The sequence below is a fragment of the Adiantum capillus-veneris genome, chromosome 25 (genome assembly GCF_014529385.1).
Source record: "Adiantum capillus-veneris isolate H3 chromosome 25, ASM1452938v2, whole genome shotgun sequence".
In the NCBI taxonomy this organism is placed as follows: domain Eukaryota; kingdom Viridiplantae; phylum Streptophyta; class Polypodiopsida; order Polypodiales; family Pteridaceae; genus Adiantum; species Adiantum capillus-veneris.
Window position 1 is genome coordinate 81,917,982 of NC_140955.1, and position 72,089 is coordinate 81,990,070.

Genomic DNA, 72,089 nt, shown 5'->3' on the forward strand with positions numbered 1-72,089 from the left:
GATTGAGCGAGTCAAGCAATTAAGGAGTTTGGTAGAAGATACCCAAAGGGGTCTAGAACCAGCACCTATGAAGATCCAGATTACAGACAGCGTGTTTCCTACGCAACATCAACCTCACCAAGTCCATAGACCCTTAGCCATACCTAGTGTCATCCAAGAAGAAAGTGACTTAAAGTCATGGGAAAGTGGACGTACTCACTTCTTGATGGAAAGAATGTTTACAAAGGGACTACTTGATCCTATCGAAGAAATGGAGATCCCATCTTCCCCACGTCAAGGGACTGAAGTCCAAAAGGTGCCGTTAAACATTGTAAAATTGATGGATTTCATGTCTTCAGAAGTTAGGAAGAAGTTAGGACCACCATCATGTCCAAACTATATAAAGACCCTAAGCTAGTCTCAGCTCTTCGAGCCTTCCTCAATGGAGAACTAAAGTTTGGGCTACCACAATTTGCACAGATGGATGGAGCTGGGGAGATGCCAATAGAGGAGGAACACTTAGATCCACAACCCAACCTAGATGAGAACCTTGTTATAGAAATACATGTTAACAAGTTGGGACAATACTTTGAGGGTGATGAATCCAATCGGACCATACCAATCACTACTAAGGGATTAACTGTGAAGGGAATCCTTGATGGTGGCGCTGGGGTTAGCATTGTGACTAAAAATTGCTGGGAAACTATGGGAAGACCTCACCTTGCCACAACCATTGTAGTGAAGATGGCCAATGGGTCTATCGTTAAACCTATTGGGATGCTAGAAGATCTCAAGATCAAGGTCTTTGGACATAAAATAAGGATTACATTCATTGTTATGGATTTTTCCAAACACACTATGGCATCTGAGATGATCTTAGGACGTCCTTTCATGAGGAAAGCAAAAATGGTGCATGACTGGTCTAAAAACCATGTCTACTTGCAGTTCCAAGATTCTGTCATTCGAGTGGATCTTGTGACGGGTCGAGCACATCCTCCAGGAAACAAGTTTATAATTGATCATAGATCTGACACCACAATTCACTTCGTCCCATTGCAGTATTGTTACACGTGTAAAGCGGACACTGATGTTGGGGAAGATTCTCCTTATATGGATGTACTACCTGGGATGACTGAGTTGGACAATGTGGATTGGGTCCACCTAGCAGCAACCATAGACACTTGGGGAAATAGGGGGACGACCTGGGTAACACCTGAGGGGGATGAAATACCACCACTTGTACCCTTAAATATGCTAGAAGCAATGCATATAGCTTCTGATGATCTACAAGATGAAAGTTTGACTGGCATTGGAACCAGTAGCGCCTCACAAGACTATAGCCCACACAATTTGGGGTCAGAATCATCAGTTGAAATTGACTCAGAGGACGAAGAATCGGAGTTAAATCTTAGTGCTAAATGTGGGGACAAACCATTCAGGGCCCAATGGTAACCTAGATGACAATCTATCCAAGGGAGCAGAAGACACAAGTAGTGATTCATCTAGTGACTCTTCACTAGAGATTGGCCATAATCGAGAATTAAACAAGAAGAGTAAGAGATATAAGAGGCGATGATATCGAGAAAATGTGCGTGCTAGAATAAATGAAAAGAAATCTACTCCAGAATGGCTTAATTATATAGGGGCATGTGATGCTCATCGGAAGTTGGTAGATAATTGGGGTGAATAACTTCAAAGCGTTATGTGGTGTAGTCCACAACCCAATGACATCGCACAACTAGAGGCTACAAAGAAGCCAAAGTTGAGCCATACTGTAAGGAGACGACAAAATCGAGAGTTAGCTCAACAACAAAAGGAATCGGAAGTGAAATCACAGTCCATAGAACAACAGGACTCCACAGACTTACACCCTGCACGTGAACATTTCAAATCCTATACCACAGAGAAACGTAAGGTTGTGTATACAAAGGCTCAAAGAAAACCTATCGATGGGAGCAATGGAGTCTATGACGGTCCAGCGATAGTTAAGGAAATAGAGTTAGCAGACCCAGGAGAAGAGTCTAAACCTGTTTTCATTGCCCAGGATCTGACCGAGACTGAGGAGTGTGTACTTAAAGAACTTCTCAAGGAATTCAGGGATATATTTGCCTGGACATATCATGATATGAAAGGTGTTCCACCTTCCGTGGTGCAACACACAATCCCCATGAATAGCATGGCTAAACCAGTTCAGCAACGACCCTACCCAATGAATCCTAAATATGCAAAAATAGTTCAAGAAGAGATTGAAAAGCTTGTGGAATGCGGATTCATATACCCTATTGAGCACTCAGAATGGGTGTCTCCAATAGTGATTGTGCCAAAAAAGAATGGGAAACTCAGAGTGTGCGTGGATCTCAAGAAGGTCAATGTCGCCACTAGGAGGGACCATTACCCCTTGCCATATTCAGAACATGTGCTTGAAAGAGTTGCAAGGAAGGAAGCTTATAGCTTTTTAGATGGGTACTCTGGCTACAATCAAATCACAATTGCGCTTGAGGACCAAGGTAAAACAACCTTTATAACCGAATTTGGAGTGTTCGCATTTCGTGTTATGGCTTTTGGCTTAACCAATGCCCCGTCTACCTTTCAAAGATTAATAAACACTACTTTTAGAGAATATTTGAGGGAGTTTTGTGAAGCTTTCTTAGATGACCTTTGTGTTTATTCCTCTTGGAAAGAACATCTTTCATGCTTACGAAAAGTGTTTGAAAAGTGTAGATTGTATCGCATCTCCTTAAACCCTTTCAAATGCCAATTTTGGGTTAAACATGGAGTCATTTGAGGGCATATAGTGTCCAAAAATGGGATTTCCACAGATGAGAGCAAAATTAAAGCCATTGCAGAATTGCCACCACCTACAAACTATAAAGGAGTTCAAAGGTTCATGGGCCATGTTGGTTATTACCGATGGTTTATTTTAAACTTTGCCGAGATAGCACATCCTTTGTACAAGCTTCTTATTGAGTTTCAATGGACTGCGGAGTGTGACCATGCTTATGAGTCATTGAAAAAGACCTTGACTAGCGCTCTTATTCTACGAGTGCCCGATTGGATGTAATTTTTCATGTGCATATTGATGCATCAAACTTTGCTATTGGGTGTGTTCTAGCTCAACCAGGAGAACATAAACTGGACTACCCCATTAGCTTTGCAAGTCGTCAATTGAATGATGCCGAGAGAAACTACACCACTCCAGAGCGAGAAGGTTTAGGAATGATTTATGCAGTGAAGAAATTTCACTACTACCTTCTGGCCAACAAGTTTGTGTTCTATGTTGATCATCAAGCCTTGTTGTATCTAGTAAATAAACCTTGTTCCATGGGAAGAATTACACGATGTTTGTTAATTCTCCTTGAGTTTGATTTTACCGTTGTGGTGAGACCTGGTAAAAGCATGTCATGGCTGATCATTTGTCTCGCATACCCAATGGTGAAGCCCCTACTGGAGTCGATGATGAGTTGCCCGATACTTCTCTATTCCTAGTCGAAACCATACCTGAATGGAGTGAGAAGATTGTGAAATTTCTAGTTAATGGTTTTCCACCCAAAGAGCTTCGTAAAGACATAGCTCGAAAACTGTTAAAAGAATGTGAACCTTACTCTCTCATTGCAGGAACTCTCTACAGGTTAGGGAAGGATGATATTCTTAGATGTTGTGCCCGTGAGGATGAGTATTTATACATACTGCAAGAATCCCACATGGGTATAGCCAGAGGACATTTCTCAGGGGAACTAACAGCTAGAAAGGTGTTGCAATCAGGCTATTGGTAGCCAACCTTATTTAAGGATGCATCACTTTTTGCAAAAGGATGTGATGAATGCCAACGTTACAAGATCACACAACGAAAGGATAGGATGCCCTTACATCCTGTTAAAGTGACTCAACCATTTGAAAAATGGGGTTTGGACTTTGTAGGCCCAATTAGTCCGGCAGCTCGTAGCACTCAATCTCGATATATTATCGTTGCCAGTGACTACGTGACAAAGTGGACGGAAGCCAGGGCGACACTTAAGGCCGATGCGAGGTCAACTGCCAAGTTTCTCTTTGAGAACATTATTACAAGATTTGGTTGTCTCTTTGAGATTGTGAGTGACAATGGTACTCATTTTATAAATGGAGTAATAAAAGAACTCACTACAAACTTTATGATAGCTCACCATAAGTCCACACCTTATTATCCACAAGCAAATGGCCAAGCTGAGACCAACAAGACCTTAATCTCTATCTTGACCAAAACAGTGGAAGCTCATCGCACAGATTGAGATTTAAAGCTTACAGCAGTTCTATGGGCTTATCGTACTGCATACAAAGTTGCCATTAACTGCACACCGTTTAAGATGGTGTATGGCCAAGAAGCGGTTATGCCATGGGAGTTTGTTGTTCCTAGTCTTCGAGTAGCTTCTCAAGAAGGTTGGGATGGTAACCCCTTAGTTGAGCGATTATATATCCTTGAAAGGCTAGATGAAGAGAGGCAATTAGCTGTGCAAAATGCACTTGTGGAGAAAGATAGGAGGAAGAAATGGTTTGACCGTCATCTAAAGAACAAAGATATCAATGTTGGTGATAAAGTCCTTATGTAAGGAGTGCGTAACGAAAAGAAAAAGTTGAAATATGCGGAAAAAGGACCATATAGAGTATGTGAGATCACCCACAAGGAACCATTTGTGTGGAGACTCTTGATGGAGTTGAAACCATTGGATTCCTCAATCGGAGCAAATTTAAAAGATACTATGATCCTTTAAGCCAAGAGGAGCTACATGCCATCCATATGAAAAAGGCAGCCAAGGCACAAACAGAATTGAAGAAGATACAAGCTCAAGCTGAGGCTGAGGAGCGACAACAACGCATAAGACGAAAACGAGAGGCTAACCTTGGAGTCACACATGCATTACACGTTGAAACCGATGAGTATTGGTTGGACTCTGACACACCTCTACGATACCCTATTGAGCTAAACAACACCTATGAAAAAGTGCTATATAACGCCTTATTGGACATGGGTGCTAAATATAATCTGCTATCATATGGGGTGTGGTGTCAGTTAGGGAAGCCACCTCTATCTGAGAGTATTATCCAAGTCAAGGGTGTCAACAAGAAAAAAACTTCGGTTTTTGGAATCTGGCACACTTCTGTCAGTTATGACAATGGGGTTGTAGCTCAAGACTTTTTGGTCATGCCTGTTGGGACTATGGAGGGTAATGTAAATCTAAGACGCACGTGGATGATAGCCACCAAATGCACTATTGATTGGGGGACAGGGGGTGTCACAACACAAAAACCAACTCTTAGCCTTGCCACTCAAGCCATAGTCCCTGAGATATTGCCTCTTAAGGAAATAAAACCCAAAACATTGCATGTCCAAGAGGTTGAACCATATATCGCCCAACTCCCTAGAGCTTCAACTAATGTAGTTGAAATAAAGCTTGGGACACACAAAACCCATCCCAATATAACAAAGAAAACATACAAATGGGTCCCTAAAGCTTCTTTAGCGACCATAGCTAGTGCTAAAAGACAGAAGCCTTGTAAGAAACGTCCCATTCGCCCCAAGAATTGTAAAGAAATGTTGCGTTGGATTCCTAAAAAACTATTGGAAGCCCAAGGCTACTATGAAGGAAATGATCAAATCTGGGTGCCAAAACGTAAATTGTGCTCTTACTTGTCATCGGGCCCATGTGAGCTCAATCTTGTGGCTCCAAAACGAATTGAAGATCGCGAAAAGGAAAAAATCACGAAATGTTACACACCTGCTCCAGAGCTAGTTTGGGTCCCGGGGGGTTCACCTTACATAGTATGTAACCTATCACGTGAGTTCAATAGAAGGGTATTTAAATCCTTTAAAACTTACAGAAATATATTTACATAAGGATATGTTTTTTACAATTCTAAAAAAATTTACAAAATTTAAAAGAAAAGGGTTCAATATATTTCCTAGAAAATTCACAGAATAGGGATTTTAGAAAAAGAGCCTGAACACACGTAATATAGTGGTCTAAAATATAGTGAACCCCCTGGGGTTTGGGTACCAAAGAAAGAATGATTTGTTCCACCTAGCTCAGGAACAGGGAAATCAAATGAAGCTTCTTGCTCTTCAATTAGTTCCTATACGGAAATAGAAGCTTCGACACAACCTCCACCTACCATTGTACATATCCATACAAGCAAGAAAGAGTTTGCACCTCCCGTTGTAAGTTCACCACATACAACAATGTTGCAAATAAAATCATGGGAGAGTACCTTACCACCCTTGCAACTAGATGAAACGCATAGGGCGGTCGAAAACTATTGGTTAAAGCCTTCACCCATAACAACTTGGAACAATTGGTTTCAAAAGGTGACGACATCATTCCAAAAGGTATGATCTACCCAAGGAAGGGGGGAGTGTTTGCTGACATCAATCATTCACTTGCTTCCCTCTCACCTTCCTCCCTGACCTCTTAATCTCCAATCTTAGGGAATGTATATATAAATCCTTATACTCACAAAAACAAGATAAAAAAGTAAAAGAGCAAGAGCCATAACACAAAATCATAAAAACACATTATGCACAAGGACACGACCCTTGTAATATTTGCACTCTAACCATCATCTATTCGCGTGTACAGATATGGCTAGTACGCTAGAGTCATCCACTCCTGCCTTGGGTGAGAGGTACCCTCGTTACTTTTCACAAATGTTTCACATGGTCTTTCCGGTGCTTGCATGTGAATGGGATTTGGTAGGTACGCTAGCATGTGAGAGGAATTTCGAGGAGTTAGAATGGTTGATACGTCTCTTGACCACGACTGATCCATACTTAGTAGAGAGTGTTTCTCCCATTGCACAAGCCTATCCTTTTGACCAAGATGACTATAGGCGTCTGGTGACCTTCTTAGTAAACATGGGTACCTATGATGAAGAAGAAGATTTACATGACTACACGGATGACACATATGGTCTCATGGATGATGACTTTGTTTATCTCGACGACGAGGATAGGGGTTTAGCCTTAGGGTTTCCCCCCAACCTCTACAATATCCTATTCCCTTGACTCTCTAAGAGGAGTCCAAATAATAGGTTAGGGTTCCTTATGTTTTTTAATTGTGTTCAATAAGTGTTGGTACCTTTTCCCACTGATGTGCCTCCTAGAGGTATGCTTTGTGTTTCTTAGTGTGTACAGGAACGTGTTGCTATTGTTAGAATTTGGACCTTCATGGGATCTTTCTCTCATTCACACTTCAAATCAAGCATGACCATCAACACAAACAGGTGTTTCTTGTCCATTAGCATTGTCCCTTATCTTTTTTGCATCCATGTTTGTCTGCTTTGATTGTGATTGATAGCATAATATTCAGCGCATTTGCTTGGTACCAAACATTAAATTCAATGTAATTTTTTTTCATAATCACTTGTCTAGATTTAAAAATCAAGCAGTCCGACTAAGCTAGTTTGACCAAGTTAGGTGTTACAGATCTTCTCTTAATACCATGGGGAATGCCTTCCTAATAATCAATGGTTACTTAGGTTCTTAATCCAATTTAGGCAGCATTGTGTGAAATGTACTAGGGCTTTCTAGTGGGCTTAGTCCCTATTGACCTTTAGCTTAAGTATTATAAAGAGAGTTTACTAGTGTGATGAGCCTGGGGAGGTGTAACAGTGTTATATGACCCCCCAAAGTTACCAAATTAAAATGCCGAAAATGAACAAAATAAAAAATAAAAAAATCAAAGTGCCATAATGTAAAATCTTAAGCTGGAAGAGAAATCTCCGCTTGATTTGGTACTTCACTCACATGTATTGCCTATGGTACTAGAGCCCTAGAGGTTCTCAGTGTGGGCACTTTTCCTTGAAAAGCAAAAAACCCAAGGCATACAAAATAAGCACACACATCAAAATTGAATCACTGTGAAAAGACTTTGGGGGTCAAAGAAAAAGTAATCAGTCAGGCGATGATTTCATGAGAAATTCCTTTTATAGTAGCTTAACTACAAGGTCTTCTAGGTATAGCCTCTAGTCAGCCCTCGAACATGAAATACTTGGCTCTTGCGATTAAACAACTTAATTGACCAGAGACAATTGAGAAGCTTACCCATGGTATTAATAGTCGATCTTTAGTGCCTTTCGATCGTTAAATTAGCGACCGCAGACTAGTTTAATTTTTTACCTTTACAACTGTTTATGTATTTGATTATATTGCAATTTAATGTTTATTGCTGACAAATGGTTTAAAATTCTATTACCAATCAAATTGTCTGCCTACAACTGCATATGCTTTTTAATTGCTTATGAGAATGCAATTACTGTGCCAATGTTGTTTGATTTTGTAGTGACTGAAAGAGGCTAAGGATATTCATCTCAAAAGCTCTTCCACATCGACGAACGCGCTTCAACTCAATAGCTTCCGAGGACGGAATCTACATCAGCAAGGGGGGCATGTTAACCCTCACGGCTCACGGACACCCTATCACCTACGACGGACGTTGTATTATTTACTTGGTAGAGTCAGGTACTGGGCTTGTCGGTCCAATAGGAAAAGGGTAAGAGTGATCGTCGATGAGAGGCACACTCTAACTGGAATATTCAAGGGATTAGTTGGCTAAGCATGGGCGCCCAAGTGTGAATGGGGCGAGCTCATATAAAAGTCAACTAAACCTAAAATTCACTCATTCTCTCATTTGTGCAATTGAAGAGTGCTCTTGCTCTATCTCCATCGTCTTTTTCTTCATCTCCTTGTGTGTGTGTGTGTGTGTGTGTGTGTGTGTGTGTGTGTGTGTGTGTGTGTGTATGCATGAGAGAGAGAGAGAGAGTGCGATCGAGCATTGCGGCGGCACGACAGCGGCAAGGCGGTTGAGCGCGGCGTAGCGGCGTCTCCCTCTTCTTCACAGCGAGGAATCCTCCACGACAGGAAGCGTAGAGCGGTGAGTGACACACCAATGCCATCTTTGAGCTTACTAGTTTAGGCTTGTTGTGTGCTTGGAGCCATTTGTGGCTCGCACACAATGTATCGACAAGTTCCTTGCATTGACACGTGCGACAGACGTGCACACCAAGTTGGGTGGAGTGCTAACCCGTGTGATATGATTGGATTATGGTTTATGGTTTTGGGAATGGACCATGAAGTGATCTAGATAGTTGATGGTAGACGTGTAAGGGTAGACACTCTATACAATATAACTACTTGGAAAAGATTGTTTGTGCATATGGACATTGCCATTGTGATTGGACTCACGTGTTATGTTTCTCATGGCAGCGTCGCTACAAGACTAGGATCACCTACATCGCTTAGCCTTAGACAAAAGGGTCGTTGACCTAGGGCTTTGTTGGATTGGGGGTGTTGCCTAGGTTTTTTTCTTTTTGTTAGGCTCATCTACACGGTTAGTGCATCGGGTGTTGAATGACCTACACGGCTAACGCGTCGAGGATTTTGCTTTGGCTTTGCCTAAACACCCGGTGCTGGGCATCGAAGAGGCGCGGCGCTTAAACTGGTATGGTTGGTGTTGATACCCTACCACCTACTGGTACTTGGGATCCTTTCAAAGCTCGGGTTCATAGAGGGAGGCGAAGCGGCCTCTGCTTATGTATGGCTCAGGTAGGTTGGAGGTGTTCTGGCTCGCTCCCGGCGAAGTGTAATTCTCTCTGTCCATAGTAGAGCGAAAGTGGATGGGTGGACCGGTCGATCCCTATACAGGGTCTAGTGCTCTGCTAGTTATTTTGTCATAAACTTTTTGATGTTATGGTATACCCAGATTTTGTCATTGCATCGATACATGCTTGCCTGTTTCATTTAGACGGGGCATTTAAAGATTCTCTGTTGTCATTTTCTCATGTCTCTGTGCACTCTATTTCACCCTCCACTATATTCTCTCTCTCTCTTCCCACAACGCGATGCGTACACATATATTCACCCTCCACAATGTTATATTTTTCTTGAGTACGCTTTTATTCATAACACCCATTTAGGGGCATCACTAGTCGCTAGGCACGTCTGGCTGCACACCAATTCATGGCCTAAACTCCATGCTTGGTCGAGCGCTGAGAACTCCTCCCCTATGCAAATGCTTTCGCAACTTTGATGTATTTTGAAAATTGTATAAAAGTGTAAATTGTATATTTTGTGCATAGACCCCCGAGGAGGGGTATCTCTCAATGTGTAATCGTCACCACAAACACAAGAATCACAAATGTCGTTGCAAGGAAAAAACCGCTTTCTTGAGTTATGTTGACTGAAATTTCTTCCTACTGTTAACTCCTTTGAATCGGTTTCTCTTAAGAATTGGTTTTTTTTTTTCTTTGGCAATGAAAGTGAGAACAAGGGAGTGAGAATACGCGAGGTTGAGATAGACGGAGAGAAAAATCGGGTGAGAGAGAGAGAGAGAATGAGAGAAGGTAGGTGTGAGAGAAAGAGATAGAAAGGGAAGGGTGGATGAAGGAGATGGTTTGAAAGAGAAAGAAAAAAAGGCAAGTGAGAGATAGACAAGAGGGGTAGAGGTAGAGGTAGAGGGATATAATGGATGAGTGAGAGAAAGAGTGATAGAAGGTGGGTGGGAGGGGAGAGATGAGAAGAGAGGAATGGGAGGGAGGATAGGAAAGAGGGAATAGAGGGCAATGAGAGAGAGAGAGAGAGAGAGGGGGGGGGGATGGGAGTGGAGGTTGGTAAAGAGAGTACACTAGCGAGGGATAATTAGAGAGGGGTTCGAAGGAGGGTAGAGAGTGAGAACAGTGGGGGAAGGGGAGTGAGAGAGGAAGTGAAGAGAGAGAGAGAGAGAGAGAGAGAGAGAGAGAGGATAGCTAGAGAGATATGGAGTAGGGAGAGGAAGAGAAGAATATTGAAATCAAATGGAGAGAGAAATGCATTGATTAGGGAGAGAGTGGGAGAAAGCTAATTTTTTTGAAGAAAAATTCAATTTTTTTTCAAAAAATAATTATTTAATTAATCTTGACAAGTACTCTTTTTATTTATTATGTAAACTTAATCTCTTTTACTTTTAAGAGGAATTTATGCTATAGTACTCTTTATGTACTAAGCAACTTCTTGCTAAACATTATCTCTCTTATGGCTAAGAAAGTCAAGATGTGTGTGGAAAACGAAATAGTGTCAAGGACTATTCTTCGAGCCAATGGTACATCCCAGAAAATCGATAAGTAACAACTATAAACCGTGGTATAGGAGATGGGTCCCTTGGTGCAAGACAACTAGTAACATATTTTTTTCATATAGTATAGTTTTTTCTTTCAAAATGTAATTTATGTTATACAGAAGCAATATGTTTGTAATGCTCCTTTCGTGGCAAGGTAAGGAAGGGGATAAGTTCCATGGTGGGTCCATCATCAAGCATCGACCTAGCAAACTGTATGAGGCAAAATGGAATAGGAGATATGCGCTGCAGTTAGGTGCAATTTTTGGAATAATAATGGTTATTTGATCTCATCGAACATTCTCCAGGAGTACTCTTATGGAATATGACGGTGGTTTATAGACGACTAACATCATTTCAATGAGAGGAAGGTTGATGGCCTCAGGGCTACTTAAGCTGGGAAGCATAGGAAGCAGGGACCTTATGGTCTTGCTCTTCGAATTAAGAATGATTTGGAAATGTTTTGAGCTGTCAAATTGAACTTTTATTGAATCATAGAGACTAGCGTAACAATATGAGCTCATGCCATCTATAACATGTGTGGGTGGATAAAGATTTCATACAAAAGTCATAAAGATTGTACAATTTTCATTACTGTTGAAGATAGTACTAAGCCTTATACATATAAACAAAGCAAGAAAAACAATTTTTTTCTATACTAACACAAGCACTACAAATCTTGATGAGAAGATATTTGTGAAAGTCGTCAAAACACATTCTTCTCTGCCAAGTCGCTTCTCTCTCTCTCTCATATATAATGTACACTCTCTCTCTTCCTCAACAAGCATCTCTAGAACAAGTGCTCCTACACTTACTTCTTTCTTGGTGAGCTCCCATCGCTGGATTGGCATGCAAAATGTTATGGGTACACAAAACGACATCTACTTCCAAAAATTTAGAAGCTTTGAGTTTTACAAGCCACACTATGCTATCAACCTAGCCAGAAGGTTGCACTCCTAACCTTGCTAGTTGATTGAGAAAAAGAGCTCTTGATGTTGACAACGAGCTGAAGATGGCCTTCATAAGTGCTAAGTGCTACGAAAGGCAAAATCATAGCTTGAGGAGTTGCCACTATTTACCAACTCGTTGTGAGGCATAGAATTACCCTTAGCCTCAGGGTCTGAGCTCGTGCCATCTATAACATGTGTGGGTGGATGATGACAGTTGCCTTTCCACATTAATAAAATATGTTCTGATGTATTTTTTGGTGTTGATGATGGCAAGTAACAGTTGTCCCACTTCTTGTTCCATGGTGTTTGCGAGGACGACATGCATGACTAGATTGGCAATCATGGAAAAAGCGTCTGCCCAAATTAAAAAGAGACCTACGTTCCGTGATTATTATCAAATGCCTCAGGAAACTCGTTGAGCTAATGCAAGTATTCCACAAAATGTTAACCTTACTTCAGTGTGGTCCTAGTTGGAATGAATCTTGCCATGGGTTTCAAGTGGCCACTATCAGACGGTATGGCACCACCACGACCTCTAATAGTACTCCATTGCAAGGCTGCTCCACATTCCACCTAGAATTTTGAATAGATTAAATGTCTCACATTTAGCATTATGAGCGTGCACTATGCACATCTCACACATAGCTCTCAATAGAAGCTTTCACGTGTGGCCAATAGGATACCTACTTACCAAGGCCAAAGGACATTACCTTGCATGGAATTGCCCTAAGAACAAGAAGAAAGGGGATGGCCCTAAGTAGGAACGGTCAGGACACAAATAGGTCGAAAATAAAACTGATCATGGCTTGTGCTAGGCTATCTAGATGCTCTTGCCCAAAAGCGCATTTTGACATTCGATGGATGTGTTACATAGAAAAGGGACGCAAACTGATTGTTCTTATTGCTACTGAGTTTTGCATAGGAGGAACCCAAGAGGGGGCGACGGCTCAATATGCATGACACGCTTGGAAGTTGGGAAGAGAAAAGAGCCACATGCGGGGGCGCAAGGGTCATGGGGCAGTTGTCGTGAGGCGACTCTCTCCATCCCTGCGAGGTGGGGGTTGAGCACAGAGCGAACTATTCTTTCGCCTTTTACTAAAGAATACCGTGCGCTCGGCCCAGTTGAAGCACCATACTTGGAATTTTTGGCAAGGGCTTCCTCCTCTGCGAGGCGGCCCCTCTCAATCTCGCGATTAAGAATGACACTGCGCTCCACGAGCCACAGCTCCGATGGGCCACCAATTCTATTCTACAGGTGCAGACTCTCAATGCAAACGTCCTGAGGGATAGTCCGGCTTACCCAGCGCCCTGAGTCTAGATTGTTCAACCGGGTGGGCGGACCTGCTCATTGCTGACCTCGCAGTTTCTTTCGAGCGAGCAGAGCAGGATAGCGGCGTGGCCTAGCGCCAGCCAGTCAGTACATTGTGAGTAGAGGAGTTCCGACCGGGTGGGCGGACCTGCTCATTGCTGACCTCGCAGTTTCTTTCGAGCGAGCCAGTCGGTACATTGTGAGTAGAGGAGTTCAGCTGAGCAATAGCATTGAGTCCTTACTAGTGTCCTTCAACTGTCAATCTTACAAGTGGTGGTGTTGTTTTGCTACAGGTGCTCTCATTTTTTGCACGCCCTCATCTGCTCAAAGTTGGTCTCAAGGTTTCCATACACAGCTACTCTATGGTCTACTGCTAGGTACTACTAGTCCATGTCCAATTCTCGTACTTGGTCCACCACTTACTGGTTCCAGTCTAGTGCTCGGCCAGGTACTTCTAGTCCTCGTCTAGCGCTTTGCACCTCCGATGGGCCACAAAAGCTCATCAAGGGCCTTCCAATGAGGAGACTATCAAGAGAAGGCCCTTGATGAACTCGGGAATATGATACTCCAACATGGCGAGACATTTGGGGAGCATGGTGACTTCCATGATATGGAAATGGATGCAGAAAGCTCTCGCAATAAAAGCTGAGGAAGTCAGCGAAGCACGACTTTACATCAGTCAATTTGTTGCTTCTAGCACCAAGCTAAAAGGGGCAAGGGATGATGCCTCTCGTGTTCTTCCCCCATCTATCCTTTTTTGGAAAATGATCATGACCCCTTGATGACTATGCACAAGGAGTTGGAAGCACTTAAGTTGCAAAGAGCTCTTTAGGAAGAAAGGTCCACCTTCCTTACAGTCGCTACGTAATCAAAGGTCTCCTTAGAAGGACACACTATCTCAGCCTCGGAAGGAGGTAGAAGAGCTCCGATCACTCCACGAAGCATGGACCCAAATCAAGAGTCCCCCAGTGTGCAGATCGTCATTTTTGTGGCAAAATCCATCATGAGGCCGACAAACCAATCAAGATCCCCACACTTCCCATCTTTTTCAATGGATCGGCAATTGGTCGGTAACAAATGTGCCATATGGCGGGCACCCACGATGGCAGTCTTTCCCTCTTACAAGCATGGACCCGATTGAGGACAACATATCAACAAAACTGGAAACGTAAACACTTAACTTGAAATCAATTAGTAGTCACGACAAAAGTGGTGGAATTCAACTTCCAATTGCACTCGCCCCAAAGTTGGGCGCACTTTTCTTCTTTTCGCACAGTATAGCTGCTAGGGAGTCACAATGCAACCGTGCATTGATGCGCCGAGAGTGACTCCCTAGCCATACTTTTATAGCATTGTGGCCAAGAAAGGAAACTGATATAGAAAGTTGGGGCCAAAGTTTTAATTGCCGAAAAGCATGTCACGTCAGCACCGTGCGGCTGCCACATCATGTAAAGTCTGCCACATTTTTTGCGTGGGCTCCCATCTGTCACTTTGTCTTTTGCCGGGTTGCCATGTCATCACTACATATCCGCCTATAGTAAGAGCATAACTCCAAAAAGCTCCTTACATTATGTTGTTAGAGTTTTGGCATGCCCAATGTGATCCCGTTATCTAGTTTGGCCAAGATTGGTTGATTCAGGAGACTCTCTCTCTCTCTCTCTCTCGTGCTTTCTCCCCTTGGTCTCTAAGCTTCCACATCGTCGACTTTGACACATGTATATTTCTCAAAGTAGGCAAATCTGGAATAGCTGTCACTTTAGCCGGAGCCATGCTAACACCCTTGGATGAAACAATATGTCCTCGAAAGTCTATCTCCCATTGATAACCAGCATGTGCTCTCCTAAAGCTTTGAATACTTGTAACACATGTTCTCGATGCTCTACTTCGCATTCGGAGAAAACAATAATGTTGTCGAAAAGTGTGCTCACAAACTGTCTGTACTCTCTAAAGATCCGCTCCATCATCTTGTTGAACATGCAAGAGAATTTGTGAGACTGAAAGGCATCACCAAAGACGGGGTCTTGTATACATCTCTAGGAGCAATCCCAATATGATGATAGCTAGGATCGATCCTACTAAAATAAGGAGAACCCTGCAATCTATCAAGTATATCATCGATCTTGGGTATTGGAAACATTGGTGGTCCTCAAAGTGAACAGATTGGTTGTGTTTCTTGTTTTATACCCCTTCTCTGGCTGTCGACCAAGATAATCGGGGAAAGACTCGGAGCTCATCCCTTGCGAGAGTGTTTCCTGTACTTCATGATTTCATTTGATGTTGAAAGAGAAGATTTCATATCAAATTTCGACTTTGCTTTCACTTTGTTACCGAATTCAGAAGTAGGGTTCACGACTTTCTACCACCTCTCATAAAATTCTTGGATTGGTTGCTCCTTCAAAAAATTTGCATATTCAGCATATTCATCCCACAAAACAGTAGGCGGAATGCATTCTTGTTCTTGATTGACTTCTCTATTAGAATCCATAACTTGTACAACAAAAAGTCAGACCGGATCCTCCATATAAGAAGAATAGACTAAAGCTTTGACACCACTGTAACCGGCTTGGCACCAACAAGGCTGTAATCTCACAAAAATACACGAATAGAACTAAAAACTTTTAAACATTTTAACTTGAATCAAATAGTAGCCATGACCCAAGGTAGTCGCCCCTTTAGTTACTTCATTTAATATTGATAAGTCACAGAGTACAATTGCAACGGAGTCACTCTGCAACTGTGCAACCATGCACTAATCTGTTGAGAGTGACTCCTTGGGCATATTTTTATAGGCAATACGGCCAAAAGCAATCGATACAAAAGGCTGGTGCCCAAAGATTTAACTACCAAAAGCATGCCATGTTAGTACTATATGGCTGCCACATAATGTGTAAAGTCGCTGCGTTTTCCGGGCGGTGAGCTGCCACATGTCAGTCTTTGTCTTCTGTCAAATTGTCGAATTATCAATTTTGTGACAATATCCATGATGGGTCACATCAACAAGATGGAGGAGCGCCAACAAGAGATATTTCATGCGGCAAGGAGATCAGTTCGAAGGACATAGCCCATCACAGATATCAAGCCTCTCAAGGCATTGATTTGCTAGACTCCACACATACACTGTCGTGCAGCTCCGCTCCCATGCTAAGAAAGATGCCAAAAAAATACATATCGAGCTTATTTAAAGCTTACTTGATTAATGGTCAGTTACCAGGGCTTGTTAACAGGCCAAGTTTAATGATTAATGTATGCTAGATACGGCTTAAAAGGGCCAACAGATGCCTTAGTGATGCCAAAAATGATTATGCTTGAAGTGAGCACAGATGGAATATTATGATCTAGAACTGCAGTGCTTGAAGTGCTCTATCAGCCTGTTTTTATGGCTCGTCGATTGAAGCTACGGTGAAGAAGTTATGGCAGTTCGAAGTTTGAGTCGATTGCAGATCCGTACCGGATTGGGCAACTGCATCTGAGGGGACAGAAATGAAATGAATGCATGGGCGTGAAGTGCTCATATTGTAGAGCGCGTCGGTCCTTTCAGATCAGTGATCGGAGTCCCGGTCGCCAAGATATTGCCCGATAAAGATTCATCGGGGGCCGGTTCCGTACCAGTCCAATCCGCTCGGTCGGTGTTCAGTCTGGGAGTTTTGAGTAGCAACAAGGGTTTTGAATACAACAGAATAAGTGTTTGAGATAGCAGTGCTTTAATCGGTATGTACGCCAAAGCCCGTCCAATGTTGGCCGACGGCAGTTGTAATTGGCAATGCCTGGCTAGTCTGGCACTCTTTGATTGAATGTGATGGAAAGACCTTACGTCAAATGCAATCATTTATACTGCTTCTTGCAGGCATGTGGCACTATTCAAGACTTTTACGACATTGAAATTCATGAAGATATTGTTAGCAAGACTGCTGAGAAATAAGTTGTGTTTGCAAGCTTTGGTCGCTATGTATGCCAAGTGTGGTGCCCAAAGCCCAAAGCCTTATGCAGGCCGCCATATTCAAAAAGGTTAAGCCGGCCGCCCAAAGGCCTCTTCAATGCCGCCCAATAGGTTTTATAAAGCCAAATGGGAAAAGAAAAGAGAAAGAATGGAGGCCATGGCATGCAGCAACCAGAACTGCGTAGGCAAAGAAAAACACTCGCGTGGGACCATGAGCATCGGATGCGCATGTCGATGAAACGATAGTTGCTTAGCAGGTGGAAGTGAATTATTTGGCCCTGGTTCCACTCATTTCCATGCAGGTCATCGTCCGAGCTTGCCACGTCATAGCGTCAATTCCTGCGCCACGTCATGACGCCGAGCGCCACTGCTAAGGGGCACAAGCTATTATTAGGACGGGGCCTTTTGCATGCGGGGTTGGAAAAGAAGAGTTAACGAGGAAGCCATCAACGAAGGGCAAGGCGGGGGGAAGAGCTCGATCTTTCTCGCTCGCGTCCTCGAGGCAAGCAAGCTTTCCACTCTCCCTCTCGAGCTTGAACGAAGCAAGCAAGCAAGGCGAGGAGTTGAGGGTAAGCAAGGCTCTCTCTCACTCTCTCCTCATCTCTCCTCTCTCTCCTTCTGTTCTCTCTCTCTCTCTCTCTCCTCTATCTATCTCATTTCAAAGCAAGGAGTTTCCTATCCCTCTCTCGCCGTAATCAAGTGAAAGAAGGTAAGCAAGGCAATCGGGAGAAGAAGCAAGATCGAAGTCTCTCTCGTCCTCGACCTCGACTTAGTTCAATGCAACCGTGCATGATGCGCCGAAGTGACTCCCTAGCCATACTTTTATAGCATTGTGGCCAAGAAAGAAACTGATATAGAAAGTTTGGGGCCAAAGTTTTATTGCCGAAAAGCATGTCACGTCAGCACCGTGCGGCTGCCACATCATGTAAAGTCTGCCACATTTTTTGCGTGGGCTCCCATCTGTCACTTTGTCTTTTGCCGGGTTGCCATGTCATCACTACATATCCGCCTGTAGTAAGAGCATAACTCAAAAAAGCTCCTTACATTATGTTGTTAGAGTTTTGGGCATGCCCAACGTGATCCCGTTATCTAGTTTGGCCAAGATTGGTTGATTCAGGAGACTCTCATCTCTCGATCCTCTCTCTCTCTCCTCTCCTCTCGTGCTTTTCTCCCTTGGTCTCTACGCTTCCACATCGTCGACTTTGACACATGTATATTTCTCAAAGTAGGCTAATCTGGAATAGCTGCCAATTTAGCCGGAGCCATGCTAACACCCTTGGATGAAACAATATGTCCTCGAAAGTCTATCTCCCATTGATAACTAGCATGTGCTCTCCTAAAGCTTTGAATACTTGTAAACACATGTTCTCGATGCTCTAAACTTCGCATTCGGAGAAAACAATAATGTTGTCGAAAAGTGTGCTCACAAACTGTCTGTACTCTCTAAAGATCCGCTCCATCATCTTGTTGAACATGCAAGAGAATTTGTAGACTGAAAGGCATCACCAAAGACGGGTCTTGTATACATCTCTAGGAGCAATCCCAATATGATGATAGCTAGATCGATCCTACTAAAATAAGGAGAACCCTGCAATCTATCAAGTATATCATCGATCTTGGGTATTGGAAACATTGGCGGTCCTCAAAGTGAACAGATTGGCTATGTTTCTTGTTTTACCCCTTCTCTGGCGTCGACCAAGATAATCGGGGAAAGACTCGGAGCTCATCCCTTGCGAGAGTGTTTCCTGTACTTTCTTGATTTCATTTGATGTTGAAAGAGAAGATTTCATATCAAATTTCGACTTTGCTTTCACTTTGTTACCGAATTCAGAAGTAGGGTTTCACGACTTTCTACCACCTCTCATAAAATTCTTGGATTGGTTGCTCCTTCAAAAATTTGCATATTCAGCATAATCATCCCACAAAACAGTAGGCGAATGCCATTCTTGTTCTTGATTGACTTCTCTATTAGAATCCATAACTTGTACAACAAAAAGTCAGACCGGATCCTCCATAAAAGAAGAATAGACTAAAGCTTTGACACCACTGTAACCGGCTTGGCACCAACAAGGCTGTAATCTCACAAAAATACACGATAGAACTAAAAACTTTTTAAACATTTTAACTTGAATCAAATAGTAGCCATGACCCAAGTAGTCGCCCCCTTTAGTTACTTCATTTAATATTGATAAGTCACAGAGTACAATTTGCAACGGAGTCACTCTGCAACTGTGCAACCATGCACTAATCTGTTGAGAGTGACTCCTGGGCAATTTTTATAGGCAAATACGGCCAAAAGCAAATCGATACAAAGGCTGGTGCCCAAAGATTTAACTAACCAAAAGCATGCCATGTTAGTACTATATGGCTGCCACATAATTGTAAAGTCGCGGCGTTTTCTCGGGCGGTGAGCTGCCCATGGTCAGTCTTTGTCTTCTGTCAAATTGTCGAATATCAATTTTTGTGACAGATATCCATGATGGGTCACATCAACAAGATGGAGGAGCGCCAACAAGAGAGGATTTCATGCGGCAAAGGAGATCAGTTCGAAGGACAATAGCCCACACAATAACAACCCTCTCAAGGCATTGATTTGCCTAGACTCCACACATACACTGTCGTGCAGCTTCTCTCCGCTCCCATGTCTAAGAAAGATGCCAAAAAAATACATATCGAGCTATTTAAAGCTTACTTGATGAATGTCAGATTTACCAGGGCTTGTTAACAGGCCTTTTAATGATAATGTAGCCTAGATACGGCTTAATAGGGCCAACAGATGCCATAGTGATGCAAAAATGAATTATGCTTGAAGTGAGCACGGCTGGAAATATTATGATCTAGAACCGCAGTGCTTGAAGGTGCTCTATCAGCCTTTTTTTATGCGCGTCGAGTGAACACGTAAGAAGTTTATGGCATAGTCTAGTTGAGTCGATTGCAGATCCTACCGTATGGGCAACTGCTCTGTGGGGACAGAAAATGAAATGAATGCATGGCTGAAGTCTCATCATTGTAGAGCCGGTCGGTCCTTCAGTTCAGGTGATCGGAGTCCCCGTTCGCCAAGAGTATTGCGCCGTAAAGATTCATCGGGGGCCGGTTCCGTACCTTGTCCAATCCTCTCGGTCGGTGTTCAGTCTGTAGTTTTGAGTAGCAACAAGGGTTTGAATACTAAAGAATAAGTGTTTGAGATAGCAGTGCTTAATAATCGGTATGTATCCAAAAAGCCCGGCCAATGTTGGCTCGACGGCAGTGTAATGGCAATGCTGGCTATCGGCACTCTTTGATTGAATGTGATGGAAAGACCTTACGTCAAATGCAATCACTTATACTTGCTTCCTATCTTGCAGGCATGTGGACACTATTCAAGACTTTTAACGACATTGAAATTCATGAAGATATTGTTAGCCAAGGACTGCTGGAGAAATAAGTTGTGTTTGGCAATGCTTTGGTCGCTATGTATGCCAAGTGTGGTGCCCAAAGCCCAAAGCCTTATGGCATGGCCGCCCATATTCAAAAAGGTTAAGCCGGCCGCCCAAAGGCCTCTTCAATGGCCGCCCAATAGGGTTTTAATAAAGCCAAATGGGAAAAGAAAAGAGAAAGACATGGAGGCCATGGCATGCAGCAACCAGAACGAGCGTAGGCAAAAGAAAACAGCTCGCGTGGGGAGCCATGAGCATCGGATGCGCATGTCGATGAAACGATAGTTGCTTAGCAGGTGGAAGTGAACTTATTTGGCCCTGGTTCCACTCATTTCCATGCAGGTCATCGTCCGAGCTTGCCACGTCATAGCGTCAATTCCTGCGCCACGTCAGTGACGCCGAGCGCCACTGCTAAGGGGGCACAAGCTATTATTAGGACGGGGCCTTTTGCATGCGGGTGTTGGAAAAGAAGAGTTAACGAGGAGGCCATCAACGAAGGGCAAGGCGGGGGGAAGAGCTCGATCTTTCTCGCTCGCGTCCTCGAGGCAAGCAAGCTTTCCACTCTCCCTCTCGAGCTTGAACGAAGCAAGCAAAGCAAGGCGAGGAGGTGAGGGTAAGCAAGGCTCTCTCTCACTCTCTCTCTCTCTCTCTCTCTCTCTCTCTCTCTCTCTCTCTCTCTCTCTCTCTATCTATCTCCAATCAAAGCAAGGAGTTTCCTATCCCTCTCTCGGCCGTAATCAAGTGAAAGAAGGTAAGCAAGGCAATCGGGAGAAGAAGCAAGATCGAAGTCTCTCTCGTCCTCGACCTCGACTTAGTTCAATGCAACCGTGCATTGATGCGCCGAGAGTGACTCCCTAGCCATACTTTTATAGCATTGTGGCCAAGAAAGGAAACTGATATAGAAAGTTGGGGCCAAAGTTTTAATTGCCGAAAAGCATGTCACGTCAGCACCGTGCGGCTGCCACATCATGTAAAGTCTGCCACATTTTTTGCGTGGGCTCCCATCTGTCACTTTGTCTTTTGCCGGGTTGCCATGTCATCACTACATATCCGCCTGTAGTAAGAGCATAACTCCAAAAAGCTCCTTACATTATGTTGTTAGAGTTTTGGCATGCCCAACGTGATCCCGTTATCTAGTTTGGCCAAGATTGGTTGATTCAGGAGACTCTCTCTCTCTCTCTCTCTCTCTCTCTCTCTCTCTCTCTCGTGCTTTCTCCCCTTGGTCTCTACGCTTCCACATCGTCGACTTTGACACATGTATATTTCTCAAAGTAGGCAAATCTGGAATAGCTGCCAATTTAGCCGGAGCCATGCTAACACCCTTGGATGAAACAATATGTCCTCGAAAGTCTATCTCCCATTGATAACTAGCATGTGCTCTCCTAAAGCTTTGAATACTTGTAACACATGTTCTCGATGCTCTACTTCGCATTCGGAGAAAACAATAATGTTGTCGAAAAGTGTGCTCACAAACTGTCTGTACTCTCTAAAGATCCGCTCCATCATCTTGTTGAACATGCAAGAGAATTTGTGAGACTGAAAGGCATCACCAAAGACGGGGTCTTGTATACATCTCTAGGAGCAATCCCAATATGATGATAGCTAGGATCGATCCTACTAAAATAAGGAGAACCCTGCAATCTATCAAGTATATCATCGATCTTGGGTATTGGAAACATTGGCGGTCCTCAAAGTGAACAGATTGGCTATGTTTCTTGTTTTACCCCTTCTCTGGCTGTCGACCAAGATAATCGGGGAAAGACTCGGAGCTCATCCCTTGCGAGAGTGTTTCCTGTACTTCATGATTTCATTTGATGTTGAAAGAGAAGATTTCATATCAAATTTCGACTTTGCTTTCACTTTGTTACCGAATTCAGAAGTAGGGTTCACGACTTTCTACCACCTCTCATAAAATTCTTGGATTGGTTGCTCCTTCAAAAAATTTGCATATTCAGCATATTCATCCCACAAAACAGTAGGCGGAATGCATCCTTATTCTTGATTGACTTCTCTATTAGAATCCATAACTTGTACAACAAAAAGTCAGACCGGATCCTCCATATAAGAAGAATAGACTAAAGCTTTGACACCACTATAACCGGCTTGGTACCAACAAGGCTGTAATCTCACAGAAACACACGAATAGGACTAAAAACTTTTTAACAGTTTAACTTGAATCAAATAGTAGCCATGACCCAAGGTAATCGCCCCTTTAGTTACTTCATTTAATATTGATAAGTCACAGAGTACAATTGCAACGGAGTCACTCTGCAACTGTGCAACCATGCACTAATCTGTTGACAGTGACTCCTTGGGCATATTTTTATAGGCAATACGGCCAAAAGCAATCGATACAAAAAGCTGGTGCGCAAAGATTTAACTACCAAAAGCATGCGATGTTAGTGCCATATGGCTGCCACATCATGTGTAAACTCGTTGCGTTTTCCGGGCGGCGAGGTGCCACTTGTCAGTCTTTGTCTTCTGTCAAATTGCCGAATTATCAATTTTGTGACAATATCCATGATGGGTCACATCAACAACATGGAGGAGCGCCAACAAGAGATATTTCATGCGGGAAGGAGATCAGTTCGAAGGACATAGCCCATCACAGATATCAAGCCTCTCAAGGCATTGATTTGCTAGACTCCACACATACACAAAGGCTATATTAGTGGTTCTTCATCCTTGCCCCTGGGATAGGTTTGTGCTCTCATAGCTATGCTTCAAGCATAGTCACACGAAATTAGACACACCTATTGAAGTTTTGATACACATAGTTTACGCTTGCCTATCGTATGCATCATATGATGCTAGGATATTTTTGCTTGCAGGATGATCTAGGTTACATCCCCTGCCTAGCTCATGGACACCTTTCATGCGACAATTCGGGCACTCTCTTTGCCGGTCAAGGAGATCCTGAGATTTACGAACTCGTACAAGGTGGAGATGAGCACGAAGAACCTAGATGCTTACTTGCAAGTATTCAAGGCTCCTTTCCAAGAGACACATAGTGTTGAGTACATACCAAATAAATGTCTTTTGAGTGACTGCCAACGTGTGTATCCCTAGCATCATGTGAAGACTTCCCACTGGCAATTCCAGTGTCAATCCATATATACCCCTTAATTGTTGCATCTCAAGGCCAATCCAAGATTGGTTCCGGATGAATACAAAACATAACAAAGACTAGCAGCTTTTTATGGCTTCAACTTTCCTCTTACTTCGTATCTTAGAGGAGACATCACGAGTTGAAATTTTTTGGCTTGAAGCAGAGAACCTCATCTATGCCTCCATGTATATGATTGTTTATTTAGAGATATGTGTTATGGATAAGTTTGGCTATGAGAATGTGTTTGATCCTCATGGTTCCAAGCGGTAACAGTTATTGATTGGCAACAACTCTACTCATCTTTTTGGTGTGTGGTCATGGACCTAGAATTCTTGGCGGTTTTTGCAATGCAGACTTTATTTTCCTTGACTCCAATATGGCTCAACTCTAAAAAGATTCTTTGACACTAGAGAACACCTGCAATGCCACATACATATACAGGGAAACTGTGGAGAAGAGAGATCCCTGAGGTAGAAAGAGACACGACATCTGAGAATGAGAGAGAGAGAGAGAGAGAGAGAGAGAGAGAGAGAGAGAGAGAGAGAGAGAGAGAGAGGAAAGGCTCTTCATGTAGATACAAAGCTGCATATAAAAGTGACCAAGGGTGGTGTGACATAGATTTGACATGCCCTCGATGGATAGACCCCTAGTACAAACAATTGCTATTGTTGTTGCACACGAGACCACTCACTCGCCTTCAAGATTGGCAACAACCCCCAAGCATCTTGAGAGAACAAGATGCACCTCCATCTGGAAGCTAGACTGATCGAGAACAGAGAAAGATAAATACTCCAAGGCAGTCATGTGATGCTGCCCTCAATGTGTCATGAAGTGCTCTCCATGGACAGCACCACCGTTGGGTGAGTGCCCACCATCTGAGATCACTACGATACTACTGTCTTGAGAGGAAAAACACCAAGGGGAAAGCCTCTGGGCTGTCTAGAACTGCCACGGAAAAACGTAGATAAAGGCTACAAAAACACCAGAGCGGGGCTTGCAAAAACGTAGATATACCCCAGATGGCTACTATTGTGGCCTAGGGCCGCCCACAAGGGGGCGCCCTACTGGGCTGTACCGTGCACCTGAGAGGTACCCCTTGCTCCCTATATAGTGCCATAGGCTGGCTGCGGACCCACACATCAGCCCCTATGGCCTAAAAAATAGGAGAAATAGTAAGAAATGTAGAGAAGGGCCTAGGAGGCATCTAGAAGCACCCAGCAGGCAGGAGAAGAATCCACCTGGCTTGTAGGAGGCTACATGGCCATGGGCATAGCAAAAACCCTGAAAACCTAGTTGTAACAAGAGTCTCCTCAACTCAACTAACTCATGAGTCATGACACCAGCATTGGAAGAAACTATTGTTGCTGACAGCTCCAGGAGATAGCATCAAAATTGAGGGTAAAGCCATATACTCCAGATATCCGGATTATTTCCCAACTCCCAAAAACTCCACCCTCCAAGAAAGAGTCGGAAATCTAGATCTCCGATCACATAAATCTCCAAACTGCTATGGGAAGTCCAACAAAACTGTGGACACCCAAGACTACTGACCTATGAGCTCTCCGATGATGAAGAACCAAAGAGCTGAACTACCACAGTATACCACAAATGAACTTTAAATTATATCTGAAGGACGCCATCAGAACTGAGAGTGACAAATTTTATTGATCCTAGTCCAAGAAGGACTAGCATCCACCTAAAGGAAACTCCATGCCAGTCTAGGGATAAAGAAAGTGTCACGTGCACATCTAACCCTATGTGCATGTGGACAAGCTATCTCAGATCTAGGGTTCAGGTCAGCCTAGGAAGTGTTTCGTCACCTTTGTGAGCCTGTGAGCAGGCCGTGCATGTCCAGGCACTTAGATTAGTTGCATATCCTCTAATTGCACACAACATAATCATCAGCATGGCATTCAGTCCCCATCATGAGCATTTTACAAAGCATAGAACCCTTTTTCCCAAAATACACATTTTTTACTTATTTATTAATAAGTGACTTTTGTTGGAAAAATAAGTAGGGCAAATTGCTAAGGAAACATAAAAGAAACCCAGTGGTCACTCAGCAAAAGCAAAAGAGACAAAAGAAGCTAAGGCTTGCAGTGTTCTTGCCTCAGCAAGACGGCAGAAGACCTTGCGTTTTCAATTGCAGATCAGCCCAACGTTTTTCTCCACAGCAGCAGAACCTTTCTATCGTTTCCATCAACAGCAAATCAGCCTAGCGTTTTTCAGTAGCCGATCAAGCCTAGTAATTTGCAATGTTCGGCGCAAGTTCAGCCAAGACAGTTAGCGTTTTCAATTTCCAACCCTTAGCCATTGCAGATTTAGCCATAGCTTCGCAGATCTCACCTACCCACAGGAGATCCTCGCCGTACCGTCAAATCAACCAGCGTTTACGGTTTCAGCCCACTTTTTTTAGATTTCAACATCTGCGTTTTCAGCGCATCGTCGTGGAGTCGCCGTCATCGCCATCCTCGCCGACACAGTGCCAGTGTTCAGCAGACAGTTAGTGTTTGCGGATTTCAGCTTTTCAGCCCTAGCGTTTTCAGTTTTCAGCCCGTCCTCGTCGTCGTTATCATCGTTGTGGACATCGTCGGCAAGTTCATTGCATCTAGACCAACATACGAGATTTGTGCAATCTATAGCATAGACCTCTCTCGCCATAGAGAGGGGGGCCCTTGGACGAGGGTTTGAGAAGCGCCTGGTGTCGTATTCTTCTCTCTCTCTTTCTCACAGTCTCAGCACTTTCATTCACAATAGCATTCACTTTGTTTGTGATCATTGCACTCTCTCTCTAAAGGAACGGAAGGCTCTCCCTTCCGTAAGTAAAAGGAACCCTTGAGCGCAGTTTGGAGCACTCATCTTGAGCAATATCAACATTCACTTCCGCTGCACCTTACATTGGTATCAGAGTTTTGGCAGTGTTCTGTATCACTCAAGGAAAGAACCACAAGAAATTTTTTTCTTGTTGCGGTCGCACATAACCCAAGTCCACTTGGGTGTGTTGATTCCTAATCGTGTTTTTGAAGAGTGACAAGTAACCTAGGAAAGAAGGGCTTGTCCAGCCTCCCCTTGTTCCTCTTTTCACTCATTGAGAGCGGACTGTGCACTTAGCGGCCGGCCAATCGACTTGAGGTGGGGAAAAAGCAACTTTGGTGTGAGCGCAAGGCCGCCAAGGGGTGCGCCTGCAGGGAAGAGTCGAGCTCGGGTAAGAGAAAAGCATTCTCAAACATCGATTGCAAGCTAGAGAACTCAAGAACCTCAAGAACTCAAGAACCTCAAGAACCCAAGAACCTCAAGAGCCCAAGTTTCTTAAGAACTTAAGTACCCAAGATCTCAGTGTATGGTCGTCACGCAAAGCGGAATGGATACTTTGCCTGAAGGTGATAAGAGTAGTTGGTGACAAAGAATTTTCCTTACCAGGAGGATTTTTTTCCGATCCTCCCCCTTCCCCATGTACGCCACGGGTTGCACCAAATCCTATGGAGGCTTTGGTCAAGTCAATGATGGACATGATGCTACAACAAGAGGCACAACGCGCCGCCTTGGATCGCGACCGTGAAGAAAGAAAGGCGTAAAGCTAAATCACCTGCTAACCCTAAGCTAACCCCAGATGAAAAAGCTACACAAGAAATTGTAGGAGGATACATAACGCCAAAAGAACAAGTCATTTATGCTAAGGAAGGTCGATGTTATCAATGTCACCTCAAGGGTCATATAAAGAAGACATGTCCTAAGAACGTATCCAACGAACCTCAAGAACCCACAGAACCCACATCCTCTGTTAATGCCATATATAAGAATACTAGTGTGTCCCAAGTTTCTAATGATCATCTAGCTGATGAGTCTCTCATGAAGTGTTATGGTCATGAGAATGGTCAACGCATGGTGATCTTGTTTGATTCAAGCAGTATGCATGATGTGATTGGTGCCTCTCTTGTAGAAAGAGCCCGCTTGGAGGTTATCCAGACAACTCCTCTCGAGGTGTCGGGCTTCGCTCCCGGTATGGACTCTCTCATTACACGGAAGTTTTGTGTGTTCTCATGATTAGTCAGCATGCATTGTTGGAATTTTTGATTCGTGACGATTTCTTGTATTTTCGTCACCGTCTTTATGTGTTCCCTTTTCACAGGCATGCCGTATTGTACGATGCACTTGATTCACTCACGGATGAGCACGGATGTATGTGGATTACTCTCGAAACGAATAAAAGTTTGCATTAAGGAATTCACATTGTTTCTCGATTGTCCGTTTTGTCAATCGCTTTTACATGTTTCTTCCTTGGCATGACACAATCTGAGAAAGAGCACGAATAAGATTGTCCATCAAGCATCGGCATTTCCGTTGTGATTTGCAACAGTTGATAGATTTAGGTCGAAAAGTCAAGTTTCGATCCCACTTTTTGCATGTGTTTGGTGAACGGTTTGGCACTCCGTCACTTTGTTCATCTGCATTGCATGCACAGTCATTTAGAAAGAATAGTATTTTTCCAGTTACTCTACACGGAATGGGTATGTTTATGGTTTTGTGTTGGACATGGTTTCAAGAATTTTCCTCCTCGGAGATTCTTGAAGAAGGTGGACCCACAACCATAGCCGAAGATGGAGAATTAAAGCCGCGACAGATCATTTTTTGTCGCTTTCGGCACGGCCCAAAAAAGAAAGCATTGCAGTCCTTCATGAAGTTCAAGTATTGCACGACCCACGCATCAGAGTGGGCCGGCGAAGAGTTCTTCGCAGAATTCCAGGAGTTGTTGGTGCACTCCCTCGACGCCATACAGCTCGGTACGAGTACCTCACTTTGAAAGGGACGGGATGTCACATGCACATCTAACCCTATGTGCATGTGGACAAGCTATCTCAGGTCTAGGGTTCAGGTCAGCGCCTAGGAAGTGTTCTGGCACCTTTGTGAGCCTGTGAGTAAGCCGTGCATGTCCAGGCACCTAGATTAGTTGCATATCCTCTGATTGCACACAATATAATCATCAGCAAGGCATTCGGTACGCATCATGAGCATTTTACAGAGCATAGAACCCTTTTTCACAATATACACATTTTTCACTCATTTATTAATAAGTGACTTTTGTTGGAAAAGTAAGTAGGGCAAATCGCTAAGGAAACATAAAAGAAACCCAATGGTCACTCAGTAGAAGCAGAAGAGACAGAAGAAGCTCAGGCTTGCAATGTTCTCTCCTCAACAAGACGGCAGAAGACCTTGTGTTTTCAGCCAGTTAGACAACCAGCGTTTTTGGATTCTGCCAGATCCTCTAGCGTTTTCTAGTGGCTCAAGAAAACATCCGCCATGATATTGATTGCACTGTGGAAAAAAGCACACCATCCAAAAGTTGTACTCGGTACAGATTGGAGCAACTTGAGGGCGTGATGATCCTCACGAACAATTAAATCTCTATCAATGCACAAAATGCGTGTCCTGCTTAGGAGAAGAAACGATTGAGAGAGGTTCCTTTTCATGCAATGACTGACTCGTTTCTGAACTGTGGGACTGTGTACTAAGAGAGACTATGCGACTATGTGTTTTATCCGGTGGACACCTCGACTCCAATCATGATTCTTTGACACCAGAGAACACTTGCAATGCCACATACGTATACAAGGCCACTTTGAAGAAGAGAGGTCACTGAGCTAGAAAGAGACAGGACCTCTGAAAGAGAGAGACATAGAGAGAGGGAGAGAGGCTCCCCATGCTGATACAAAGCTGCAAACACAAGTGGCCAAGGGTGGTCTAGCATAGATTTGTTATGCCCTAAATGGATAGACCCCTGGTACATGCACAACTGCTACTCCTACTGCCATCTTCTCTTGCACATGAGACCAGTGACTTGGCCTTAGATCGACAACCACCCCCAAGCATCCTGAGAGAACAAGATGCATTTCCTACTGGTAGCTAGCTAGACCGATCTAGAAGAAGAGAATTTTAGCGTCATAGGAAACTATCCCAAAAGACCTTAAAGATCTATCTGACGAGGAGAGTTGAACTCAAGTCCTGTTATTCAAGAGGGAAATGGCATAACCAACCTACCACACCAAGGGCATCATGTGATCTTGCCTTGAATGTGTCTTGAAGTCTTCGCCCCTCGTCTACATAGCTAGCCACTGCCCCTGCCCACTACATAGTGCCGTAGGCTGGATGCCCGACCCAAACATCAAGCCCCACGACCTAATAAATAGAAGAAAAAGTGGAAAAATGTGGAGAAGGGCCTAGGCAACATTTGGAAGCACCGGGAAGGTAGGATAAACATCCACCAGGCCTCTAGGAAGCTACATGACCATGGATAGAGCCAAAACCGTAAGAATCTCCTCCACTCAACCGAGTCATGAGTCGTGACGACAGCTTCTGTAGTCCGAAGGGCTACAAGCATGCATGTGGGTATATCTTAGAATAGCCGAGGACTCTAAACTCTTCCCACCAAGAAGTACTGTGGATTATCTTCCGGGTATTCATCACCGAGGAAATAATTGATGTTCTTACTTTCAAGCAAGGCAAAGTGTATGTGCCTTACAGGCTTGCCTATCTCTTGTGCAATTTACTTTTGAGTATCCTTTTTCATGTAATGCAAGGCACCTTGGCATATACTAAAAAAAAACACATAATGGACTATTGAAGACGTGTTACGTGCACGTCTTTAGGCGTCGAATGGATTGGAAAAAGTATCTCGTGGAAATTGAATTGCCTTATAGCAGTGCGCATAGTGGTGATAGTCTGTAATGATTGTCTACAAGCTATGCAGAAAATGCTCGCGATTGTGAAGGAAAGCCTAAAGGCTGCATAGGATCGTGCAAGCTATTTTTGTTTACAAGCATAGGCAGCGTGGAGGGCTGGAAAAGCAAGCATGTGGGCCTCATGTTCGGCCTCTTTTTCCTCTTCTTCATCTACTAAGAAGCTTGAAGGCACATCATTATCATGATCGATGGCGACATCTAGACCTTGGGCTCAGGAACAGTGTGGTATGAGCCCACCGCATCAGCGACCCTCCCCCTCCTTTGCTGCCTTGGAAGAGCCAGCTGAACTGAAATATCCCACTGGCTATGGAGAGTGTGAATATATATCCCGTTGCCAAACGTGGATTTGCGCTTCCATCCCTTTTTCTGGATTTGCGCTTGCATCGTGTATTGCTACTTCCAGCAAGTTGGTATTGCTTGAGGAGGAGTGTATATTTTGGAGCTCATGGCATACTATAACAAAACATACAATACCTTACAAAGAGTGAAGTGAAGTTTTCTAGTTGGACATTTATTTCTAGCTGTACATAGCATTCATTGCCTTCAACTACAATTGGTGCCCAGCACGTCCAAGAACATCAATCATGCATGTGCAACAATCTACGCTACCGTTCACTATCAATATGTCCTAGAACATCAACCATGCACGTGCAAAAACGGTACGCCCACAGAGACTTGAGATATACTCTTCTTCACCTTTATTGCTTGCTCTCCCGGGGACAACTGTCTATAGTAGAACCTCATAGTGGTCATGTGAAGACCTGTGTTGCAGATCAACAAATGCTGGAGAGAATTTGCAATGACGGGCGCCCAAAAAACAGATGAGACATCAGCCAGGACCTTGAGACTCTGATCTGATCGCTCCAACTAACGCTCCTCAGCAGCAGCTGCGCACAAGAGATCAACAACACCACAGCGGAGTCAGCGAGACTCTCTCCAGAGAAGGAGACTGAGACTGCCCTGCCCGGCAACAGAGAGAGACGGATGAGGAAGTCAAACATCCAATGAACTGTCCCATCAGATTTTCTGATCGTTCCAACTGTACAGACAGCGCACACAGGCCTGCAATACCTAGACAGCAAGACCAACAAATCGTGATCGCCTCTTATCAGTTGGAGGTTGAGATTGGAATGGGGGCCGCGCGAACGCGAGCCCCCGCTGCCACAAATTATGACGTGCACTCTCCCTCAGAGGGGAGATGCTAGGGTGCGGCCCGTCCGCAGTGCAATGGAGAGGCCGACCCTAGGCCATCGGCCTTCCTGATCACCGATTGACCCCGCCCAGGTAAGTATGACTTCACCTGCCACCCACGTCCCCTCTTATACCAACGCACCTCGCCGGTAGCGCCGATGGGATAACTCAATTTTCATACCCAATGAATATGTCATCTCTATCATCCACATCCAAGAGTGTTGTGATGATGGCATTCCTCGCTCGCAAATCAAAACCTTGCTTTGATGCCACTTTCATTGTGGCATGAGTATATGCGTTTACCTCATTTTCATCAACTGTAGAAGGTGTTGTCCATCAATGCGTGCCAATTCAAGAAATTGATGAAATCCCATCATGCCGATTTGAACAATTCAACCAATCCAATTGTATCTTTTGAACTTATATCTTTTCTTCTTCTTCTTCTGTATATGATTTCCAAGGGCGTTGGTTTGGTCGAGGATTGCGAGTGGGCATTACCTCCAGTAAAGCAAAGGCTTGAATATGAAAGCTTAGACTTTAAAATAATTTAAAACAGAAGCTTGTTAACAGCCTTCAATAATAGAGTCAACATGCAAGCATGGCAAGAGGTGCTCCTTTGTGTGACTTTTGCTCAATCATCTAGCAAGGTTACGAGTGCAGCCTTCTCGCTAGGTGGATAGCATATTTAAGCTCACAAACCGCAAAGCTTCTAAATTCTTGGAAGTAGATGTCGCTTTGTGTACCCGTAACATTATGCATGCCAATCTAGCGATGGCAGTTCATCGAGAAAGAAATACGTGTAGGAGAACTCGTACTGGGGCTGCTTACCAAGGAAGAGAGAGAGTGTACATCATATGTCAGAGAGAGAGAGAGAGAGAGAGTTTATTTATTTATTTAATGCATAGTACTATCTTCAGCATTAATGCAAATTATAAAATCTTTATGACTTTTATATGATTCTTGCAGTATTCGAATTGTAGAGAATTTGAAAATGCATACAATAAAAATACAAATCAAAATAATAAGTATTACTATCTTCGATTTGCATCCTTAGGAGGAGGACCCAAACACTCGACTCTCGAATGTGCCAATCAGAAGTTCGCCTCTTCTCTACGCTCATACTAAATGCTACTATGCCAAATCTCTTTTACAAAATCACCTCAGCATTGACATCTTCATCATTCATCGTTGTGGGGTTCTTCAATCTTTGATCTTCTTAGTAAAATTTGAATTAAAAACTTTAGATTGACCTTGACCATCCTTATGCTAGCTTCTCAGATGTTGACCGAGTTTATATGTATGCATTGGCATTTCTTGCAAATCAAAAACCTTAATCTGATGCCACTGTTATAAACACGAGAAATTGCCATCGCTACTCAAATACACACTTGGACATATAATTTCCCTTTTGCATAAACCCATGAGCATGAGTGTGTGTGTGTGTGTGTGTGTGTGTGTGTGAGAGAGAGAGAGAGAGAGAGAGAGGGAGAGAGAGAGGGAGAGGGAGAGAGAGAGAGGGAAGAGGAAGAAGAAACATTTCATACGAGAAAGAGCTAGTTCCTCACTTATCATAACTCTTGTGCTAGCATACATAATAGCATAGTAATGAAGAAGAAATAGATGTCAAGCTCAAGCATTGAAGCATGGCTCTTCGATGGATTTGCACTCCATAGCCAAGAGTGTTGGTGTAGGCTCTCAACCTCTACTTGCTTGGAGAAAGAGAGGGAGCTCTTGCACTTTGCATAGCACACAGTGAGAGTGTTTGTGAGTGTGTGTGGGTGAGTATACCCCCTAAGCACCCCCCTAGCTTGCTTGGGTCGACCCCCCCTTGTAGCTCATGCTTGAAGCTCATTGGACCCCTCCAGGCCTAGCCAATCACAAGCAGGAGCCATTACAAGCAACAGGGATAGCCTTGAGACAAGTGTCCCCCTTTCCCCTTTGAGAGAGAGGACTTGATAAATGCAAAATCAATTAATTAAATATCCTTTATTATCATTGGACCCCTTGGGTGGCCAACCAATAGGTTTCAGGCACACCATGAGGGCAACATGAGGAGGAACTTGACAAGTGTCCTTGCTGCCTCTTCAAGCTGGGGCTTCCCTTGTGTGTGTGTGTGTGTGTGTGTGTGTGTGTGTGTGTGTGTGTGTGTGTGTGTGTGTGTGTTCTCTCTCATCCCCCCCCCCCCCTTGTAGGCTCGCCCCCCTCCTTGTAGGGATCTTTTTGACTTTGGATGAGCAAGCCCCTTAGTCATCAAGCATGACTAAGCACTTGAAGTAGGGGGTGTTCCCACAAGCATCTCAGGCAAGCTTCTCAAAGCACTTCAAGCACCTTAATCATGCACCAAGTCAAGCACCTCAAGCATGGAGCCAGTCAAGCACCTCAAGCATCTTAATCAAGCACCTCAAGCAGGACACGCACCTCAAGCACGACAAGCACCTCAAGTTTGGGCCGGGTACCCACCTCAAGCTCAGCCTTAGCTTACCTAAGGTCAAAGGACTTTTACACATATTATTGGAGGTCTTCAATGAAGCTAACCCTAAGGTCTTATGCTCCATTGGTTAGCCTTGCTCTTTATAGACCATCTCCCATTTGGGCCCCTTTACTATTGGCCCCGTGTTGAGATAGATCTATAAGCACATATCTATATCTTAACACTTGTTCCCGTTTATTCTCCCACATTAAGTGATCAATTTAATATGAGAAAATCATTTGGGTTGGTTAGATATTAGATTTTATGACACCGTCTTTCTTGCTAAAGGCCATTGTGGACATTTAATGCTACTATGACAAGGTTTTAACTTGCAATACTTGAGAACAAGAGATATCCGTATGTTTCTCAATATTTGAAGTATTACATAGTGCAAAAACTTTGATGCAAGTAAGTATGGGTGTGATCTTTGACCCAATTTAGCCAAACAAAAGAGTAAGTGGCAAGATTACACATTGGAACTCTTCAAAGTTTAACATGATGACTTTGCTACTACTTTTGGTAAATGAATATGTATGTAGTCTTCAAGATGTTTTCTAAAGCTAAATGGTAGCATATAAATGTTGCAATAAAAGAGCCAGTTCTCAACAAAAGCATTGTAACTCTCTTGAGTTCAAGATCATGACATTTTGCAAACGAGTGTCTATATGTGTGTGTGTGTGTGTGTGTGTGTGTGTGTGTGTGCACGCACGCGACCTTTTAGATAATATTATAAAGCTAAATGCGCACCTTATTATATGATTTCAAGGATAAAATCTTTTGCTAGGGCATCAAAGTTCTTTTAAGTTGCATTCAACAAATGATTGTTGTGCCATGTCCAATGAGGTTTGTAAACGAGTAAACACAAGCAAGGACCACGACAATGAGAAATGCATACATCACCAACCTCATGTAAAGTCACACAAGTGGTCATGAGAAAGGTTTTTAATTTATGAAAAGGCTAAATGATTGGCTTATAAGCTGAATTTTCCATCTATTTGGCTGAAAGTTATGCCTTTCAAGTAAGCATATGACTTCCTCTTATGGAGACACGTATTAAACATAGCATGAGTTTGAGTAGCTTGATGACATTTCCAACTACCAAGGTTCCTCAAGTATGCGTATAAGCTACAACCCTAAAGTAAGGAACCTTGTACATATATACATTGGTTCAAAAGAAAAAAACAAACTAATAACTTAAGCTAACTTAAAACAAGACATTGATGTAAAAATAAGTTTTAATAAAGCAACTTTTTTCTGTATTTCTCTTATGTATTCATTAAAGTTCTAATTTATTTAAAGATTTTCATGGAAGAAGACACACTTGTGACAGCCTGTCCCTCAAGCACCGTGTAGACTAGCCATCTACTATAGAAAGGTGTGTAGGCTATATGTATTGAAACACCCTTGTAGTAAACTATGTCTCTCACATATTGAGTAGAGTAGCCACCTCTTGCAAAATGGTGTTGTTTCTCAAATGAGGACACACAAGCACCATATCCCCATTTTTGTTAAGATGATTTATAATCAAGGATGACTATGATATACGAACATGGTAATGTTATCAAAATTGCATTTGGTAAGAGCCCCAAGAAAGTTTAATGACTGGAATTCATTTTCTACCATCCTACAATGTTTCAAGGCAGCTATAATTAAGTTTGAAGCTTAAAACATGATTTTCTATTTTTAAACTAAAGAGAAAAAATACTTCGTAAATGCCTAAATTGGATATGCAAACGTAATGGGAATGCTCACGTTTAAGCTATATGTTTTTGGAACATTTAATCACTGTTAAGAATATATCTATGTGAGTTGAAGCTAATTTGAGTTGATGGATTCAATGTACATGATTAATTATTACAATGAGTTGTATGGAAATTAATCATTATGTAAATTTTGCAAAAGAAAATAAAGGAAAATATTTTCTCTTGTTTGAGTTGTTCATCTAAATGCTCTTCTTTTATGTTTCAAATGTTCCAAAATGTATGCATACAAAAGGACACACACTTCCACCATCTATGTCTCTCAAGTACTAAGTAGACTTGTTATCTACTGCAAAAAGATGTGCTAGCTATGATGAGTATATATGCTTGCAAACTGGATCCTTAACTAAATGCCAATGGACCTAGTTCACATATCGAGCCCCTAGATCTCAAACCCTACGATGGACTCGACCTATGTGATTTCGAGCATCACTTGAAGTCGCCCTGCCCAAAATATGCACCACCACCTTGCCGTTCACTCCTTTCAATCTGCTACTCTTTTCATGACTCCTCCAATTCTTCAATGGTTACTCAACCTCTCTTCTTTCCACTTGATGGTCCTGCAGTTGTTGTGTTTGGGCTTGGACGTCCCATGGCCATGATAGTAGAAAGGGCATCGAGAGGCTAATTGATGGTGATACTTGTGCTCTTGCCCTTTCCCTAACCTTCTTGTGTAATGTTGTAAGGATAGTGAGGACACTATACACCAATGAGTATCATGTTATCTGCATAAGAAGGAAATAAATTACCGTTGTATGCTTTTGCTTTGTTTTTGAGGAACTCGCCATCGACATAGTCCAAGAACCATGGACAATCTCTCCACGCATCCTCACCATGAAACTTGTCTATCCACTCATCAAAATAGATCCCACTCTCCTCTCTCTTAGACTCCACCCATACATTGTTGGATGCTTAGGGTTTAGACTATGCAAACCTTTCTTGAGGGCATCCAACCACCATTTACAAATTACAATATAGACTCCATTGACCAAAACATACAATATAAATCATACACAACAATAAAACTTGATAGTTAAATACTTGTATACTAAGCATCACATCGTGCATGCAAAGTGCGGCTAGTCCTCTCCATTGTATGTGGCTTGTATGGTTGTCTTCCACCGCTCAAATGCTTTGTCAAAGTGGTCTTGTAAAAAAGCTTGCATTGTCTCTCCAAGAGATAGTCCATAATTGGGTGTAGCACATACATGGAGGTTCTTCACCGTTGAGTTCTCAACCTGCATCTTCTCCGCCAAGCTCAATACACCCTTGCACTTCAAGCATTAGCAACATTGCACTCATGTATATGATCCCGTCCTCTAATGTTACTATACCCATCTTTCCAGTTGCCACAAGTAAACATACATTCTTAGCCTTTCTGAGAATGGCTTCTCTTGTGTTGGAATAGATACCTTTGTCATGGAAACCTTCTCTTGTGTTGGAATAGATACCTTGGTCATAGAAACCTTGCTCTTGGACAATATGTCCACCAAAAAACATTTCCTACAATGTTTTATTGGACATAATATTAGATACATTCAAAAGAAAAGAATACTCAGTCTGCAGGGCTGATGCGTGCACCTGCAATCTGAGACACTCTGAAGGGGGTCATTTTGCATCCCTTCTCTCCCCGAGCCACAAATTAAATACACTTTCAAAAGAAGTCCATGCCATTCTTTGGATTGGCGATGACAACTACCCCCTTTCAAACAAAGAAGTTATATGTCCCTTAGAGCCACGTCATAGTTTGCTTTGTACTCTGCTTCTCTTGGAAGGTACTCTTTACTTTCCTTAGCAAGCAAATTTTGCATTTTTTGTCAATATATTGCATCAAATTCCTCGTATAGTACACAACACAAAGATATTCAAATATAGTCAAGTCATCCAATGCACATGTACTATAACTTACACTCACCTTTCACAGTAGCTATACTAGCAAAGACATTAATAGTCTAAGCCATCTTGAATGGTTCATTGCCATGCCACAAAGCACTATCTTAGCTTTTGCCCTGCCCTCCTCATTGACCTTGTCCAACAAGGAGTGTGGGTCTGCAAAAGTGCCAACTTTTGCATCATGAAGATGTTGTGGTTAGTGGTGTGAGGCACATGGACTCATATGTGACCCTAATTTTTTTGGTAAAAATTCAGCATCAATTTGAAATTCAAGTGCAACAAACATAATGTAAAGAACCTTACTTGTTAATCAGCGATAATAGAAACTCCGCCATCTCCTTAGGGTTGAACTTCATGAGCATGTACTCAACCTTTGGAGTTAAGAATTTATCCAATCGCTCACGCAATACCCAATCTTTCCATGTGTGAAGCTGTGGGCGTCTGCCGCACGTATCGAAGCAAGGGCCTTGCCTAACACTGTGTGCAAGCCACAAATGGCTCCAAGCACGCAACTAGCCTAAACTAGTAAGCTCAAAGATGACGATGGTGTGTCAGTCACCGCTCCACGCTTGTTGTCGTGGAGGATTCCTCACCGCGAAGAAGAAGGAGTCGTTGTTGCGCTGCGCACAACCGCCTTGCTACCGTCGTGTCGCCACAATGCTCAATCTCTCTCTCTCTCTCTCTCTCTCTCTCTCTCTCTCTCTCTCTCTCAAGCACACACACACACACACACACACACACACTAGTACACAAGGGAGACGAAGAAGAAGATGGACCAAGAGCACTCTTCTTGCATTGCACACAGGAGAGAATGAGGTATTTTAGGTTTAGATTGACTTTTATATGCGCTTGCCCGCTCACATTTGGGCAGCCAATCTTACCCAGACATTATAGGTTCCAGTTTTAGAGTGCACCTCTCATCGGTGATCACTCTTAACCATTCTTATCTGACTGACAAGCCCGACCAATAACATCATACACTACTAGTGGGTCCAACAAGCCCGGCCCATGGCTACATAAAAGGTGGTCGCTTAGTGGTGCTGATCGCTTGGTGGTAACAGGCCCCCCTTCCTGATGTAGATTCCGCCCTCGGAAGCTAGTAAGCGAAAGCCCGTTTGGTCCATTTTGTAGAGCATCTGGATTTGAATCTGCAAGGCAAAGTCACTGTTTTATGCAAGCGGAATTATATGGCAATAAATCATAAGAGGAATGTAAAGTACATGTGGAAATGAGTAAATGCAAGATTTATGAAATGCTAGACTGCCATTAAGGACAAATAAATTGCACTTTGATGAAATTAATTAATCAAGAGTTTTGGGCTTATGGGTGAGTTTATCAATTAGTTAGTTATGACTAAGGTTAAAACAACTACTCTAGTACTAGCTAAGCTAAGAAGATTATCTAAATGCAAGATTCCCTAATTGTGCTCAATCAACTAGCAAGGCTAGGAGTGCAGCCTTCGCTGCTAGGTTGATAGCATATTCAAGCTCACAAGCCTCAAAGCTTCTAAATTCTTGGAAGTAGATGTCACTTTGTGAACGCATAATAATCTGCACGCCAATCCAACAATTGTAGTTGACCAAGAAAGAAATATGTGTAGGAACTTTCTAATGATGCTAGTAACTACACGATTGTTCCACTTGAGTTGATCTATGACCAAAGAGTAAAGCATCTTATTGGACCTCTTATTCAAAGCCTAAGAAGTCAATTCCCTTATTCATCATTAAGGAGATCATTGATGTTCTTAATTTCAAGCAAGGAAAAGTGTGTGTGCCTTATAGATTTGGCTACCCATTGTGCAATTTACTTTGAATATGCTAGTACATGTAGTGCAAGACACCTTTACATATATGAAACTTTGGCCTCGGTAAGTAGGTACTTTTATTGACCACACATGAAAGCTTTTGTTGAGAGCTATGTGTGGGATTGTGCGCAGTACGCGCTTCATAATGCTCAATGTGAGACATGCGTAGGATTCTTTATGGACTTTGTAATAAGACTGTCGTGTACTATTAGAGGAGGATTGATCGTGGCCACTTGATACCCATGGCAAGATTCATAACTACTGGGAACACAATGTAGAGTCACACATAAGCTTAACTCTTTCTGGAATACTTGTAGCAGCTCTATAGTTTTTCTTGAGGTGTTTGATACTCATGATGGAATGGAGTTGCCTTTTTATTTCTAGCAAACGGTTGTTCCATGATTGCAAATATAGTCATGCATGTCATCCTTAGAGCACGTGAAGACTACTAGATAAATAAAACACGCAATCAACGATTGAAGACAGGTTACACAAATGTCTTTAGTCATCAATGTAAGGCCAAGGGCAATCCTAGGGGGGTCACGGACCCAAGCCAAGGGCCAGCTACATAAGTGTGGACAGGGGAAATACAAATATGCAGGGCCAAGAGGCTATCTAAAGGGTGGTTGGGCAGATATATTCTCACGGCAACCCCTTGGTCTTCATACTGATATCAAAGCTTTGGAGGTCGTGGACCTATTTTTAGAAAGGGAGCCTTTGCATGTGCATGTTGCATGTGGTAGATGTGGAGAAAACGAAGGTGTGGAGAAGGGCTCCTGCGAGGCGGGGAGCTTGAAGCGAGATTGGCCGTGTGAAAAGCCGCTTGAGAGGGAGGAGGCTCGGGTCGACTTGTACCAAAACGGGTGCAAAGGAGCTTGGTGGGTTCATGTTGTGCAAGGGAACAAATGCGCCATAAGCGTGAGCACCGAGAAGCTATACACAGAGCGCTAGTTCTCTCTCTCTCTCTCTCTCTCTCTCTCTCTCTCTCTCTCTCTCTCTCTCTCTCTCTCTCTCTCTCTCTCTCTCTCTCTCTCTCTCTCTCTCTCTCTCTCTCTCTCACACACACACACACACACACACACACACACACACACACAAAGCGACATGTCGCCATAGTCGTTTACAGAGCTTTATTTTCACATTAACACCCTAAGGCCAAACGCCTTGGGCACTTGATCAAGTGCCCATGCTCCCCCCCCCCCCTCCCCCCCCCCGCCCCTTCCCTACTCTCTTGGACATCCCCTTCAAGGTTCAACACGAGACTCAAGAAAAAAAACCATCAAGAGCATACATCACTATCGAGGCGCCAAAGTAAAGCAATTCAATTGATTTTTCTGTAAATTCAAAAAATTTACCAAGAATTAAAGTACATACACCTTTTACAAGGTAGAAGATCCGTTTGGACAACGACTAAAAGCGACTTGGAGATTTCAAACATTCAAGAGTCCAAGCACAGATTTGTTTTTCGGCAACCATTGTTCGAATTATGGTTGCAGAGAAACGCACACACCTTGGAGAAGACGAAGGAAGCTCAAGGCACACAATAGAGAGTGTGTTACTTAGTATGCAATGGAAAGATAGATAGCCCTAGAGTGATGGGCATATATACAATGCTCGGAGGAAAAAACCTCCTAAAGAGGGGAAAAATGTCCCGGCGGTCCTAGTGTGTTCACACACATCACTATCACATGCATATGGTAACAAATCCCCCCTGGAGAGAGAGAGAGAGAGAGAGAGAGAGAGAGAGAGAGAGAGAGAGAGAGAGAGAGACTCGTACCCTGAGGCACATGGATATACTCCATAGCCCAAGACTTAGTATAAGAGAAGGGAAAGAAAAAATTTACAAAATTTCACACATCAATGGCTTAAAATCCTACCCCCAAGGTACACGACAAGCAAGCATGTGGGTATATCTTAGAATAGCCAAGGAATCTAAAACTCTTCCCACCAAGAGGTACTTAGCATTATTTTATGGGTATGTGGACCATTCTAAAACCTAGAGAAGATAAAGGCAGATCCTATAAGCTGGACCTACTTCACACCTTACCATTCATCAAATGTTCTACAACAATCAATCAAAGGAATTTTTGGGGAAAGATGAACACACTATTCCTCTCAAGGAACTTCCTAACTTGGATGATACTAGTAACTACACGATTCCCTTATTCATCATTAAGGAGATCGTTGATGTTCTTAATGTCAAGCAAGGAAAAGTGTGTGTGCCTTATAGATTTGGCTACCCATTGTGCAATTTACTTTGAATATGCTAGTACATGTAGTGCAATACACCTTTACGTATATGAAACTTTGGCCTTGGTAAGTAGGTACTTTTATTGGCCACACATGAAAGCTTTTGTTGAGAGCTATGTGTGGGATTGTGCGCAGTATGCGCTTCATAATGCTCAATGTGAGACATGGGTAGGATTCTTTATGGAGTTTGTAATAAGACTGTCGTGTACTATTAGAGGAGGATTGATCGTGGCCACTTGATACCCATGGCAGGATTCATAACTACTGGGAACACAATGTAGAGTCACGCATAAGCTTAACTCTTTCTGGAATACTTGTAGTAGCTCTATAGTTTTTCTTGAGGTGTTTGATACTCATGATGGAATGGAGCTGCCTTTTTATTTCCAGCAAACGGTTGTTCCATGATTGGAAATATAGTCATGCATGTCATCCTTAGAGCACGTGAAGACTACTAGATAAATAAAACACGCAATTAACGATTGAAAACAGGTTACATGAATGTCTTTAGTCATCAATGTAAGGCCAAGGGCAATCCTAGGGGGGTCACGGACCTAGGCCAAGGGCCAGCTACCTAAGTGTGGACAGGGGAAATACCGAATACGCAGGGCCAAGGGCCTATCTAAAGGGTGGTTGGGCAGAGGTATTCTCACGACAGCCCCTGGGTCTTCATACTGATATCAGAGCTTCGGAGGTCGTGGACCTATTTTTAGAAAGGGAGCCTTTGCATGTGCATGTTGCATGTGGTAGATGTGGAGAAAACGAAGGCATGGAGAAGGACTCTTGCGAGGCGGGGAGCTTGAAGCGGGACAGCAGGCCGTGTGAAGAGCCTCTTGAGAGGGAGGAGGCTCGGGTCGACTAGCACAAAAACGGGCGCAAAGGATCTTGGTGGGTTCACGTCGTGCAAGGGAAAAAAATGCACCATAAGTGTGAGCACCGAGAAGCTATACACAGAGCGCTAGTTCTCTCTCTCTCTCTCTCTCTCTCTCTCTCTCTCTCTCTCTCTCTCTCTCTCTCTCTCTCTCTCTCTCACACACACACACACACACACACACACACACAGAGCTTTATTTTCACATTAACGCCCTAAGGCCAAAGGCCTTGGGCACTTAATTTTATCAAGGGAGGGTGATCATGCCCCCCTCCCTACTCCCTTGGACATCCCCTTCAAGGTTCAACACGAGACCCAAGGAAAAAACCATCAAGAGCATACAGCGTTGTCGAGGTGTCCAACGTAAAGCAATTCAGTTGATTTTTTCGTAAACTCAAAAAATTTATCAAGAATCGAAGTACATACACCTTTTACAAGGTATAAGATCCGTTTGGACAACGACTAAAAGCAACTTGGAGATTTCAAACATTCAAGAGTCCAAGCACGGCTTTGTTTTTCAGCAACCATACAAGAAGAAAACTATAAGAACCAACTTGAGCATGCCATCAACAAAATTCTCACAAAGAGTTGAAAGTTCTCTATACATGAAGATTAAAAATCAAGCATAGTAGGAGACGATTCAAGCCTTACTTTCCTTTTAAAGAAGGTAGAATTGTTCGGAAGGTATCTGCTTCCACTGAATAAGATACACTCATTTTTTATTATGTATTTGACTTTTTATGTTGCTTACATTTTGGGCAAGCAAAGCTATGTAAGTTATGCTTTCTCATACTACACAATGATTCAAAATATTTCAGCAGCATATCTCAATGGCTACCTAGCATGGTAGATATTGCAAATGCTTCTACTATAGTTGACACACAATATTTTGTGTTGCGTGGATGATGAAAGATAAGATTGTGCTTATAGCCCGTCTGTAATGAAATTTGCCTATTCAATTTCAGAGTAGCGGAATTTAATGAGAGTACTTTCAAGAAATGATTTTGTGAGCATAGCGGGTTGACATGATTGAAGATAGCAACATAATCATAGCAATTAGTTAACTTGGCATAGACAATACTTTTGCAAGAGAGAGAATTTAGAGAACATGACAACAGTTGAGGACCGGATTTATGTGGAGCCGGTCCCCCCTCCAATAGGCATTTGTATTATGATTCCTCCCATAAAGAGAGACTTGTTACAATACATTCTTTGTGTTCCTTGTGACCTAGGTGAAGCAATGAAGATGGAAAGCTTCATGCATCACCATCATAGCATAACCTAAACTTGAAGAAAGCTTTAACTATACCAAGCCTCAGTCCCAAGACCTCAAACACCTTCGAAGGTGGAGAGAGCTAGCAGGGAATGAGGGTAGGGAAGAGGAAGAAGAAACATTTCATACGAGAAAGAGCTAGTTCCTCACTTATCATAACTCTTGTGCTAGCATACATAATAGCATAGTAATGAAGAAGAAATATATGGCAAGCTCAAGCATTGAAGCATGGCTCTTGGATGGATTTGCACTCCATAGCCAAGAGTGTTGGTGTAGGCTCTCAACCTCTACTTGCTTGGAGAAAGAGAGGGAGCTCTTGCACTTTGCATAGTACACAATGAGAGTGTTTGTGAGTGTGTGTGGGTGAGTATACCCCCTAAGCACCCCCCTAGCTTGCTTGGGTCGACCCCCCCTTGTAGCTCATGCTTGAAGCTCATTGGACCCCTCCAGGCTTAGCCAATCACAAGCAGGAGCCATTACAAGCAACAGGGATAGCCTTGAGACAAGTGTCCCCCTTTCCCCTTTGAGAGAGAGGACTTGATAAATGCAAAATCAATTAATTAAATATCCTTTATTATCATTGGACCCCTTGGGTGGCCAACCAATAGGTTTCAGGCACACCATGAGAGCAACATGAGGAGGAACTTGACAAGTGTCCTTGCTGCCTCTTCAAGCTGGGGCTTCCCTTGTGTGTGTGTGTGTGTTCTCTCTCATCCCCCCCCCCTTGTAGGCTCGCCCCCCTCCTTGTAGGGATCTTTTTGAATTTGGATGAGCAAGCCCCTTAGTCATCAAGCATGACTAAGCACTTGAAGTAGGGGGTGTTCCCACAAGCATCTCAGGCAAGCTTCTCAAAGCACTTCAAGCACCTTAATCATGCACCAAGTCAAGCACCTCAAGCATGGAGCCAGTCAAGCACCTCAAGCATCTTAATCAACCACCTCAAGCAGGACAAGCACCTCAAGCACGACAAGCACCTCGAGTTTGGGCCGGGTTCCCATCAACCCTAGCTTACCTAAGGTCAAAGGACTTTTACACATATTATTGGAGGTCTTCAATGAAGCTAACCCTAAGGTCTTATGCTCCATTGGTTAGCCTTGCTCTTGATAGACCATCTCCCATTTGGGCCCCTTTACTATTGGCCCCGTGTTGAGATAGATCTATAAGCACATATCTATATCTTAACACTTATTCCCGTTTATTCTCCCACATTAAGTGATCAATTTAATATGAGAAAATCATTTGGGTTGGTTAGATATTAGATTTTATGACATTACCTCTCTCTTGAAATCATAGTCGTCCTCGACTATGAGGTAGAAGAGATAAAGCCTTAGTCATTAGTCAATCGTACTTAGCGGGTAGAGGATCCCTTTTTTACCCTACGACATCTTTCCAAGATGGATGACTAATCCATTTGGTGCTTGGGAGACATAGCTGCCGCAAGCATGTCTGCTCTTTAGTCCATTTCATTATCCCAAAGTAGAGTGACAAATTCTACTTGGTGTAGAGACGTCGTCATCACAAACATGATTCTAAGCATGCATACTAGTTAAATTTGTGTACAATTAAAAAGAGGACTAGTCTTATAAGACAAAAACATGAGTCATTTAAAAGAAATTTGTACATTTGCTTACTCTAATGTAGCATTGTAAGCATTGACAAGGTTCATACTATCCTTAAGTTGTACTCCTTGCATCCATCTAGCATCTTCAAAAGGATAATTTTTGAACTTAATAAGATACCGTCGGATTATCTTACCATGTCGTAGTACCTTGTCTTCATGCCGAAGGACAGCTTCGGGTTGTAGCACCTCTTCTTGGTCTTCAACTTCGGGAGGGTCTTCAATAATTGGTTCAGTTGGTGGCTCTCCTTTGTAGGGCTTAAGTAGGCTTACATGAAAGGCATTGTGTATAAGCCAATGGTTGGGCAACTTGAGTTGATAAGCCGTCTCATTGATGGGCTTCAAGATTTGGAAAGGACCATAGTATCTTTTTGCTAATTTAGCATAATACTTTTGATGGCCCGTAGGATTTTTGCCCGTCGTTTGCCTTAATCGAGCCTTAGGAAACTTGAGTAAGACCCAATCATTTTCTTTGAACATTAAGGCTCTTCTGTGCTTATCAGTAGCAGCTTTTTGCCTTTGTTGAGAGATGGCTATAGCCTCCTTAATCTTTTGAAAAGATTCTTGTAGGTCACGGCTATACTCATCGGCGGCGAAGATCTTCCCATGTACTTCGAGTAGCAAGGGACTTTTAGGTCTTCCCTCTATGATCTCGAAAGGTCCTTTCCCCGTAGAAGTATGGATAGTATTATTGTAGACATACTCTACTAGAGGTAAATACTTTTCCCATTGTGAGCGTTGATCTACTTCGGTAACATAAGTCTTGAGTAGATCGAGTATCGTAAGATTGGCTATCTCACTTTGGCCATCCGTTTGTGGGTGATAGGCCGAAGAGAAATTCAATCTTGTTCCTAGATTTTCAAAGAGACCTTTCCAGAAATTACTGGTCATTCTAGGATCTCTATCTGACACGATGGATGTGGGTAATCCATGGTGCTTGAAAATCTGAGATATGAAGAGAGTTGCCATTTGATGTGCCTTAATAGTCTTTTTGACAGGAATAAAATGTGCTTGCTTGCTAAACTTGTCGACTATTGTCCATATTCCTGTATTCCCATGGATAGACTTGGGTAATCCAAAGATGAAATCCATGGATATACTCTCCCATGGTGAATTTGGAATAGGCAATGGCTGGAGTAATCCAGGTTGCTTCCCTCTATCATACTTGGTCTTTTGGCATACTACACATTTTGAAACATACTCTTGTATGTCCACTTTCATGGTAGGCCAATAGAAATACGTCTCTACTCCTCGGAGAGTAGGTTGAATACCTCTATGCCCTGCATATGGAGGAGCATGGGATTCATACATAACCTTCTCACGAAGGGAATGGGTAACACATAGCCTATTGCCGTGGAGAAGATAACCATCCTGCAAGGTGAATGGTTCCTCTTTCTTCCCCGAAGCAAGGGCTGACATTATGTCTCTAAAGTCAAGGTCATTAGCATACTCATCTATCATAGAGGATAGATCATTGTGAGTAGCTATAGACACCGCATTAACTTTTGGTCGTCGTGAAAGTGCATCGGCAACTTGATTGTGCTTACCAGCTATGTGAGCAATATGGAAATTAAATTGTGAAAGAAAATTTTCCCACCTCATTTGTTTGTCGGAAAGCCTGGTTTGCGTCATGAAATACTTGAGACTTTGGTGGTCGGTTCGTAGGATAAATGGAGTCCCCAATAGGTATTGCTTCCATGTGTCTAGGGCATGTAGAACAGCTAAAAGATCTTTCTCATAAATTCCCAAGACTCGTTCATCACTATTGAGTCTTCGGCTCTCATATGCTATGGCATGCCCTTCTTGAAGCAAAACCGCTCCAAGGCAATCACCACAGGCATCACATTGGACCTCAAATGGCTTTGAGAGATCCGGAAGCACGAGGACTGGTTGGGAAGTAAGCTTCTCTTTGAGTTTTTCAAAAGCATTTTGCTCCTTAGCAGTCCATACAAACTTAACGTTCTTCTTTGTTAAGTCGTGTAGTGGTCCTGCTACTTGAGAGAATTTTGCTATGAAGCGTCTATAGTATGCACACATACCAATAAAGCTTCTTAGCTCATGTAGATTCCTTGGGTTAGGCCATGATTTTATTACCTCTAACTTTGATGGATCCATACGAATACCATCGTGAGAGATAATATGACCTAGATATTGAATCTCTTGAAGGAAGAATTCACTTTTCTTTTGGTTGAGAAAAAGTTTGTTCTCCCTCAAGGCTTGAAAAATCACTTGGAGATGTTGCTTATGTTCCTCCAAAGACTTGGAGTAGATGATGATATCATCAAAGAACACTCCAGTGAATTTATGATATGGTCTAAAAATTTTCTCCATGAGACGATTGAAAGTAGCTGGTGCATTAGTCAAGCCAAAAGGCATGACTAGATATTCATAAAGACCAAATGTTGTGCGAAACGCGGTCTTTAGGATATCTTCATCCACTATCCTTATTTGATGATAGCCACTCTTAAGGTCAATCCTACTGAAGTAGGTAGAGCCTTGTAGCTTATCAAACAGATCTTCTACCCGAGGCACGGGAAATCTGTTTTTGATAGTGATATGGTTTAGTGCTCGATAGTCCACACACATACGGTATGTACCATCTTTCTTTTGCACTAAAAGGACTGGAGAACAAAAGGGAGAGGAACTAGGCCTCACCATCCCTTTGTCTACCAATTCCTGTACTTGCCTCATAATCTCCTCTTGTTGAGCTTGTGAGACTCGATAAGGAGGTTTGTTAGGCGGTGAGCTTCCTGGAAGGAGCTCAATACGATGGTCATCATCCCCTCGTTTTGGAGGTAGGTCCATAGGGATATCATCGATGAACACATCTTGGAATCCTTTTAGAAAAGTAGACAAGTCTAACTCTTCTTGATTCCTATCATTTTCATTTGATGAAACATTATTAGCTTTTAGAGACTCTTTGACATAAATCATGTACGCAAAAACTGAGCTCTTCATTGATTTATCAAAAGAAAGAGGATTTACAAGTGGAATAGTGCGACCACGCTCACTAGCATCTATATACATGTTCTTTCCCCTGTAGGTGAAGTAAATTCTCCTTTCAGGGAACTTCATGTTGGCAGCCATGCGATCAAACCATGGTGCCCCTAGGATAACATCCTGATGTTGGAGAGGAGAGATGAAGAAGTCTTCTTTGTCGACATAGCTTTTGACATGAAGCCTCAACTTCCCAATCAAGGGAGTAACGGAGGCTTGTTGTCCCTTGAAAGCTGCATCAGCTATTACTATATCTCCCATCTCAAAATCTTGAATGCCCAACTTGGTGGCCAACTCTATTGATATGAAGTTGAGAGTAGAGCCTGGGTCAAACAAGATGAAGGCATCATGCTCTCTTACCTTTCCCCACGCATAGGAAAGTGATGATCCTTTGCAATGAGCATCCTCTTTTGGAACTTCGATGGTGGAAGCCCTAGGAGTCTCATTGCGAGTATTCTTCTTGGGGCAAGAACGATAGCCATGTCCTTGCTCCCCACACTTGAAACACTTATGGTCCTTGCGAAAAGCTTCAAGCTCTTCAGGAGAGAGTTTGTTTTTACCTTTGTAAACTCCCTTCTCCTTGGACCGATTGTTGTTGTTGTTATTGTTGTTGTTGGAAGTGCCTTGGGAATTATTTTGAGCATTGGATTTCCCCTTTGCATCATTTTTATCTTTGTTTTCCATGGGCTTGACATTACGTCTAGCCCCTTGATGGAAATTGATGTGTGAAGCAACCATGGTGTGGTGGATTACTTCGGTAATAGTACCGGGCCGTTGAGAGTTGATGTATTCGGCCATCTCTTCAGGTAATCCCGCACAAAATTGTTGTCTTTGCTCAACAAAGTCTATCTTTTGAAAGACAGTAGCTTTGAGATGTAAATCCTAAAACTTGTCTACATACTTGTTGATAGACTCATGAGAGAGGAGCTTCAAGCCGCGCCATTCGGTAAGAACTTTATCTTTAGTATCACTTGGAAGAAATTGCTTCATGATGGAAACTCGTAGAATTTTCCATGTCTTTGGGGCTTCTCCATTGCCACGAAGGCTAGCCCACCATTGACGAGCTGATTTTTGGAAGTGCATAGCTACATGGCGTAGCTTGGAGGACTCTGTGAAGCCCTCGTCCCCAAAGGCCGCATCAAATTGCTGGATGAAGGCCAACACTTTGTCGGTAGCACCAAAGGTGCCATCATAGGTGAGAAAAGAGATACTCTTTCCTCCCTCCTTGAACTTCTTTAGCTTTTGTGACCTTCGCCATACAGGAAATGATTTGCGATGTCCTCCCCTCTTGTATTCTCTAGGAGAATAGCCATAACTTTCATCGGAAGAGGAGGAAGGTGAAGAAGAAGGAGAAGAGGGTGACCTCTTCCTAGCCCTTTTCTTCCTTTGTTTCCTCTCTTGCCTTTCAGAGTGATGAGGAGAAGGAATATGGGTTGCTCTTTTCCTCTTGGGAGGAGTAGGCGATCGTCTAGACCGCCGTCTTCGTGGAGCCACATCTTCAGAAGAACTTAGACTGCCATTGCTTTATTTCTCTTTGGATTCCTCCTCTCGAATGGGAGAGAGTCTTCTTTTGGAGGTCTCTTCAAGAGGCCTCCTAAGCTCTCTCTCCTCTGGGAGAGGAAGGGAAATTCCATGAACACGAAGTTGTTGAGTAACTTCGGCTTGCAAAGCAGGGTTGCCCATAGCTTGTTGCAACCTAGTGACGAGATAATTCACAAACATGGGAGCATCATCATTAGCACCTTCATGTGCAAAATCAAAGCTATCAATGTTCATTCTACTCTCTTGATTATTGTCAGCCATGTTAACAAAATTTATGTTTATACTTAGTGTATGCTTTGGCAATACAAAACCTTAGTTGCCACTCCTCTTAGCCTTTGAAAATCGGCTCTTAAGTATCTACACCCACGGCTCAAAGTGGTTAATTATAGAGAGTAGAGGAGTATGTCTAACATAGCAGAGTTGCCAAGGGCTAGCTCCTTTCGGACTTCTTATGGCTCAATAATGGTAAAGCTGTAGGCAAGTCTAAAAAGACTCCATTATTAAGTCCAAAGCTCCTGAGGTGTGCACCATCCCCCACATAGTGGGCTTAACAAAACCGATATTAGATCCCAATTCCACTTACTCTATTATAATTAACAACATCAACCATTTATAGGCTACTTAAGGACCTCTCTTCTTAAGCAAGAAAAGAGAAACCAAATGCTCTGATACCAATGTAATGAAATTTGCCTATTCAATTTGAGAGTAGCGGAATTTAATGAGAGTACTTTCAAGAAATGATTTTGTGAGCATAGCGGGTTGACATAATTAAAGATAGCAACATAATCATAGCAATTAGTTAACTTGGCATAGACAATACTTTTGCAAGAGAGAGAATTTAGAGAACATGACAACAATTGAGGACCGGATTTATGTGGAGCCGGTCCCCCCTCCAATAGGCATTTGTATTATGATTCCTCCCATAAAGAGAGACTTGTTACAATACATTCTTTGTGTTCCTTGTGACCTAGGTGAAGCAATGAAGATGGAAAGCTTCATGCATCACCATCATAGCATAACCTAAACTTGAAGAAAGCTTTAACTATACCAAGACTCAGTCCCAAGACCTCAAACACCTTCGAAGGTGGAGAGAGCTAGCAGGGAATAAGGGTAGGGAAGAGGAAGAAGAAACATTTCATACGAGAAAGAGCTAGTTCCTCACTTATCATAACTCTTGTGCTAGCATACATAATAGCATAGTAATGAAGAAGAAATAGATGGCAAGCTCAAGCATTGAAGCATGGCTCTTGGATGGATTTGCACTCCATAGCCAAGAGTGTTGGTGTAGGCTCTCAACCTCTACTTGCTTGGAGAAAGAGAGGGAGCTCTTGCACTTTGCATAGTACACAATGAGAGTGTTTGTGAGTGTGTGTGGGTGAGTATACCCCCTAAGCACCCCCCTAGCTTGCTTGGGTCGACCCCCCCTTGTAGCTCATGCTTGAAGCTCATTGGACCCCTCCAGGCTTAGCCAATCACAAGCAGGAGCCATTACAAGCAACAGGGATAGCCTTGAGACAAGTGTCCCCCTTTCCCCTTTGAGAGAGAGGACTTGATAAATGCAAAATCAATTAATTAAATATCCTTTATTATCATTGGACCCCTTGGGTGGCCAACCAATAGGTTTCAGGCACACCATGAGGGCAACATGAGGAGGAACTTGACAAGTGTCCTTGCTGCCTCTTCAAGCTGGGGCTTCCCTTGTGTGTGTGTGTGTGTGGGTGTGTGTGTGTGTGTTCTCTCTCATCCCCCCCCCCTTGTAGGCTCGCCCCCCTCCTTGTAGGGATCTTTTTGACTTTGGATGAGCAAGCCCCTTAGTCATCAAGCATGACTAAGCACTTGAAGTAGGGGGTGTTCCCACAAGCATCTCAGGCAAGCTTCTCAAAGCACTTCAAGCACCTTAATCATGCACCAAGTCAAGCACCTCAAGCATGGAGCCAGTCAAGCACCTCAAGCATCTTAATCAACCACCTCAAGCAGGACAAGCACCTCAAGCACGACAAGCACCTCGAGTTTGGGCCGGGTTCCCACCTCAAGCTCAACCCTAGCTTACCTAACGTCAAAGGACTTTTACACATATTATTGGAGGTCTTCAATGAAGCTAACCCTAAGGTCTTATGCTCCATTGGTTAGCCTTGCTCTTGATAGACCATCTCCCATTTGGGCCCCTTTACTATTGGCCCCGTGTTGAGATAGATCTATAAGCACATATCTATATCTTAACACTTGTTCCCGTTTATTCTCCCACATTAAGTGATCAATTTAATTTGAGAAAATCATTTGGGTTGGTTAGATATTAGATTTTATGACACCGTCTTTCTTGCTAAAGGCCATTGTGGACATTTAATGCTACTATGACAAGGTTTTAACTTGCAATACTTGAGAACAAGAGATATCCGTATGTTTCTCAATATTTGAAGTATTACATAGTGCAAAAACTTTGATGCAAGTAAGTATGGGTGTGATCTTTGACCCAATTTAGCCAAACAAAAGAGTAAGTGGCAAGATTACACATTGGAACTCTTCAAAGTTTAACATGATGACTTTGCTACTACTTTTGGCAAATGAATATGTATGTAGTCTTCAAGATGTTTTCTAAAGCTAAATGGTAGCATATAAATGTTGCAATAAAAGAGCCAGTTCTCAACAAAAGCATTGTAACTCTCTTGAGTTCAAGATCATGACATTTTGCAAACGAGTGTCTATATGTGTGTGTGTGTGTGTGCGCGCGCGCGCGACCTTTTAGATAATATTATAAAGCTAAATGCGCACCTTATTATATGATTTCAAGGATAAAATCTTTTGCTAGGGCATCAAAGTTCTTTTAAGTTGCATTCAACAAATGATTGTTGTGCCATGTCCAATGAGGTTTGTAAACGAGTAAACACAAGCAAGGACCACGACAATGAGAAATGCATACATCACCAACCTCATGTAAAGTCACACAAATGGTCATGAGAAAGGTTTTTAATTTATGAAAAGGCTAAATGATTGGCTTATAAGCTGAATTTTCCATCTATTTGGCTGAAAGTTATGCCTTTCAAGTAAGCATATGACTTCCTCTTATGGAGACACGTATTAAACATAGCATGAGTTTGAGTAGCTTGATGACATTTCCAACTACCAAGGTTCCTCAAGTATGCGTATAAGCTACAACCCTAAAGTAAGGAACCTTGTACATATATACATTGGTTCAAAAGAAAAAAACAAACTAATAACTTAAGCTAACTTAAAACAAGACATTGATGTAAAATAATTTTTAATAAAGCAACTTTTTTCTGTATTTCTCTTATGTATTCATTAAAGTTCTAATTTATTTAAAGATTTTCATGGAAGAAGACACGCTTGTGACAGCCTGTCCCTCAAGCACCGTGTAGACTAGCCATCTACTATAGAAAGGTGTGTAGGCTATATGTATGGAAACACCCTTGTAGTAAACTATGTCTCTCACATATTGAGTAGAGTAGCCACCTATTGCAAAATGGTGTTGTTTCTCAAATGAGGACACACAAGAACCATATCCCCATTTTTGTTAAGATGATTTATAATCAAGGATGACTATGATATACGAACATGGTAATGTTATCAAAATTGCATTTGGTAAGAGCACCAAGAAAGTTTAATGACTGGAATTCATTTTCTACCATCCTACAATGTTTCAAGGCAGCTATAATTAAGTTTGAAGCTTAAAACATGATTTTTTATTTTTAAACTAAAGAGAAAAAATACTTCGTAAATGCCTAAATTGGATATGCAAACGTAATGGGAATGCTCACGTTTAAGCTATATGTTTTTGGAACATTTAATCACTGTTAAGAATATATCTATGTGAGTTGAAGCTAATTTGAGTTGATGGATTCAATGTACATGATTAATTATTACAATGAATTGTATGGAAATTAATCATTATGTAAATTTTGCAAAAGAAAATAAAGGAAAATATTTTCTCTTGTTTGAGTTGTTCATCTAAATGCTCTTCTTTTATGTTTCAAATGTTCCAAAATGTATGCATACAAAAGGACACACACTTCCACCATCTATGTCTCTCAAGTACTAAGTAGACTTGTTATCTACTGCAAAAAGATGTGCTAGCTATGATGAGTATATATGCTTGCAAATTGGATCCTTAACTAAATGCCAATGGACCTAGTTCACATATCGAGCCCCTAGATCTCAAACCCTACGATGGACTCGACCTATGTGATTTCGAGCATCCCTTGAAGTCGCCCTGCCCAAAATATGCACCACCACCTTGCCGTTCACTCCTTTCAATCTGCTACTCTTTTCATGACTCCTCCAATTCTTCAATGGTTACTCAACCTCTCTTCTTTCCACTTGATGGTCTTGCAGTTGTTGTGTTTGGGCTTGGACGTCCCATGGCCATGATAGTAGAAAGGGCATCGAGAGGCTAATTGATGGTGATACTTGTGCTCTTGCCCTTTCCCTAACCTTCTTGTGTAATGTTGTAAGGATAGTGAGGACACTATACACCAATGAGTATCATGTTATCTGCATAAGAAGGAAATAAATTACCGTTGTATGCTTTTGCTTTGTTTTTGAGGAACTCGCCATCGACATAGTCCAAGAACCATGGACAATCTCTCCACGCATCCTCACCATGAAACTTGTCTATCCACTCATCAAAATAGATCCCACTCTCCTCTCTCTTAGACTCCACCCATACATTGTTGGATGCTTAGGGTTTAGACTATGCAAACCTTTCTTGAGGGCATCCAACCACCATTTACAAATTACAATATAGACTCCATTGACCAAAACATACAATATAAATCATACACAACAATAAAACTTGATAGTTAAATACTTGTATACTAAGCATCACATCGTGCATGCAAAGTGCGGCTAGTCCTCTCCATTGTATGTGGCTTGTATGGTTGCCTTCCACCGCTCAAATGCTTTGTCAAAGTGGTCTTGTAAAAAAGCTTGCATTGTCTCTCCAAGAGATAGTCCATAATTGGGTGTAGCACATACATGGAGGTTCTTCACCGTTGAGTTCTCAACCTGCATCTTCTCCGCCAAGCTCAATACACCCTTGCACTTCAAGCATTAGCAACATTGCACTCATGTATATGATCCCGTCCTCTAATGTTACTATACCCATCTTTCCAGTTGCCACAAGTAAACATACATTCTTAGCCTTTCTGAGAATGGCTTCTCTTGTGTTGGAATAGATACCTTTGTCATGGAAACCTTCTCTTGTGTTGGAATAGATACCTTGGTCATAGAAACCTTGCTCTTGGACAATATGTCCACCAAAAAACATTTCCTACAATGTTTTATTGGACATAATATTAGATACATTCAAAAGAAAAGAATACTCAGTCCGCAGGGCTGATCCGTGCACGTGCAATCTGAGACACTCTGAAGGGGGTCATTTTGCATCCCTTCTCTCCCCGAGCCACAAATTAAATACACTTTCAAAAGAAGTCCATGCCATTCTTTGGATTGGCGATGACAACTACCCCCTTTCAAACAAAGAAGTTCTATGTCCCTTAGAGCCACGTCATAGTTTGCTTTGTACTCTGCTTCTCTTGGAAGGTACTCTTTACTTTCCTTAGCAAGCAAATTTTGCATTTTTTGTCAATATATTGCATCAAATTCCTCCTATAGTACACAACACAAAGATATTCAAATATAGTCAAGTCATCCAATGCACATGTACTATAACTTACACTCACCTTTCACAGTAGCTATACTAGCAAAGACATTAATAGTCTAAGCCATCTTGAATGGTTCATTGCCATGCCACAAAGCACTGTCTCAGCTTTTGCCCTGCCCTCCTCATTGACCTTGTCCAACAAGGAGTGTGGGTCTGCAAAAGTGCCAACTTTTGCATCATGAAGATGTTGTGGTTAGTGGTGTGAGGCACATGGACTCATATGTGACCCTAATTTTTTTGGTAAAAATTCAGCATCAATTTGAAATTCAAGTGCAACAAACATAATGTAAAGAACCTTACTTGTTAATCAGCCATAATAGAAACTCCGCCATCTCCTTAGGGTTGAACTTCATGAGCATGTACTCAACCTTTGGAGTTAAGAATTTATCCAATCACTCACACAATACCCAATCTTTCCATGTGTGAAGCTGTGGGCGTCTGTCGCATGTATCGAAGCAAGGGCCTTGCCTAACACTGTGTGCAAGCCACAAATGTCTCCAAGCACGCAATTAGCCTAAACTAGTAAGCTCAAAGATGACGATGGTGTGTCACTCACCACTCGACGCTTGTTGTCGTGGAGGATTCCTCACCGTGAAGAAGAAGGAGCCGTTGTTGCGCCGCGCTCAACCACCTTGCTACCGTCGTGTTGCCACAATGCTCTCTCTCTCTCTCTCTCTCTCTCTCTCTCTCTCTCTCTCTCAAGCAGACACACACACACTAGTACACAAGGGAGACGAAGAAGAAGATGGAGCAAGAGCACTCTTCTTGCATTGCACACATGAGAGAATGAGGTATTTTAGGTTTAGATTTACTTTTATATGCGCTTGCCCGTTCACATTTGGGCATCCACACTTAGCCAATCTTACCTAGACATTATAGGTTCCAGTTTTAGAGTGCACCTCTCATCGGTGATCACTCTTAACCATTCTTACCTGACTGACAAGCCCGGCCAATAACATCATACACTACTAGCGGGTCCAACAAGCCCGGCCCATGGCTACATAAAAGGTGGTCGCTTAGTGGTTATGATCGCTTGGTGGTAACATGCCCCCCTTCCTGATGTAGATTCCGCCCTCTGAAGCTAGTAAGAGAAAGCCCGTTTGGTCCATGTTGTAGAGCATCTGGATTTGAATCTGCAAGGCAAAGTCACTGTTTTATGCAAGCGGAATTATATGGCAATAAATCATAAGAGGAATGTAAAGTACATGTGGAAATGAGTAAATGCAAGATTTATGAAATGCTAGACAGCCATTAAGGACAAATAAATTGCACTTTGATGAAATTAATTAATCAAGAGTTTTGGGCTTATGGGTGAGTTTATCAATTAGTTAGTTATGACTAAGGTTAAAACAACTACTCTAGTACTAGCTAAGCTAAGAAGATTATCTAAATGCAAGATTCCCTAATTGTGCTCAATCAACTAGCAAGGTTAGGAGTGCAGCCTTCGCTGCTAGGTTGATAGCATATTCAAGCTCACAAGCCTCAAAGCTTCTAAATTCTTGGAAGTAGATGTCACTTTGTGTACGCATAATAATCTGCATGCCAATCCAACAATTGTAGTTGACCAAGAAAGAAATATGTGTAGGAACTTTCTAATGATGCTAGTAACTACACGATTGTTCCACTTGAGTTGATCTATGACCAAAGAGTAAAGCATCTTATTGGACCTCTTATTCAAAGCCTAAGAAGTCAATTCCCTTATTCATCATTAAGGAGATCATTGATGTTCTTAATTTCAAGCAAGGAAAAGTGTGTGTGCCTTATAGATTTGGCTACCCATTGTGCAATTTACTTTGAATATGCTAGTACATGTAGTGCAAGACACCTTTACATATATGAAACTTTGGCCTCGGTAAGTAGGTACTTTTATTGACCACACATGAAAGCTTTTGTTGAGAGCTATGTGTGGGATTGTGCGCAGTACGCGCTTCATAATGCTCAATGTGAGACATGCGTAGGATTCTTTATGGACTTTGTAATAAGACTGTCGTGTACTATTAGAGGAGGATTGATCGTGGCCACTTGATACCCATGGCAAGATTCATAACTACTGGGAACACAATGTAGAGTCACACATAAGCTTAACTCTTTCTGGAATACTTGTAGCAGCTCTATAGTTTTTCTTGAGGTGTTTGATACTCATGATGGAATGGAGTTGCCTTTTTATTTCTAGCAAACGGTTGTTCCATGATTGGAAATATAGTCATGCATGTCATCCTTGGAGCACGTGAAGACTACTAGATAAATAAAACACACAATCAACGATTGAAGACAGGTTACACAAATGTCTTTAGTCATCAATGTAAGGCCAAGGGCAATCCTAGGGGGGTCACAGACCCAAGCCAAGGGTCAGCTACCTAAGTGTGGACAGGGGAAATACAAATATGCAGGGCCAAGAGGCTATCTAAAGGATGGTTGGGCAGATATATTCTCACGGCAACCCCTTGGTCTTCATACTGATATCAAAGCTTTGGAGGTCGTGGACCTATTTTTAGAAAGGGAGCCTTTGCATGTGCATGTGCATGTTGCATGTGGTAGATGTGGAGAAAACGAAGGCGTGGAGAAGGGCTCTTGCGAGGCAGGGAGCTTGAAGCGAGATTGGCAGTGTGAAGAGCCGCTTGAGAGGGAGGAGGCTCGGGTCGACTGGTACCAAAACGGGTGCAAAGGAGCTTGGTGGGTTCGCGTTGTGCAAGGGAACAAATGCGCCATAAGTGTGAGCACCGAGAAGCTATACACAGAGCGCTAGTTCTCTCTCTCTCTCTCTCTCTCTCACACACACACACACACACACACACACACACACACACACACACACACACACACACACACACACAAAGCGACATGTTGCCATAGTCGTTTACAGAGCTTTATTTTCACATTAACACCCTAAGGCCAAACGCCTTGGGCACTTGATCAAGTGCCCATGCTCCCCCCCCCCCCCCCCCCCCCCCCCCCCTTCCCTACTCTCTTGGACATCCCCTTCAAGGTTCAACACGAGACTCAAGAAAAAAAACCATCAAGAGCATACATCACTATCGAGGCGTCCAAAGTAAAGCAATTCAATTGATTTTTCTGTAAATTCAAAAAATTTACCAAGAATTAAAGTACATACACCTTTTACAAGGTAGAAGATCCGTTTGGACAACGACTAAAAGCGACTTGGAGATTTCAAACATTCAAGAGTCCAAGCACGGATTTGTTTTTCGGCAACCATTGTTCGAAATATGGTTGCAGAGAAACGCACACACCTTGGAGAAGACGAAGGAAGCTCAAGGCACACAATAGAGAGTGTGTTACTTAGTATGCAATGGAAAGATAGATAGCCCTAGAGTGATGGGCATATATACAATGCTCGGAGGAAAAAACCTCCTAAAGAGGGGAAAAATGTCCCGGCGGTCCTAGTGTGTTCACACACATCACTACCACATGTATATGGTAACAAATCCCCCCTGGAGTGATGCGGTGAACGAGAGCTGGCACATGAGTAAAGGGAAGTGCCATGCTCTGAGGACATGATCAGTGCACAAAGGGGAGTAAGCCCAAAGCTTTGCGGAAAGCTTCAAGCTTCTCACAAGACAATGCCTTTGTCTGCAAGGTTGTCCTGTGTTGGCGCATAAGCCAAGCTGATCTCTCTTGCTGAGAGCCTCTCCCTGACATAGTGGTAATGCACCTCAATGTGCTTTGTGCGAGCATGAAAAACTGGGTTCTTTGCAACTGCCAATGCGCTCTGACTGTCAGTGTAGATAGTGTTGGCAGTCCCCTGTCCAACACCCAAATAATCCATAAGGCGTCTGAGCCATACACACTCAACCGTAGCTGTGAAGACTGCCCTGTACTCAGCCTCACAACTTGAAGTGGCCACAGTAGGTTGCTTCTTGCTCAGCCATGATATACATGAACTGCCAAGCATGAAACAAAAACCACTTGTGTATCATGGACTGCCAAGCATGAAACAAAAACCACTTGTGGACACTCGCGTGTCAACAACCAACCCAATTTGAGTCTGAAAAATCATGTAAGTCTGGCGGCAATGATCCCCCCTTGGGATAAAACAATCCAAGATGTAAAGTGTCACTAAGGTATCAGAAAATCCTCTTGACAGCCTGCCAATGCTTAGACCCTGGGCTATGCATAAATCTGCTGACCTGTGAGATTGCAAACTGAATATCCGGCCTCGTGTTGCATACATAAAGGAGGCAGCCAACAGCAGTTTGGTAAAGAGTGACATCAGCAGGATCGCCAGCATCATGTAGACTCAACTTCAAACTTGTTTCCATGGGAATGGCAATAGGTTTGCAATCCTCAAGTCCAAACTTACATAGCAATGTCTCTATGTAACTTTTCTGACACAAGGCAATACCATCATCACACTGCTTAAACTGTATACCCAAGTAATGATGCAACAGCCCCAAATCTTTCATATTGAAAGTAGCATTCAAATCAGCCTTAAATTCAGCAATATGTCTCTCATTTGGTCCAGTGATCAGCAAATCATCGACATAAAGAACCACAATGAGAAGTACATCACCCTCACGCTTTACATACAATGTGCTTTCTGTTGGACTGTTACGAAAGCCTCGTTTAACCAAATGAGTGTCAGCTTTCTCATACCAAGCACGAGGAGATTTCTTCAACCCATACAAAGCCTTCTTACATCTGCACACTTTGTCCTCTTGTCCTTTTATGACAAAACCGCAAGGCTGCGTTACATAAACTTCCTCAAATATGTCACCATTCAAGAAAGCAGTACCAATGTCTGATTGATGTACATCCCAATTGAAATGAGCTGCCAATGCCCATAGAAAATGTGCAGTAGTCATACAACAAGTGGGAGAAAAGGTCTCTTCATAATCAATACCTTTTTGCTACGCATAACCCTTTGCAACAAGTCGAGCCTTATGGTGATCGATCTCACCATCCGGCTTGCGTTTCAACTTGTAAACCCACTTTGTACCAAGGGCCTTTTTGCCAGGAGGCAAATCACATAAAGTCCATGTGTCATTTTCTATGAGTGCATCATATTCTGATTGCATGGCAGCCATCCAATTTTCAGAATTCTGTGCTTCATCAAAAGACAGAGGCTCCTCAACATCGTGTAAGCTAGACACAGCCAAAGCATAACAATCTGATGCATAAGATGCATGGCGAGAGGCTAAACAAGTAGGACTAGACAAAGGTGCATCCAATTTACTGTCACGCAAAGTGTGCACCAGTCATTTTGGCATACCTCTAGTCTGCTCATTTTCAGCCCTTTCCTCATCAAGTACATCATGTACATCTGCATCAGTAATAGGCTGATCTGTAACATTTCATAAACCCCCAATAGGCTGTACATTTACCTCATTGGAAATTACATTCGTATTTCCACCACTGAAAAGAGGCGACAAAGTGTCATAAATGTCATGTGAGCTTACATTACTGTCTCTAGTACATGACAACAAGGGCTGAACAGACTCTTCCACAAACACTACATCCCGTGAAACCAGAATACGATTTGTCTGCAGATGATATAACCTGTAACCTTTGCTTTCAGCACTATAACCAACAAAAATACATTTGATAGCCTTATCATCCAATTATCTACGATGTGTTTGTGCACCAAAGCATATGCCAAATAGCCAAAAACACGCATGTGCTCAATAGAAGGCTTTCTATCATGCCATGCTTCATATGGAGTAATAGACTGCAAAGCTTTCGTAGGACACCTGTTTAGTACATAAGTGGCACACATGATGGCCTCAAGCCAAAAAGAATGTGGCGAAGCTTGACTTTTGACCATACATTGTGCCATTTCCGTAAGTGACCTATTTTTCCTCTCAGCAACACCATTTTGCTGAGGTGTATAAGGCACTGTACATTGGTGTTTTATCCCACGACTAGCCATAAATGCATTAAATTCATGAGACATATACTTACCCCCTCGATCGGAACAGAGGGTGCCCATAGTACATTTCGAGACATTTTCAGCCATAGCTAGAAATTGTTTGAAGCACATAAAAACTTCGGACTTCGCTTTAAGCGGAAATACCCATGCATGCCTGGAGTAATCATCAATGAAAGTCACGAAGTAAAGGTAATTGCCCAAGGACGGAGTTTGCATGGGCCCACAAACATCACTATGCACAAGCTGCAACCTGCATGTGGCTCGAACTGAACCATCCTTTGGAAACTTAGAACACTGCATCTTACCCAAAATATAGCCTTCACAAACATGTTTGATAGGTGCTTCAAGAGGCGGCAAAGAAGCAACCATATCAGATTTTTGCAAACGCAGCAGACTGGCAAAATTCAGATGACCAAAACGTGCATGCCAAAGTTTTGCATTTGAAATAACTCTTGAATTTGCAACAACATTTGCAAAAAAAATTCCACACTTGTCATAAAAAGTGAGTTTATACAGCCCATGACTCAAAAGGCCAGATGCAACAATTTCATCACCAAAACTGAGATCATGAACTGTACATCTATCATCCACAAATTTGACTACAAGTCCAAGTCTAGCAAGTGCGGATACACACAAGAGATTCTTCTTGATCCCGGGTACATAAAGTGCATCAACAAGTGTGGAGGAACTGCCATTTGTAGCAGTAAGCACAATATTTCCAACTCCCTGAAACGGATAAGAGACATTGTTGGCACAAGTGACTGAATTCCCATGAGGGACAGACTGGAGAGAGGTAAACAATTCACGATGTGAGGTAATGTGCTTTGTAGCACCATTATCGAAATACCACACATGTGAATCTGCAGCAACTGACAAGCATGCATCATGGACAGCAGGATTGTAAGTGCACTCGGCGCTAAAAGCCCATTCTGCATCAACATCAGCATTACAATCTCCTTTCATAGAAGACTCAACAATGACTGCATTTGTAGTGCAACCATCATTTGCAGTGGAACCACCCTCTTTCTTCTTAGCCTCTTTGGCCTTCAACTTAGGACATGACTTGATCAAGTGATCATTAGCTTTGCAATAATAGCAACGTATCTTCTTTTTGCCCTTATCACCAGAATTGCCAGACGAAGTGCTGCCAGCAAAAGCATTAGGAATAGAAGTTTTGCCACTCGCAGCAGAACCATAGGAAGTGGCTGCATTGCTGTTACCACCCTTTCTTTGAGAAGCAATAAAAGCCTGTTCAACTACATGCTGTCTAGTCCTGTTTTTGTTGGAAAGTGACTCTTGCAACAACAATGTGCATAATGCATCAAACTTGACAACTTCAGGATTTCCTTGGGTCATAAGTCTCCAAGTACTAGCAAAAGTGTGGTAAGAATCTGGTAAGGCATCAAGAACAGTCTGCACAAGGGAACTGTCTGAAATAACTTCACCTGCAGAAATAAGTTGCTCATTGATATCCTTGACACTAGCAAGGAAAGTGTCCATATCATCTTCCTCATGCATAATCTTCGACTCCGGCTCTTTACACATCAAAGCAATTTTAGCCTCATTCCGGCTTGCATAAAGACCAGCCAAATTATCATAGACAACGCAATCAATGCATGATCCCGCGCATCCTTTACATCCCAACGAGATTGTTCTACCATAGGCAAAACAACTCTAATATCAGCAATCCTTGCAGCAAGACCTGGAACATCTTCAACATCGCCTACATCCTCAGAACCAGGACGTCATCAATGCCTTGCACAATGTTCCAGACGCCCTTTGACACAAGAACATGTTGCATCATATGAACCCACATAGGGTAGTTGTCCCCATCCAACCTGTCCTCAATAGCAAACATCTTGAACACATTTGTGTTGTTGTCAGCCATGGTAAATGCTGCACCTGATGTGAAAACTACCCAAAAATAGGAAAAATGGAGCGGGAACAACACGTGCTATATAGCACAAACCGTAGAAGAATATGAGGCACCTGTTATGCAGAAAACGAAACTAATAGAAATTTTGCACAAAATGATGAAATTGCCTGTGCAGACGTGCCTATAGTGGAAACGGAGGCCGAAATGAGCCCGAATCAGAAATCTGAGCAGACCAAGCTCTACGATTTCTCTTGAAATATTTGTCGACCTACGAATGCTCGCCAAAGCTCACTGAAATCGAAGAAAGTGAGCAGGCGTGTGCTGGAGCAGCTAGCGACTAAGCCCGGGAGGACCCAACCTGCTCTGATACCAATTGTTGGAATTAGGGTTGCAGAGAAACGCACACAACTTGGAGAAGATGAAGGAAGCTGAAGGCACACAATAGAGAGTGTGTTACTTAGTATGCAATGGAAAGATAGATAGCCCTAGAGTGATGGGCGTATATACAATGCTCGAGGGAAAAAACCTCCTAAAGAGGGAAAAAATGCCCCGACGGTCCTAGTGTGTTCACACACATCACTACCACATGTATATGGTAACAACCATACAAGAAGAAAACTATAAGAACCACTTGAGCATGCCATCAACAAAATTTTCACAAAGAGTTGAAAGTTCTCTATACATGAAATCAAGCATAGTAGGAGACGATTCAAGCCTTACTTTCCTTTTAAAGAAGGTAGAATTGTTGGGAAGGTATTTGCTTTCACTGAATAAGATACACTCATTTTTTATTATGTATTTGATTTTTTATGTTGCTTACATTTTGGGCAAGCAAAGATATGTAAGTTATGCTTTCTCATACTACACAATGATTCAAAATATTTCAGCAGCATATCTCAATCTCTACCTAGCATGGTTGATATTGCAAATGCTTCTACTATAGTTGACACACGATATTTTGTGTTGCATGAATGATGAAAGATAAGATTGTGCTTAAAGCCCGTCTTTCTTGCTAAAGGCCATTGTGGACATTTAATGCTACTATGACAAGGTTTTAACTTGCAATACGAGATATCCTTGAGTATGTTTCTCAATATTTGAAGTATTACAAAGAGCAAAAACTTTGATGCAAATAAGTATGGGTGTGATATTTGACCCAATTTAGCCAAGCAAAAGAGTAAGTGGCAAGATTACACATTGGGAACTCCTCAAAGTTTAGCATGATGACTTTGCTACTACTTTTGGTAAATGAATATGTATGTAGTCTTCAAGATGTTTTCTAAAGCTAAATGGTAGCATATAAATGTTGCAATAAAAGAGCTGGTTCTCAACAAAAGCATTGTAACTCACTTGAGTTCAAGATCATGACTTTTGGCAAACGAGTGTGTGTGTGTGTGTGTGACCTTTTAGATAATATTATAAAGATAAAAGTGCACCTTATTATATGATTTCAAGGATAAAATCTTTCGCTAGGGCATCAAAGTTCTTTTAAGTTGCATTCAACAAATGATTGTTGTGCCATGTCCAATAAGGTTTGTAAACGAGTAAACACAAGCAAGGACCACGACAATGAGAAATGCATACATCACCAACCTCATGTAAAGTTACTCAAATGGTCATGAGAAAGGTTTTTAATTTATGAAAAGGCTAAATGATTGTCTTATAAGCTGAAGTTTCCATCTATTTGGCTAAAAGTTATGCCTTTCAAGTAAGCATATGACTTCCTCTTATGGAGACACGTATTAAACATAGCATGAGTTTGAGTAGCTTGATGACATTTCCAACTACCAAGGTTCCTCAAGTATGCATATAAGCTACAACCCTAAGGTAAGGAACCATGTACATATATACATTGGTTCAAAAGAAAAAAAACTGATGACTTCTGCTAACTTAAAACAAGACATCGATGTAAAAATAGTTTTAATAAAGCAATTTTTTTTTGTATTTCTCTTATGTATTCATTAAAGTTCTATTTTTTTAAAAGATTTTCATGGAAGAAGACACGCTTGTGACAGCCTGTCCCTCAAGCACCGTGTAGACTAGCCATCTACTACAAAAAGGTGTGTAGGCTATATATATGGAAACACCCTTGTAGTAAACCATGTCTCTCACACATTGAGTAGAGTAGCCACCTATTGCAAAATGGTGTTGTTTCTCAAATGAGGACACACAAGCACCATATCCCCATTTTTGTTAAGATGACTTATAGTCAAGGATGACTATGATATACGAACATGGTAATGTCAACAAAATTGCATTTGGTAAGAGCCCCAAGAAAGTTTAATGACTGGAATTCATTTTCTACCATCCTACAATGTTTCAAGGCAGCTATAATTAAGTTTGAAGCTTAAAACATGATTTTCTATTTTTAAACTAAATAGAAAAAATACTTCGTAATGCCTAAACTAGAGATGCAAATGTAATGGGAATGCTCACGTTTGAGCTATATGTTTTTGGAACATTTAAACACTGTTAAGAATATATCTATGTGATTTGAAGCTAATTTGAGTTGATGGATTTAATGTACCTAATTAATTATTACAATGAATTGTATGGAAATCCATCATCATGTAAAATTTGCAAAAGAAAATAAAGGAAAATCTTTTCTCTTGTTTTGCTTGGTCCTTTGGATTTCTGGTGTGACAATTGCTCTTACTAGTACATCGGAGGAGGCAATTCTATGTGTTTGTCTTCCAGATGGGGAGCCTTTCCCAGATCTCTCTCTCTCTCTCTCTCTCTCTCTCTCTCTCTCTCTCTCCCACACACACACACACACACACACACACACACACACATTCTCGTTTTCAGAGGTCCGATCTCTTTCTAGCTTCGTGATCTCTCTTCTCCAAAGTTGCCTTGTATATGTATGTGGCACTGCAGGTGTTCTCTTGTGTCAGAGGATCATTTCGGACTCGAGCGGAGTCGAGCATGATTGGAGTCGAGGTGTCCACCGGATCTGAATTTAGTCATTGCAACTTCCGCTGCCTACTCTTACATGGTAATAGAGCCTTGGTGTCTTGACACCTTCGATGCTCGGTGTAGGCTGATCTGCTGTTGTATTGAACATAATTGAGAGAGAGAAATCTTGTTGTGTGATCTTGCATTTTTTCCAATTGAGGCATGGTTTGGGTTATGTAGAGGCTATGGACCTTCTCTACGATTTCCGTCTCTTCTATCGTTGTTTACCATGACCTCTCTTCACCGAGGGGAACCCCATGGAGGATTCAGGATGTCGAGCATTGCTAATTGCTTTGGTATTTAAAGATGGAGATTTGTTGTTGTCTCTTCCAGCAAGGGGAGCAAGCTTGTGGGTTTTGGATCTAGGAGGGGATACATTTTCCCGGATTTATATTGAGAGAGAAGTGTTTGGACAACAATGGGATCTTCTTCAACACTTTCTTTTAAAAAACAACACACCAGAGGGCCCACAGGGGGAGGTGCTTATCCCTTCCAAATGTTAGCCATGAAACATGGTTGGGCAAGGGCCGTGTACCATCTGCTTCCAAATGCTCCGCATTTTTCTACTTTTTCTTCTATTTATTAGGTCGTGGGGGCTGATGTTTGGGTCGGGCATCTAGCCTATGGCACTATATAGTGGGCAGGGGCAGCAGCTAGCTATGTAGACGAGGGGCGAAGACTTCAAGACACATTCAAGGCAAGATCACATGATGGCCTTGGTGTGGTAGATTGGTTATTCCATTTCCCTCTTGAATAACAAGACTTGAGTTCAACTCTCCTCGTCGAATAGATCTTTAAGGTCTTTTGGGATAGTTTCCTATGACGCTAAAATTCTCTTCTTCTTCTTCTTTTTCTAGATCGGTCTAGCTAGCTACCAGTAGGAAATGCATCTTGTTCTCTCAGGATGCTTGGGGGTTGTTGTCAATCTAAGGCCAAGTCATGTTGGAATTAGGGTTGTAGAGAAACACACACAGCTTGGAGAAGACAAAGGAAGCTCAAGGCACACAATAGAGAGTGTATAACTTAGTGTGCAATGGAAATATAGATAGCCCTAGAGTGATGGGCGTATATACAATGCTCGGGGGAAAAAACCTCCTAAAGAGGGAAAAAATGCCCCGGCGGTCCTAGTGTGTTCACACACATCACTACCACATGTATATGGTAACAAATCCCCCCTCGAGTGATGCGATGAACGAGAGCTGGCACATGAGTAAAGGGAAGTGCCATTCCTTGAGGACATGATCAGTCCACAAAGGAGAGTAAGCCCAAAGCTTTGCAGAAAGCTTCAAGCTTCTCATGAGACAATGCCTTTGTGAAAAGATCTGCAAGGTTGTCCTGTGTTGGCACATAAGCCAAGCTGATCTCTCCTGCTGAGAGCCTCTCCCCGACATAGTGGTAATGCACCTCAATGTGCTTTGTGCGAGCATGAAAAACAGGGTTCCTCGCAACTGCCAATGCGCTCTGACTGTCAGTGTAGATAGTGTTGGCAATGTCCTATCCAACACCCAAATCAGCCATAAGGCTTCTGAGCCATACACACTCAACCGTAGCTGTGAAGACTGCCTTGTACTCAGCCTCACAACTCGAAGTGGCCACAGTAGGTTGCTTCTTGCTCAACCATGATATACATGAATTGCCAAGCATGAAACAAAAACCACTTGTGGACACTTGCGTTTCAAAACAACCAGCCCAATCTTAGTCCGAAAAAAGCATGTAAGTCTGGTGGCAATGATCCCCCCTTGGGATAAAACAAGCCAAGATCTAAAGTGCCACTAAGGTAGCGGAAAATCCTCTTGACAGCCTGCCAATGCTTAGACCCTGGGCTATGCATAAATCTGCTGACCTGTGAGACTGCAAACTGAATATCCGGCCTCGTGTTGCATACATAAAGGAGGCAGCCAATAGCAGTTTGGTAAAGAGTGACATCAGAGTGATCGCCAGCATCATGTAGACTCAACTTCAAACCTGTTTCCATGGGAAAGGCAATAGGTTTGCAATCCTCAAGTCCAAACTTACATAGCAATGTCTCTATGTAACTTTTCTGACGCAAGGCAATACCACCATCACACTGCTTAAACTGTATACCCAAGTAATCATGCAACAGCCCCAAATCTTTCATCTTGAAAGTAGCATTCAAATCAGCCTTGAATTCAGCAATATGTCTCTCATTTGGTCCAGTGATCAACAAATCATCAACATAAAGAACCACAAAGAGAAGTACATCACCCTCACGCTTTACATACAATTTGCTTTCTGTTGGACTGTTACGAAAGCCTTGTTTGACCAAATGAGTGTCAGCTTTCTCATACCAAGCACGAGGAGATTGCTTCAACCCATACAAAGCCTTGTTACATTTGCACACCTTGTCCTCTTGTCCTTTTATGACAAAACCGCGAGGCTGCGTTACATAAACTTCCTCAAATATGTCACCATTCAAGAAAGCAGTAACAATGTCTGATTGATGTACATCCCAACCAAAATGAGCTGCCAATGCACATAGAAAACGCACAGTACTCATACGACAAGTGGGAGCAAAAGTCTCTTCATAATCTATACCTTTTTGCTGTGCATAAGCCTTTGCAACAAGTCGAGCCTTATGGCGATCGATCTCACCATCCGGTTTGCGTTTCAACTTGTAAACCCACTTCGTACCAAGGGCCTTTTTGCCAGGAGGCAAATCACATAAAGTCCATGTGTCATTCTGTATAAGTGCATCATATTCTGATTGCATGGCAGCCATCCAATTTTCTAAATTCTGTGCTTCATCAAAAGACAGAGGGTCCTCAACATCATGTAAGCTAGACAGAGCCAAAGCATAACAATGTGATGCATAAAATGCATGGCGAGAGTCTGAACGAGTACGACTAGAAAAAGGTGTATCCAATTTACTGTCACGCAAAGTGTGCACCAGCCATTTTGGCATACCTCTAGCCTGCTCATTTTTAGACCTTTCCTCATCAAGTACATCATGTACATCTGCATCAGTAATAGGCTGATCTAGAACATTTTAAAAAACCCCCATAGGCTGTACATTTGCCTCATTGGAACTTACATTCGTATTTCCACCACTGGGAAGAGGCAACAAAGTGTCATAAATGTCCTGTGAGCTTACATTACTGTCTCTAGTACATGACAACAAGGGCTAAACAGAATCTTCCAGAAACACTACATCCCGAGAAACCAGAATACGTTTTGTTTGTGGATGGTACAACCTGTAACCTTTGCTTTCAACACTATAACCAACAGAATTACATTTGACAGCCTTATCATCCAATTTTTTGCGCTGCACTTGTGGCACCAAAACATATGCCAAACAACCAAAAACACGCATGTGCTCAATAGAAGGGTTTCTATCATGCCATGCTTCATATGGAGTAATAGACTGCAAAGCTTTCGTAGGACACTTGTTAAGTACATAAGTGGCACACATGATGGCCTCAAGCCAAAAAGAATGCGGCAAAGCTTGACTTTTGACCATACATCGTGCCATTTTCGTAAGTGACCTGTTTTTCCTCTCAGCAACACCATTTTGCTGAGGTGTATAAGGCACTGTACATTGGTGTTTTATCCCATGACTAGCCAGAAATGCATTAAATTCATGAGACATATACTCCCCCCCTCGATCGGAACGGAGGGTGCCCATAGTACATTTTGAGACATTTTCAGCCATAGCCAGAAATTGCTTGAAGCACATAAAAACTTTGGACTTCGCTTTAAGCGGAAATACCCATGCATGCTTGGAGTAATCATCAATGACAGCAGGATTGTAAGTGCACTCTGCACTAAAAGCCCATTCTGCATCAACATCAACATTACAGTCTCCTTTTACAGAAGACTCAACAATGGCTGCATTTGTAGTGGAACCAGCATTTGCAGTGGAACCACCCTCTTTCTTCTTAGCCTCTTTTGCCTTCAACTTAGGACACTGCTTGATCAAGTGACCATTAGCTTTACAATAATGGTAACGCATCTTCTTTTTGCCCTTATCACCAGAATTGCCAGATGAAGTGCTGCCAGCAACAGAAGCATTAGGAACAGTATTTTTGCCGCTCGCAGGGAACCATAAGAAGTGGCTGCATTGCTGTTACCACCCTTTCTTTGAGAAGCAATAAAAGCCTACTCAACTGCACGCTGCCTAGTCCTGTTTTTTCTGGAAAGTGACTCTTGCAATAGCAATGTGCATAATGCATCAAACTTGACAACTTCAGGATTTCCTTGGGATAAGTCTCCAAGTACTAGCAAAAGTCTGGTAAGAATCTGGTAAGGCATCAAGAACAGTCTGCACAAGGAAACTGTCTGAAATGACTTCACCTGCAGAAATAAGTTTCTCATTGATATCCTTGACACTAGCAAGGAAAGTGTCCATATCATCTTCCTCATGCATAATCTTCGACTCCAGCTCGTTACGTAGCAATGCAATTTTAGCCTCATTGCGACTTGCATAAAGACCAACCAAAATATCCCAAGCCTGTTTTGCAGATTTTGCTGAACGGATGTGAGGAACAATGGTGCGCTTCACAGACAACGCAATCAATGCATGAGCCTGCGCATCCTTAACATCCCAACGAGCTTGTTCTTCCGTAGGCAAAACAACTCTAACAGCAGCAATCCTTGCAGCAAGACCTGCAACATCCTCAACATTGCCTACATCCTCAGAACCAGGACGTACATCAATGCCCTGCACAATGTTCCAGACGCCCTTTGACACAAGAACATGTTGCATCATATAAGCCCACATAGGGTAGTTGTCCCCATCCAACCTGTCCTCAGCAGCAAACATCTTGAACACATCTGTGTTTTTGTTGTCAGCCATGGTAAATGCTGCACCTGATGTGAAAACTGCCCGAAAATAGGAGAAATGGAGCGGGAACAACACGTGCTATATAGCACAAACCGTAGAAGACTATAAGGCACCTGTTATGCAGAAAACGGCACTGACAAAAATTTTGCACAAAATGACGAAATTGCCTGTGCAAACGTGTCTAAAGTGGAAATGGAGGCCAAAATGAACCCAAATCGAAAATCTGAGCAGACCAAGCTCTACGAGACGAAGCCCAAAGTATTTGTCGACCTGCGAACGCTCGCCAAAGCTCACTGAAATCGGAGAAAGTGAGCAGGCGTGTACTGGAGCAGCTGGCGACTAAGCCCGAGAGGACGCAACCTGCTCTGATACCAATTGTTGGAATTAGGGTTGCAGAGAAACACACACGGCTTGGAGAAGATGAAGGAAGTTCAAGGCACACAATAGAGAGTGTATATCTTAGTGTGCAATGGAAAGATAGATAGCCCTAGAGTGATGGGCGTATATACAATGCTCGGGGGAAAAAACCTCCTAAAGAGGGAAAAAATGCCCCAGCGGTCCTAGTGTGTTCACACACATCACTACCACATGTATATGGTAACAAGTCAGTGGTCTCATGTGCAAGAGAAGATGGCGGTAGGAGTAGCAGTTGTGCATGTACTAGGGGTCTATC

The 72,089-nt window shown here is 42.6% G+C and overlaps 1 protein-coding gene and 2 non-coding genes across 3 annotated transcripts; 1 reads left to right on the plus strand and 2 right to left on the minus strand.

Moving 5' to 3' along the window:
• The first annotated feature begins 13,097 nt into the window (after nt 1-13,097).
• On the plus strand, nt 13,098-13,220 carry LOC147425175 (U5 spliceosomal RNA). The gene has a single exon (XR_015186510.1). It is a non-coding gene; the product is annotated as a U5 spliceosomal RNA (small nuclear RNA).
• Nucleotides 13,221-30,810: 17,590 nt separating this feature from the next.
• On the minus strand, nt 30,811-32,024 carry LOC147425176 (uncharacterized). The gene is made up of 4 exons (XM_086500032.1): nt 31,927-32,024; nt 31,395-31,736; nt 31,251-31,281; nt 30,811-31,007 (listed from the first exon to the last, which is right to left on the minus strand). Exons 1-4 carry the CDS (start codon nt 32,022-32,024, stop codon nt 30,948-30,950), a joined length of 531 nt encoding a protein of 176 aa, XP_086356158.1. The 3' UTR covers nt 30,811-30,947.
• LOC147425177 (U1 spliceosomal RNA) lies at nt 31,685-31,846 on the minus strand. The gene has a single exon (XR_015186519.1). It is a non-coding gene; the product is annotated as a U1 spliceosomal RNA (small nuclear RNA).
• Nucleotides 32,025-72,089: the final 40,065 nt, after the last annotated feature.

What these genes read in the sequence shown, in the direction of transcription:
- LOC147425176 (XM_086500032.1), bottom strand. Translation starts at nt 32,024, where the DNA reads ATGAAAGTGGCATCAAAGCAAGGTTTTGATTTGCGAGCGAGGAATGCC. An exon ending in GATCAGATCAGAGTCTCAAG is followed by an intron (nt 31,282 to 31,394) that starts GTCCTGGCTGAT and finishes GTTCTACTATAG; the next exon opens with ACAGTTGTCCCCGGGAGAGC. An exon ending in CGGGAGAGCAAGCAATAAAG is followed by an intron (nt 31,008 to 31,250) that starts GTGAAGAAGAGT and finishes GTTTTGTTATAG; the next exon opens with TATGCCATGAGCTCCAAAAT.